Below are 72,089 nucleotides of genomic sequence, written 5' to 3' on the forward strand. Positions count from 1 at the left end.
AAATTCTGATTCAAAGTCTGATAGTGTAAGTTCTGATAAGAAAAATGTTAACATAAACTCTGATGCTAAATCCGCTACAAATGTTAACAAACTTAATAAGGCCAAAGGATCCAAGCAAGTCTGGGTCCTTAAAACTAATCATTAGTGGTCTTTGTGATTGCAGGGCAATAGGAAAAATATTCTAATTCTGGACAGTGGATGTTCAGGACATATGACTGGAAATAAAGCCCTGCTATCAGACTTTGTAGAGAAAGCTGGCCCAAGTGTTTCTTATGAAGATGGCAACATTGGAAAAACATTGGGATATGGCAATATTAATCTTGGGAATGTCATCATTAGAGAAGTAGCTCTGGTCTCAGGACTTAAACACAATATGCTGAGTATAAGTCAAATTTGTGACAGAGGTTATCATGTTGATTTCTTTGAAGAACACTGTGAAGTTGTGAGTAAATCCAAAGGCAAAGTTGTTCTAAAAGGATACAGGCATGGTAACATTTATGAAGCTAAGCTTTCAACAAGTACTGATGGTTCTGCAATTTGTCTGATGAGCAGAGCATCAATTGAAGAAAGATGGAATTGGCATAAGAAACTCTCTCATTTAAATTTCAACAATATAAATGAACTAGTCAAGAAAGATCTTGTGAGAGGACTGCCAAAGTCAGTATTTGTTCCTGATGGCCTTTGTGATTCTTGTCAGAAGGCTAAACAAAGAAAATCTTCATTCAAGAGCAAGACTGAATCATCAATTCTTGAGCCTTATCATCTACTACATGTTGATCTATTTGGTCCAGTGAATGTCATGTCTATTGCAAAGAAGAAATATGTGTTGGTCATAGTGGATGAGTTCACCAGATATACATGGGTGTATTTCTTACACACAACAAGTGAAACTGCATCTATCTTGATTGATCATGTCAAACATCTGGATAAATTGGTCAAAGATTCTGTGAAAACCATAAGGAGTGATAATGGCACTGAGTTCAAGAATTTGATAATGGAAGAGTTCTGCAAAAACCATGGAATTAAGCAGGAATTTTATGCTCCTGGAACTCCACAACAAAATGGAGTTGTTGAAAGGAAGAATAGAACTCTCATTGAAGCTGCACGTACAATGCTTGAAGAAGCAAAGCTTCCAACCTATTTATGGGCTGAAGCTGTGTAGACTGCTTGTTTTACTCGAAATGCAACATTCATTAACAAGCAAGGAAAAACACCATATGTGATGGTGAAGAAAAAGAAGCCAAATCTGAAGTACTTTCATGTATTTGGATGTAAGTGTTTTGTTCTCAAGACTCATCCTGAACAGCTATCTAAATTTGATCTAAAAGCTGATGAAGGAATCTTTGTTGGATATCCACTTTCCACAAAAGCCTTCAGAGTCTATAATTTGAGAACAAGAGTGGTTATGGAATCTATCAATGTCTCTTTTGATGACAAGAATATTACTGGTCTTGAAGATTTTATTGATCATGATCAGCTGAGATTTGAAAATGAAGACTCAAGTTCTGATACTAAAAATCCTGACAGTCTAAGTCCTGATACTGTAAACTCTGATGGATTAAACTCGGATGTTATTGAAACTGTGGTGATTACGCCAAAGGAAGATGAACCTATACAAGGGGAGCATACTCAAGAACATACCACATCTCAAGAAGCATCAGAACATACATCTGGCTCTTCAAGTTCTAATTCGTCAAGTTCTGATAAGCCAAGTTCTGATAGTTCTGAAAATCTAAATTCTGAAGAATCCAACTCAGAGAGCATAGTTTCAGGAGGAGCATCAGAAAATGAAAATGAAGACAGCATGGATCATGGGGGAGCATCCAGTTCTAGAGAAAACCTTCCATCTGCAAGGAGGTGGACTAAATCACATACACCTGATTTGATAATTGGAAATCCTGATGCAGGTGTCAGAACTAGAACAGGTACTTCAAATGAATGTCTTTACAATTCTTTTATCTCTCAGACTGAGCCAAAAAAAGTGGAAGAAGCTCTTCAAGATGCTGATTGGGTGCAAGCAATGCAGGAAGAGTTAAATGAATTTTAAAAAAACAAAGTCTGGACCCTACTGCCAAGACCAAAGAATAGATCTGTTGTTGGTACAAAGTGGGTGTTCAGAAACAAAACTGACTAGTGATGGCATAATTACAAGGAATAAGGTAAGGCTGGTTGCAAAAGGATATTCTCAACAGGAGGGAATTGATTATGATGAAACATTTGCACCAGTTGCTAGGTTAGAAGCCATAAGGATATTTTTGGCTTATGCTTGCTCACAAAAAGTTTACTGTCTTTCAAATGGATGTGAAAAGTGCTTTTCTCAATGGAGAATTGGAGGAGGAAGTATATGTTGAACAACCTCCAGGCTTTGTAGATTCCAAACATCCAGATTATGTCTACAGGCTTGATAAAGCACTTTATGGACTTAAGCAAGCTCCTAGAGCATGGTATGAGACCTTAGCTCAGTTTCTTCTGGAAAGTGGATTTAACAGAGGGACTATAGACAAAACACTGTTCTACCTCAACCATGGAAAGGACTTACTTCTAGTCCAGATTTATGTTGATGATATCATTTTTGGGTCTACAAATGACAGACTTTGCAAGAAGTTTGCCAAACTGATGCAGTCAAGGTATCAGATGAGTATGATGGGGGAACTTAGCTATTTTTTGGGCCTTCAAGTCAAGCAGAATGAAGAAGGCACTTTTATTTGTCAAACTAAGTACACCAGAAACTTGCTGAAGAAATTTGGAATGCAAGATTGTTCAAGTGCATCCACTCCCATGGCCACTGCAACAAAACTGGATAAGGATACTGGTAAATTAGTAGATATTACTGATTACAGAGGTATGATTGGCTCTCTACTCTATCTAACTGCTAGTAGACCTGATATCATGTATGCTACCTATCTTTGTGCAAGATTTCAAGCAGATCTAAGAGAACCTCACTTAACAGTTGTGAAAAGAATTTTCAAATATCTTAAGGGAACAGCTGATCTGGGATTATGGTATCCCAGAGAATCAGATTTTAAACTAATAGGTTACTCAGATGCAGATTTTGCAGGTTGCAAAATTGACAGGAAAAGCACAAGTGGAAGCTGCCAATTTCTTGGAGGCAGATTGGTTTCTTGGTTTAGCAAGAAACAAAAGTCAATTTCCACATCAACTGCAGAAGCAGAATATATTGCTGCAGGAAGTTGTTGTGCACAGATTCTTTGGATGAAGAATCAGTTACTGGATTATGGGTTAACATATTTCAAAATCCCTATTTACTGTGATAATCAAAGTGCTATTGCTATGACAGGTAATCCGGTTCAACACTCTATGACAAAGCACATCAGCGTTAGGTACCACTTCATCAGAGAACATGTAGATGAAGGTACAGTGGAATTGCACTTTGTTCCAACAGATCAACAACTAGCAGATATCTTCACAAAACCATTGTGTGAAGCTACTTTTATAAGATTGGTAAATGAACTTGGAATGGTTTCAGGTTCTTTCTCTAAATCTGCTTAGTTTTGTTCTGTTGCATCAGACTTTATGATCAGTATTTACAGGATTCAATCTCTTTGTGTATTCTGTGCTTAATTGAAAAATATGTTTAAGTACTGACTGTTGTCTGATCAATGTTTCTAAACTCTGATAGAGATATGTCCGTTTAGGTAACTATTCAATCCTATGAGGATAACTGTGCTAGATGCTGACCTAGTAGTCTTCAATAAACAAGGGATCTCATGTAAGAAGTAATTATTTCTGTGGAAATCTATTGACACAAGCAAATTCTGATAATTGAGCTTAGTTGAGTTTACTTTGTCTATCTTATTACTAAGTCACAAACTAGAATAATGCTACTCATCTGTTAAGTTCTGATGCTAGTAAATCTATTGAATGAACTAAGTGCTGATAAACCTCACTTATCAAGAGAAAAAGAAAGCGAAACAAGGATTAAAAAAAATCAGGTACTCCTTAGAGATCTAGAGTAAAAATGTGGAAGGGAAGACCCAAGTGCATTGCTGGTATTAAGTAATATGCATCAGAAAAGCAAATAAAATATTTTCTTGGTGACTTTTCACACTCTATGATTACTGGAGAAATACTCTGATAATAGCATAAATTCTGATAAGCAGTCGTGACTCACTTACACTGAGAAGCCACTGTAAAATAGAATTTAAAAAGATGCACAAAATTAGCGCAAAATAGTTGAGGTGGACTCAAGCATGAATTCATTCAATAGTAGGTTTCAGAATATTGACAGGTTTTTAGCAAAGTTTCAGTTATGCCTTATTTCTAAGATGTACTGAAGTGAATCAAACTTTACTCTTTGTCTGATATTTAGCTTAATGCACACACTAACCACTCCATATGAATGATGAAAATCACTGTGGTGATCTATGTTGTTTTAGATGAACAGTCATTGTGTCACATTGCACAAATTCTGAGGACAAGTTCTGATTGCATGTTCTGATGATTAAGATCTCAAGAATATAAATCAGAATTTGTGTGAGGACTTACTAAGATAGGCATTTCTTTTTCGAGTTAAGAAATTATGTTCTGATGACTGTTAAGTTCTGATATAAGTCTAAGTTCTGATATTACAGTCTGATTCTTTACTTGACTTATTTGTGGATAAAATTTAACAACAGTCTCAGTTTAAACCAGAATATGTTGAAGTGGAAGATTAATAGTCACTATAGTTAGGGATAGTGGTACTCGTACATGAACAGTCAACTTTTACTTGCTTCTTGTGCGCATTAAACCATGTTTTCTCTTTCCAATCAATGTTTTTCTTTTTCCAAGTCTGGGGAGACGAGGTAGAATTAATTCTACCTGTAAGCATTAAATTTCCTTGCGTCTTCTGGCATTCTCTTGCCTATATAAACAACCACTTCACATCAGCCTTCTCATCAACTCTTTTATCACAAACTCACCTTCATACTTTTTCTATCAAAAACACCATGGATCAGATACAATATGTTTTTGAACTACGAAACCTTCAACATGGAGCTGAGTTGTGCCGATTGGAAGCAGGAATGGCACGTCACTGCCATTCCTGATGAGATATGGGACTTTGTTCCCCAGGAGATACTTACCCACCTCCTATTCTTCTATATGGATTACCTATCGCCATCTGGAGCGATTGGAGGAGGAAAGGCTGGAAGCTCTCCGCCAGCAAGAGCGAATCATACGACTCGCTATTCTGTTTGTCGAGAGTAGGAAGAAGAAATGATTTATTTTCTTCTTCCTGTTTTTCTTCATCATCAGCCTTGCCCTGCTTCTTCAGCTAGGACAAAGGCTGTTGACGTTAGGTTTAGCAGCTTAGGGAAATCTTGTACAAGTTCTGATGTAATTTAAATTTCATGAATGTAATCTCTTGATATATTAATGAAATTTGTTTTTGTTTCAAAATCTTGTCTCTGAGATATTTTGTAATGCATTGATAAATCCTGATACATATTCATATTCTGATGACCATATAAATTCTGTTTTAACTTAAGTTCTGATTTTATTTTATCAGTACTTGCTCATCTGATTTATTATGGTCATTTTCACTCGGATTTTTTTTCTTCAGAATATTGATGTTGCAGTGAAAAATAATTAAATAAGTGGGAACAGTTTCAATTTTGAATTAAAACTGTTTCACCTTGATTAATGGAATAACTTGGTAAGTGGAATGGTTTTTCCTTGAAAAACTGCAAGTGGGTAAGTAATGATTACTGTTTTCTCGTGCCCATTAACTATTCGTTTTTACTGCATGTCTGACAGTGTCCAACGGTTACATTTTTTTTTCAAAAGTATAAGTAAGACAGAGAGAGGATTTTTTTTATCTTTTATTTCCTTTCACACTTTTTCTCTCTATTTTCTTTTACTCTCTTTCTTCTTCTAACGTTGGTTTTTCATATAGACATTCTATCAAACACCTAACAGGCATTTACACATCTCGATTAATTTCATGGCACCAAAGGATTTAATCATTGATGGAGCTAAGTTTGTTCCAAACAACTATGCTGCAATTCTTGATAATGCTGAAGCTCCGTCTGAATTGCATTTTGTGCAAGTCCTTCTTGCATACAGTGAAATCTGGTATGCATTGACCCAACCTTCCGTCTTCTCAAGCCAACAAAGTTCTGACACTTTGGAGGACTGGAAACTTTGATAATGGTGGTCCAAATGGTACTCCTAGTATTGTTTTTGAAGTGGGTGATTCTTCATATGCAGTCACTCCTGGTACGATACGCAAGGCTCTATATCTCCCAGAAGGATGTACTTTTTCAATTCTAGAGGAATCGGCTCTTCAGGAGTTAATGGCCAGTTTGGGGTATGAACAAAGTTTGGCAAAGCTTGGGCAGTTGAAACGGGCTCATATCAGAAGGGAATGGAGCTTCTTCTTCGACTGCATCACTATAGCTTTTGGGAACAAGTGTTCGAATTTTGATGCCATCCCCATAATGAGTCAGCATATCGGGTATGCCATTACACACCAAACTCATTTTGATTTTGCAACGGCTATAATTGGTTTTATTGGGGATAGGATGACAGAAGATAGGAATGTTGTCTACTTTGCTAGATTCTGTCAACTTATATATACTTTTTGTACTGATGAACCTCAACTAACCAGTACCTCAACTCCACCTTTTAAAGTTACAAAACGATACTTTAATGACCTGGTAAATGCTGACACTAAGAAATCAGTGGTTAGACCTTTACATATTCCTCAGTCTGTGAAGCAGATCTTAGTAAATGCTGATCCTGATTCCTATAGATCTGTTTATCCTGATGTCCATCCAACAACAACCTCCCAAACACCACAAAAACCATCAGCACCTACCACCCATACTACTCAACCTACACTAAGGCAATATCTTAGATCATATCTCTCAACTTCACAGACAGTTCAACCCTCATCCTCAAAACCTCTTGTGAAGTCTTCATCTTCCAAGCCTAAGAGGACAAAGACTGTTCCTCAAACACCTCAGAAGAGAAGGAGGATTATTTTGAGAGATGAATCTGACAGTGAGGAACATGTTTCTACATCAGAACATGTTGTCAAAGAAGCTGAGAAAGTGACTTCTCAGAAGGATTCTGAAATTGGGGGATCTAGGCTTCTCAAGAGGCTTAGAAGAATGACTGTTCCTGACACTCCCAAGGAATCCATATCTACAAAGAGATACAAGAAACAGAGGGCAAAAAGGCCAGTTTCAGATGATAAAGAGGCAGCAGCTAAGGAAGGAGATCAGGAATCTCTGATCTCACAAGAAAAGGAATCTGCTCCAGTCCCTACTTCTCCATCAACTCCATCTCAGGAAGCTATTACTGAAAAGGCCTACACACCATCTGTGTCTCCTGTTCAAAAGTCTGTATCTCCTGTTAGTTCCAGGCACAAGTGCTGAAATTGATATCCAGACTTTGGTTGTGCCTGAAGTACTTTACTTAGAAGCTCCTACAGCAACTAATCCATCAACAACACCTGTTACTGATGCTGCTCAAACTCCAGAATTATCTACTACACCTTCTCTGCATCTAGATGCTGATCAGAATATAGGTGAGCATCAGGATATGGCTATTGATCAGAACTTGGAACCATATCAGCAATTAGAGGATGTTGAAGCCTCCATTGCTACTCACACTGTTGTTCTATCAGAAGATACTGATTCTGTAAGTTTTGATGCTGCAAATGCTGGAGATACTGGTGATGCTGCTCTACAAGCAGATACTGATGAAGCAGGTCCTTCAGGACATGCCTCTCAACTTCTTAAATCTGAACTTGTTAAGAAGTTTGTTACCAGAGAAGCACCAGTGCCTTGGAGTGAAACTCCTGCTGGTCAGGAGTGGACTAAGGAATGGAACTCAATTACTTGTGTTCCATCTGCAAAGAATCTGGCTGAGCAATTGACAAAAGCTGATGAGATGTTACATACTGATGATTTCAAAACCTAGCTTAGAGTCACTGCATTGAGTACTAAACATCTTCAAGGTCTTCATTCAACTACTCATGCAGAGCTACACAAGATTCAGGAAGAATTCATCAAACAGGAACAAGTTCAAAAGATTGATAAGAAAAAGTTCTTCCAACCTACCTTTGACAGGATTGCTTATATTGAGAAGACTCAAGAGAAACAACAAACTCAGATTGATGGTATTCTGAAAAATCAAGCTTCTCAGCAATCTCAACTTCGTGAAATCCAAGCCTCGGTGGAATTGCTTGTCTCTCTTCTACTACCTGCTGATGCCAAAAATGGGGAGAAAGTAATTAAGTCCAAATGCAAGACTGCCAAGACACTGAAAGGGAAGGATGATGAAAAGGATGATCAAGGAAACTCTGGAATGGGTAGAGGTCATAGTCAAGGTAGAGGTTTCTCATCAAGAAAAACTGAAATCACAAGTTACAGGACAAGTTCTGATACTGGGAAAAGAATTAGTTCTGCTACTGGTAAAAGGATAAGTTCTGATGAACTTTTAGATCTTGATGAAGAAATGTCAAGACAGTTATTTCTTCAGGAAAATCCAGGAATGGACTTGGAGAGTTTAATGGAAGAAGAAGCCAGACTTAAATCAGAGAAAGTCACATCTAAATCTGAAGCTTCTGGTAAAAAGACACTTCCAAAACTCAAATAGATTGTGATAAAAGAAAGGACAAATACTGAAGCAACATTGGCTAAATCACAACCGCAGATAGATCCAAGATCCAAGGGTAAAGAAAAGGTTGGTGAACCTATCAAGGTATATGTGCCTCCTGAGAATGAAGAAATCATTGATGAAAAAGATGATCTTGCTCTGACTTCAAGAAAAGTTCTTAAAACAACCTCTGACATGGCTCAAGTTGTTCAGAGTCAAGAGACAGTAAGTTCTGATATTCCAAAGAAGCAAGTAACCTCTAACATAGCTCAAGTTAACTTGATATCAGAAGATAGATCAAAGACACTCCTACCAGGATTTACTAAAGCAAAACAGACTCAACCTTTGAAGACTACTGCAAGTAGTTTTGAAGCAAGAGTAGTTACTGGAAAGGAAGCAAGAGATAAAACTGAATTGGGAAGTGCTGATGAAAGAAGAATACAGAACACTACCAATGATCCAACTTCCTTGAGTGAACCAGGTATTGGAGCAACTCCTGAGAGATTGAATCAACTGGAATTTGTACAAATGGTTTACCATACCTACTTGAAAGAACACATCTTGTTGTACTTCATGATAGATGGTAGGGTTTATCATATAAGGCAAAATGCCATTCCATTGGAGTATTTTGAAGAACTGGAGCATGTACTATTCTTACTTCAAGTGAATGACAGATTGACATAAAGTGCTGCAAACTATTTGGAGGATCAGATTCAGAGACAGAAAAGGCTTTATTCTGTTAAGTCTGACAGCACATATGTTCCAAAGTACAGAGATCACAAGGGTGATATAGTTGAAATGAAACCCAACACTGCTCAAATTATAACTACCTTTCCGGGTTACAGGGCTGTGGAATTCAATCTTGAGTCTGATAAAGCTTTTTTGATCAGACTAGATCAGGATATAAGAAAAGCAAAGATTAATGATCTCAGGGCTGCAATCTTTCAAATTGGTGAAGATAATGCAGAGCTTAAAGATGCTAAAAGGAGGATGATTGATGAACTTAGATATGCTGAGATATGTTTGTTGAAGAACTATCTCAGATCTACTCCTGACATCAGAGAGATCAGAAGATGAAGCCAAGTCAAGATCTACAACTGATTAAATTCTGATATTTGTACAGACTGAAGCTGTTATCAGAAGTTAAATGTTGGTAAAGCTTTAAGGACTGTAAGTTGTAGTTATCTAGTCTAATTCTCATGCATTTGTACTTAATGTTTTTGACATCATCAAATATCTGTTAAACTTGTATATTATTCTAATTTACAAGTTAGGGGAGATTGTTAGATATATTTGATAATGTCATGGCTAATATGATTTATATTTAGTTTTCAGATCTTACTTAAACAGGATAAATCAGTACTTACTGGAAGTCAGGACTTAAGGATATCAGTACTTATATTATCAGGAGATAATCATCAGAAGATGGATACCAGAACTTAAGTGCTGAAGGACGTTCAGATAAGGACAGTAGCTGAGTAAAGGAAAGAAGATCGAGATAAACATAAGAAGAGATATGCATGAAGAAGGAATTCTATGAAGAATAGAATACTTGGAAGAAAAGATATCTGATTGATATATTTTAAGAAGCAGAAATATATTCCATATCAATTAGCGATTATCTTGTAACTGTGTAGTATATAAACACAGACATAGAGTTTACACTATAAGTGTTATAATATTCGAGAAGATTATTCATTGTAACCCTAGCAGCTCTCGTGATATTTGTTCATCACTGAGAGGTAACAGTTCCATACTGTAACAGAGTTTATTGTTTCAATAAAGTTGGTTTTTTGTTACTTGAAATATTAAAAGTTCGATTTGATTGTATTTTTATACTGTATTCACCCCCTCTACAATGTGTGTGACCTAACAGAAGTCCCTTACATGTTTGATTAGAGCCAAAATGTGGTCCAAAATTGACTTGTAAGAAAGGGGTACCAACAGGTGGTTAAAGGATGTCTAATTGCATGTACATGATGTTAACATGTTAATTGATCGATATATGGTGGCAAGTGACTCTTATAGGGTGCAAAGTGACTCTAATATGGTGAAAAGTGACTTACATGGTCGATTAGAGCCAAAATGTGGAACAAAATTAACTTGTATGAAAGTGGCACTAATAGGTGGTAAAACGATGTCAATTTGGATGTATATGATGTTAACATGTTAATTGTTGTATATATGGTGGAACATGACTGTTATAAGGTGCAAAGTGACTCTCATATGGTGAAAAGTGACTTACATTGTAAATTAGAACGAAAATGTGGAACAAAATTGACCTGTATGTAAGTGGAACTAAGAGGTGGTAAAAGGATGTCAAATTGAATGTATATGATGTTAACATGTTAATTATACAAATAGATTGTGGAAAGTGACTCATATAGGGTGCAAAATGACTCTAATATGGTGACAAGTGACTTACATGGTTAATGAGAACCAAAATATGGACCAAAATTGACTTGTACGAATGTGGCACTAAGAGGTAGTAAAAGGATTTATAATTGCATGTACATGAATTTAACATGTTAATTGTACCAATATATGATGGCAAGAGACTCTTATAAGGTGCAAAGTGACTCTAATATTATGAGAAGTCCCTTACATGTTTGATTAAAGCCAAAATATGGCCCAAAATTGACTTTAAGAAAGGGGTACCAAGAGGTGGTTAAAGGATGTATAATTGCATGTACATGATGTTAACATGTTAATTTTGTCAATATATGGTGGCAGGTGACTCTTATAGGGTACAAAGTTACTCTAATATGGTGAAAAGTGACTTACATGGTTGATTACATCCAAAATGTGGAACAAAATTAACTTGTATGAAAGTGGCATTAATAGGTGGTAAAAGGATGTCAAATTGGATGTATATGATGTTAAAATGTTAATTGTTGTATATATGGCGGAATGTGACTCTTATAGGGTGCAAAGTGACTCTAATATGGTGAAAAGTGACTTACATGTTTAATTAGAACCAAAATGTGGACCAAAATTGACTTGTATGAATGTGGCAATAAGAGGTGGGAAATGATTTCTAATTGCATGCAACTGATGTTAACATGTTAATTGTACCAATATATGATGGCAAGTGACTCTTATAAGGTGCAAAGTGACTCTAATATGGTGAGAAGTCACTTACATGATTGATTAGAGCCAAAATATGGCCCAAAAATGACTTTTTGGAAAAGGGTAACAAGAGGTGGTTAAAGGATGTCTAATTGCATGTACATGATGTTAACATGTTAATTGTATCAATATATCTTGGAAAGTGACTCTTATAGGGTCCAATGTGACTATAATGTGGTCAAAAGTGAATTACATGGTTGATTAGACCCAAAATATGGAACATAATTAATTTGTATGAAAGTGGCATTAATAGGTGGTAAAAGGATGTCAAATTGGATTTATATGATGTTAACATGTTAATTATTGTATATATGGTGGAACGTGACTCTTATAGGGGGCAAAGTGACTCTAATATGGTGAAAAGTGACGTACATGGTTGATTAGAACCAAAATATGGAACAAAATTGACCTGTATGAAAGTGGAACTAAAAGGTGGTAAAAGGATGTCAAATTGGATGTACATGATGTTAACATATTAATTATATAAATAGATTGTGGAAAGTGACTCATATAGGGTGCGAAGTGACTCTAATATGGTAAAAAATGACTTACATGCTTAATTAGAACCAAAATGTGGACCAAAATTGACTTGTATGAATGTGGCACTAAGAGGTGGTAAAAGGATTTCTAATTGCATGTACATGATGTTAACATGTTAATTGTACCAATATATGTTGGTAATTGACTCTTATAAGGTGCAAAGTGACTCTAATATTGTGAGAAGTCACTTACAAGTTTGATTAGAGACAAAATGTGGCCCAAAATTGACTTGTAGGAAAAGGGTACGAAGAGGTGGTTAAAGGATGTCTAATTGCATGTATATGATGTTAACATGTTAATTGATCAATATATGCTGGCAAGTGACTCTTATAGGGTGCAAAGCGACTCTTATTGGGTGCAAAGTGACTCTGATATGGTGAAAAGTGACTTACATGGTCGATTAGAGCCAAATTGTGGAACAAAATTGACCTGTATGAAAGTGGAAGTAAGAGGTGGTAAAAGGATGTCAATTTGGATGTATATGATGTTAACATGTTAATTATACAAATAGATTGTGGAAAGTGACTCATATAGGGTGCAAAATGACTCTAATATGGTGAAAAGTGACTTACATGGTTAATGAGAACCAAAATATGGACCAAAATTGACTTGTACAAATGTGGAACTAAGAGGTGTTAAAAGGATTTTTAATTGCATGTACATGAAGTTAAAATGTTAATTGTACAAATATATGATGGCAAGCGACTCTTATAAGGTGCAAAGTGACTCTAATATTGTGAGAAGTCCCTTACATGTTTTATTAGAGCCAAAATGTGGTCCAAAATTGACTTTAAGAAAGGGGTACCAAGAGGTGGTTAAAGGATGTCTAATTGCATGTACATGATGTTAACATGTTTTGTATCAATATATGGTGGCAGGTAACTCTTATTGGGTGCAATGTGACTCTAATATGGTGAAAAGTGACTTACATGGTTAATGAGAACCAAAATATGGACCAAAATTGACTTGTACGAAAGTGGCACTAAGAGGTGGTAAAAGGATTTCTAATTGCATGTACATGAAGTTAACATGTTAATTGTACCAATATATGATGGCAAGCGACTCTTATAAGGTGCAAAGTGACTCTAATACTGTGATAAGTCCCTTACATGTTTGATTAGAGCCAAAATGTGGCCCAAAATTGACTTGTAAGAAAGGGGTACCAAGAGGTGGTTAAAGGATGTATAATTGCATGTTAACATGTTAATTGTTGTATATATGGTGGAATGTGACTCTTATAGGGTGCAAAGTGACTCTAATATGGTGAAAAGTGACTTACATGTTTAATTAGAACCAAAATGTGGACCAAAATTGACTTGTATGAATGTGGCACTAAGAGGTGAGAAAATATTTCTAATTGCATGTACCTGATGTTAACATGTTAATTGTACCAATATATGATGGCAAGTGACTCTTATAAGGTGCAAAGTGACTCTAATATGGTGAGAAGTCACTTACATGATTGATTAGAGCCAAACTATGGGCCAAAATTGACTTGTAGGAAAAGGGTAACAAGAGGTGTTTAAAGGATGTCTAATTGCATGTACATGATGTTAACATGTTAATTGTATCAATATATCTTGGCAAGTGACTCTTATAGGGTCCAATGTGACTATAATGTGGTCAAAAGTGACTTACATGGTTGATTAGATCCAAAATGTTGAACAAAATTAACTTGTATGAAAGTGGCATTACTAGGTGGTTAAAGGATGTCAAATTGGATTTATATGATGTTAACATGTTAATTATTGTATATATGGTGGAACCTGACTCTTATAGGGTGCAAAGTGACTCTAATATGGTGAAAAGTGACTTACATGGTTGATTGAAACCAAAATGTGGAAAAAAATTGACCTGTATGAAAGTGGAACTAAGAGGTGGTAAAATGATGTCAAATTGGATTTATATGATGTTACCATGTTAATTATACAAATAGATTGTGGAAAGTGACTCATATAGGGTGCAAAATGACTCTAATATGGTGAAAAGTGACTTACATGTTTAATTAGAACCAAAATGTGGACCAAAATTGACTTGTATGAATGTGGCACTAAGAGGTGGTAAAAGGATTTCTAATTGCATGTACATGATATTAACATGTTAATTGTACCGATATATGTTGGCAAGTGACTCTTATAAGGTGCAAAGTGACTCTAATATTGTGAGAAGTCACTTACAAGTTTAACTAGAGACAAAATGTGGCCCAAAATTGACTTGTAGGAAAAGGGTACCAAGAGGTGGTTAAAGGATGTCTAATTGCATGTACATGATGTTAACATGTTAATTGTATCAATATATGGTGGCAAGTGACTCTTATAGGGTCCAATGTGACTCTCATATAGTCAAAAGTGACTTACGTGGTAAATTAGACCCAAAATGTGGAACAAAATTAACTTGTATGAACGTGGCATTAATAGGTGGTAAAAAGATGTCAAATTGGATGTATATGATGTTAACATGTTAATTTATGTATATATGGTGGAACGTGTCTGTTGTAAGGTGCAATGTGACTCTAATATGATGAAAAGTGACTTACATGGTTGATTAGAACCAAAATGTGAAACAAAATTGACCTGTATGAAAGTGGAACTTAGAGGTGGTAAAAGTATGCCAAATTGGATGTATATGATGTTAACATGTTAATTATAAAAATAGATTATGGAAAGTGACTGATATAGGGTGCAAAATGACTCTAATATGGTGAAAAGTGACTTACATGGTTAATGAGAACCAAAATATGGACCAAAATTGACTTGTACGAATGTGGCACTAAGAGGTGGTAAAAGGATTTCTAATTTCATGTACATGAAGTTAACAAGTTAATTGTACCAGTATATGATGGCAAGCGACTCTTATAAGGTGCAAAGTGACTCTAATATTGTGAGAAGTCCCTTACATGTTTGATTAGAGCTAAAATGTGGGCCAAATCTGACTTTAAGAAATGGGTACCAAGAAGTGGTTAAAAGATGTCTAATTGCATGTACATGATGTTAATATGTTAATTGTATCAATATATGGTGGCAGGTGACTCTTATAGGGTGCAAAGTGACTCTAATATGGTGAAAAGTGACTTACATGGTTGATTACAACCAAAATGTGGAACAAAATTAAATTGTATGAAAGTGGCATTAATAGGTGGTAAAAGGATGTCAAATCGGATGTATATGATGTTAACATGTAAATTATATAAATAGATTGTGGAAAGTGACTCATATAGAGTGCAAAATGACTCTAATATGGTGAAAAGTGACTTACATGTTTAATTAGAACCAAAATGTGGACCAAAATTGACTTGTATGAATGTGGCACTAAGAGGTGGTAAAAGGATTTCTAATTGTATGTACATGATGTTAAAATGTTAAATGTACCAATATATGTTGGCAAGTGACTCTTATAAGGAGCAAAGTGACTCTAATATTGTGAGAAGTCACTTACATGTTTGATTAGAGACAAAATATGGCCCAAAATTGACTTGTAAGAAAGGGGTACCAAGAGGTGGTTAAAGGATGTCTAATTGCATGTACATCATTTTAACATGTTAATTGATCAATATATGGTGGCAAGTGACTCTTATAGGGTGTAAAGTGACTCTAATATAGTGAAAAGTGACTTACATGGTCGATTAGAGCCAAAATATGGAACAAAATTAACTTGTATGAAAGTGGCACTAATATGTGGTAAAAGGATGTGAAATTGGATGTATATGATGTTAACATGTTAATTGTTGTATATATGGTGGAAAGTGACTCTTATAAGATGCAAAGTGACTCTAATATGGTGTGACTTACATGGTTGATTAGAACCAAAATGTGGAACAAAATTGACACATATGAAAGTGGAACTAAGAGGTGGTAAAAGAATGTCAAATTGGATGTATATGATGTTTAAATATTAATTGTACAAATATATGGTGGAAAGTGACTCATATAGGGTGCAAAATCACTCTAATATGGTGAAAAGTGACTTACATGGTTAATTAGAAACAAAATGTGGACCAAATATTACTTGTATGAATGTGGCACTAAGAGGTGGTAAAGGATTTCTAATTGCATGTACATGATTTTAACATGTTAATTGTACCAATATATGATGGCAAGTGACCCTTAAAAGGTGCAAAGTGACTCTAATATTGTGAGAAGTCACTTACATTATTTATTAGTGCCAAAATGTGGCCCAAAATTGACTTATAAGAAAGGGGTACCAAGAGGTGGTTAAAGCATGTCTAATTGCATGTACATGATGTTAACATGTTAATTGTATCAATATATGGTGGCAAGTGACTCTTATAGGTTGCAAAGTGACTCTAATATGGTGAAAAGTGACTTACATGGTTGATTACAACCAAAATGTGGAACAAAAATAACTTGTATGAAAGTGGCATTAAAAGGTGGTAAAAGGATGTCAAATTGGATGTATATGATGCTAACAAGTTAATTGTTGTATATATGGTGGAAAGTGACTCTTATAAGGTGTAAAGTGACTCTAATATGATGAAAATGTGACTTACATGGTTGCTTAGAACCAAAATGTGGAATAAAATTGACCTTTATTAAGGTGGAACTAAGAGGTGGTAAAATAATGTCAAATTGGATGTATATGATGTTTAAATGTTAATTGTACAAATATATGGTGGAAAATGACTCATATAGGGTGCAAAATAACTCCAATATGGTAAAAAGTGACTTACATGGTTAAATAGAACCAAAATGTAACCAAAATTGACTTGTATGAATGTGGCACTAAGAGGTTGTAAAAGGATTTCTAATTGCATGTACATGATGTTAACATGTTAATTGTACCAATATATGATGGCAAGTGACTCTTATAAGGTGCAAAATGACTCTAATATGGTGAGAAGTCACTTACATGATTGATTAGAGCCAAAATGTGGCCCAAAATTGACTTCTGGCCCAAAATTGACTTTTAGGAAAGGGGTACCAAGAGGTGGTTAAAGAATGTCTAAATGCATATACATAATGTTAACATGTTAATTGTATTTATATATGGTGGCAAGTGAGTCTTATAGTGTGCAAAGTGACTCTAATATGGTGAAAAGTGACTTACATGGTCGATCAGAGCCAAAATGTGGAACAAAATTAACTTGAATGAAATTGGCATTAATTGGATTTATATGATGTTAACATGTTATTTGTTGTATATATGGTGGAAAGTGACTTATAGGGTGCAAAGTGACTCTAATATGGTGAAAAGTGACTTACATGGTTAATTAGAACCAAAATGTGGAACAAAATTGACCTATATGAAAGTGGAAATAAGAGGTGGTAAAAGGATGTCCAAATTGGATGTATATGATGTTAACATGTTAATTATAAAAATATATTGTGGAAAGTGACTCATATAGAGTGCAAAATAAATCTAATATGGTGAAAAGTGATTTATACGGATAAATGGAACCAAAATGTAACCAAAATTGACATGTATGAATGTGGCACTAAGAGGTTGTAAAAGGATTTCTAATTGCATGTACATGATGTTAACATGTTAATTGTACCAATATATGATGGTAAGTGACTCTTATAAAGTGCAAAGTGAATCTAATATGGTGAGAAGTCGCTTACATGATTGATTAGAGCCAAAATATGGCCCAAAATTGACTTGTAGGAAAGGGGTACCAAGAGGTGGTTAAAGAATGTCCAAAAGCATATACATGATGTTAACATGTTAATTGTATCTATATATGGTGGCAAGTGAGTCTTATAGGGTGCAAAATGACTCTAATATGGTGAAAAGTGACTTACATGGTCGTTTAGAGCCAAAATGTGGAACAAAATTAACTTGTATGAAAGTGGCATTAATATGTGGTAAAAGGATATCAAATTGTATGTATATGATGTTAACATATTAATTGTTGTATATATGGTGGAAAGTGACTCTTATAGGGTGTAAAGTGATTCTAATATGGTGATAGTGACTTACATGGTTGATTAGAACCAAAATGTGGAACAAAATTGACCTCTATGAAAGTAGAACTAAGAGGTGGTAAACGGATGTCAAACTGGATGTATATGATGTTAACATGTTAATTATACAAATAGATTGTGGATAGTGACTCATATAGGGTGCAAAATGACTCTAATATGGTGAAAAGTGACTTACATGGTTAATTAGAACCAAAATGTGGACCAAAATTGACTTGTATGAATGTGGCACTAAAAGGTGGTAAAAGTAGTTCTAATTGTATGTGCATGATGTTAACATGTTAATTGTACCAATATATGATGGCAAGTGACTCTTATAAGGTGCAAAGTGAATCTAATATTAAGAGACATCACTTACATGTTTGATTAGAGCCAAAATGTGGCCCAAATTTGACTTGTAAGAAAGGTATACGAAGAGGTGGTTAAAGGATGTCTAATTGCATGTAAATGATGTGAACATGTTAATTACATCAATATACGGTGGCAAGTGACTCTTATAGGGTGCAAAAAGACTCTAATACGGTGAAAAGTGACTTACATGGTTGATTACAACCAAAATCTGGAACAAAATTAACTTGTATGAAAGTGGCATTAATAGGTGGTAAAAGGATGTCAAATTTGATGTATATGATGTTAACATATTAATTGTTGTATATATGATGGAAAGTGACTGTTATAGGGTGCAAAGTGACTCTAATATGCTGAAAAGTGACCTACATGGTTTATTAGAACCAAAATATGGAATAAAATTGACCTGTATGAAAGTGGAACTAAGAGGTGGTAAAAGGATGTCAAATTGGATGTATATGATGTTAACATGTTAATTATACAAATAGATTGTGGAAAGTGAGTCATATAGGTTGCAAAATGACTCTAATATGGTGAAATGTGACTTACATGGTGTCTCTAATATGGTGAAAAGTGACTTACATGGTTAATTAGAACCAAAATGTTGACCAAAATTGACTTGTATGAATGTGGCTCTAAGAGGTGGTAAAAAGATTTCTAATTGCATGTACATGATGTTAACATATTAATTGTACCAATATATGATGGCAAGTGACTCTTATAAGGTGCAAATTGACTCTAATATTGTGAGAAGTCACTTACATGTTTGATTAGAGCCAAAATGTGACCCAAAATTGAGTTGTAAGAAAGGGGTACCAAGAGATGGTTAAAGGATGTCTAATTGGATGTATATGATGTTAACATGTTAATTGTACCAATATATGATGGCAAGTGACTCTTATAAGGTGCAAAATGACTAATATTGTGAGAAGTCACTTACATGTTTGATTAGAGCCAAAATATGGCCCAAAATTGACTTGTAGGAAAGGGGTACCAAGAGGTGGTTAAAGGAGATCTAGTTGCATGTACATGATGTTAACATGTTAATCGTATCAATATATGGTGGCAAGTGACTCTTATAGGGTGCAAAGTGACTCTAATATTATGAGAAGTCACTCACATGTTTGATTAGAGCCAAAATGTAGCCCAAAATTGAGTTGTAAGAAAGGGGTACCAAGAGGTGGCTAAAGGATGTCTAATTGGATATATATGATGTTTACATGTTAATTGTACCAATATATGATGGCAAGTGACTCTTATAAGGTGCAAAGTGACTTATATTGTTAGAAGTCACTTACATGTTTGATTAGAGCCATAATGTGTCCCAAAATTGACTTATAAGAAAGGGGTATCAAGAGGTGATTAAAGGATGTCTAATTGCATGTACATGATGTTAACATGTTAATTGTATCAATATATGGTGGCAAGTGACTCTTATAGGGTGCAAAGAGACTCTAATATGGTGAAAAGTGACTTACATGGTTGGTTACAACCAAAATGGGGAACAAAATTAACTTGTATGAAATTGGCATTAATAAGAGGTAAAAGGATGTCAAATTAGATGTATATGATGTTAACATGTCAATTTTTGTATATATGGTGGAAAGTGACTCTTATAGGGTGCGAAGTGACTCTAATATGGTGAAAACTGACTAACATGGTTAATTAGAACCAAAATGTGGACCCAAATTGACTTGTATGAATGTTGTACTAAGAGCTGGTAAAAGGATTTCTAATTGCATGTACATGATGTTAACATGTTAATTGTACCAATACATGATGGCAAGTAACTCTTATAAGGTGCAAAGTGACTCTAGTATTGTGAGAAATCACTTAAATTATTGATTAGAGCTAAAATGTGGCCAAAAATTGACTTGTATGAAAAGGGTACCAAGTGGTGGTTAAAAGATGTCTAATTTCTTGTACATGATTTTAACATGTTAATCATATCAATATATGGTGGCAAGTGACTCTTATAAGGTGCAAAGTGACTCTAATTTGTTGAAAAGTGACTTTCTTGGTTGATTACAACCAAAATGTGGAACAAAATTAACTTGTAAGAAAGTGGCATTAAGAGGAGTTAAAAGGATGTCAAATTGGATGTATATGATGTTAACATGTCAATTGTTGTATATATGGTGGAAATTGACTCTTATAGGGTGCAAAGTGACTCTAATATGGTGAAACCTGACTAACATGGTTAATTAGAACCAAAATGTGGACCAAAATTGACTAGTATGAATGTGGTACTAAGATGTGGTAAAAGGATTTCTAATTGCATGTACATGATGTTAACATGTTAATTGTACCAATATATGATGGCAAGTAACTCTTATAAGGTGCAAAATGACTCTAATATGGTGAAAAGTGACTTACATGGTTGATTAGAGCCAAAATGTGGACCAAAATTAACTTGTATGAAAGTGGCATTAATAGGTGGTAAAAGGATGTAAAATTGGATGTATATGATGTTAACAAGTTAATTGTTGTATATATGGTGGAAAGTGACTCTTATAAGGTGCAAAGTGACTCTAATATGATGAAAAGTGACTTACATGGTTGCTTAGAACTAAAATGTGGAACAAAATTGACCTGTATGAAAGTGGAACTAAGAAGTGGTAAAAGAATGTCAAATTGGATGTATATGATGTTTAAATGTTAATTGTACAAATATATGGTGGAAAATGACTCATATTGGGTGCAAAATAACTCTAATATGGTGAAAAGTGACTTACATGGTTAAATAGAACCAAAATGTAACCAAAATTGACTTGTATGAATGTGGCACTAAGAGGTTCTAAAAGGATTTCTAATTACACGTACATGATGTTAACATGTTAATTGTACCAATATATGATGTCAAGTGACTTTTATAAGTTGCAAAGTGACTCTAATATGGTCGATAAGAGCCAAAATGTGGAACAAAATTAACTTGTATGAAATTGGCATTAATTGGATTTATATGATGTTAATATGTTATTTGTTGTATATATGGTGGAAAGTGACTTATAGGGTGCAAAGTGACTCTAATATGGTGAAAAGTGACTTACGTGGTTAATTAGAACCAAAATGTGGAACAAAATTGACCTGTATGAAAGTGGAAATAAGAGGTGGTAAAAGGATGTCAAATTGGATGTATATGATATTAACATGTTAATTATAAAAATATATTGTGGAAAGTGACTCATATAGGGTGCAAAATAAATCTAATATGGTGAAAATGACTTACACGGTTAAATAGATCCAAAACTTAACCAAAATTGACTTGTATGAATGTGGCACTAAGAGGTTGTAAAAGGATTTCTAATTGCATGTACATGATGTTAACATGTTAATTGTACCAATATATGATGGTAAGTGACTCTTATAAGGTGCAAAGTGAATCTAATATGGTGAGAAATCGCTTACATGATTGATTAGAGCCAAAATGTGGCCCAAAATTGACTTGTAGGAAAGGGGTACCAAGAGGTAGTTAAAGAATGTCCAAAAGCATATACATGATGTCAACATGTTAATTGTATCTATATATGGTGGCAAGCGAGTCTTATAGGGTGCAAAATGACTCTAATATGGTGAAAAGTGACTTACATGGTCGTTTATAGCCAAAATATGGAACAAAATTAGCTTGTATGAAAGTGGCATTAATATGTGGTAAAAGGATATCAATTGTATGTATATGATGTTAACATGTCAATTGTTGTATATATGGTGGAAATTGACTCTTATAGGGTGTAAAGTGACTCTAATATGGTGATAGTGACTTACATGGTTGATTAGAACCAAAATGTTGAACAAAATTGACCTGTATGAAAGTAGAACTAAGAGGTGGTAAAAGGATGTCAAATTGGATGTATATGATGTTAAATTGTTAATTGTTATATATATGGTGGAAGGTGACTCTTATAAGGTGCAAAGTGACTCTTATATGGTGAAAAATGACTTACATGGTTGATTTGAGCCAAAATGTGGAACAAAATTAACTTGTATGAAAGTGGCATTAAAAGGTTCTAAAAGTATGTCAAATTGGATATATATGATGTTCACATGTTAATTGTTGTACATATGGTGGAACATGACTCTTATATTGTGCAAAGTGACTCTAATATGGTGAAAGGTGACTTACATGGTTGATTAGAACCAAAATGTGGAACAAAATTAACCTGTATGAAAGTGGAACTAAGAGGTGGTAAAAGGATGTCAAATTGGATGTATATGATGTTAACATGCTAATTGTACAAATATATGGTGGAAAGTGAGTCATATAGGGTCCAAAATCACTCTAATATGGTGAAAAGTGACTTACATTGTTAATTAGAACCAAAATTTGGACCAAACATTACTTGCATGAATGTGGCACTAAAAGGTGGTAAAAGTATTTCTAATTGCATGTATATGATGTTAACATGTTAATTGTACCAATATATGATGGCAAGTGACTCTTATAAGGTGCAAAGTGACTCTAATATTAAGAGACGTCACTTACATGTTTGATTAGAGCCAAAATGTGGCCCAAATTTGACTTGTAAGAAAGGTATACGAAGAGGTGGTTAAAGGATGTCTAATTGCATGTAAATGATGTGAACATGTTAATTGCATCAATATATGGTGGCAAGTGACTCTTATAGGGTGAAAAATGACTCTAATATGGTGAAAAGTGACTTACATGGTTGATTACAACCAAAATGTGGAACAAAATTAACTTGTATGAAAGTGGCATTAATAGGTGGTAAAAGGATGTCAAATTTGATGTATATGATGTTAACATATTAATTGTTTATATATGATGGAAAGTGACTGTTATAGGGTACAAAGTGACTCTAATATGGTGAAAAGTGACCTACATGGTTTATTAGAACCAATATATGGAATAAAATTGACCTGTATGAAAGTGGAACTAAGAGGTGGTAAAAGGATGTCAAATTGGATGTATATGATGTTAACTTGTTAATTATACAAATAGATTGTGGAAAGTGAGTCATATAGGTTGCAAAATGACTCTAATATGGTGAAATGTGACTTACATGGTGACCCTAATATGGTGAAAAGTGACTTACATGGTTAATTAGAACCAAAATGTTGACCAAAATTGACTTGTATGAATGTGGCTCTAAGAGGTGGTAAAAGGATTTCTAATTGCATGTACATGATGTTAACATATTAATTGTACCAAAAGATGATGGCAAGTGAGTCTTATAAGGTGCAAAGTGACTCTAATATTGTGAGAAGTCACTTACATGTTTGATTAGAGCCAAAATGTAACCCAAAATTGAGTTGTAAGAAAGGGGTACCAAGAGATGGTTAAAGGATGTCTAATTGGATGTATATGATGTTAACATGTTAATTGTACCAATATATGATGGCAAGTGACTCTTATAAGGTGCAAAGTGACTAATATTGTGAGAAGTCACTTACATATTTGATTAGAGCCAAAATGTGGCCCAAAATTGACTTGTAGAAAAGGGGTACCAAGAGGTGGTTAAAGGAGGTCTAGTTGCATGTACATGATGTTAACATGTTACTCGTATCAATATATGGTGGCAAGTGACTCTTATAGGGTGCAAAGTGACTCTAATATTATGAGAAGTCACTTACATGTTTGATTTGAGCCAAAATGTGGCCCAAAATTGAGTTGTAAGAAAGGGGTACCAAGAGGTGGTTAAAGGATGTCTAATTGGATGCATATGATGTTAACATGTTAATTGTACCAATATATGATGGCAAGTGACTCTTACAAGGTGCAAAGTGACTTATATTGTGAGAAGTCACTTACATGTTTGATTAGAGCCAAAACGTGTCCCAAAATTGACTTATAAGAAAGGGGTACCAAGAGGTGATTAAAGGATGTCTAATTGCATGTACATGATATTAACATGTTAATTGTGTCAATATATGGTGGAAAGTGACTCTTATAGGGTGCAAAGAGACTCTAATATGGTGAAAAGTGACTTACATGATTGATTACAACCAAAATGGGGAACAAAATTAACTTGTATGAAATTGGCATTAATAGGAGGTAAAAGGATGTCAAATTAGATGTATATGATGTTAACATGTCAATTTTTGTATATATAGTGGAAAGTGACTCTTATAGGGTGCAAAGTGACTATAATATGGTGAAAACTGACTAAAATGGTTAATTAGAACCAAAATGTGGACCAAAATTGACTTGTATGAATGTGGTACTAAGAGTTGGTAAAAGGATTTCTAATTGCATGTATATGATGTTAACATGTTAATTGTACCAATATATGATGGCAAGTAACTCTTATAAGGTGCAAAGTGACTCTAATATTGTGAGAAATCACTTAAATTATTGATTAAAGCCAAAATGTGGCCCAAAATTGACTTGTATGAAAGGGGTACTAAGTGGTGGTTAAAGGATGTCGAATTGCATGTACATGATGTTAACATGTTAATCATATCAATATATGGGGGCAAGTGACTCTTATAAGGTGCAAAGTGACTCTAATATGGTGAAAAGTGACTTTTATGGTTGATTACAACCAAAATGTGGAACAAAATTAACTTGTATGAAAGTGGCATTAGAGGAGTTAAATGGATGTCAAATTGGATGTATATGATGTTAACATGTCAATTGTTGTGTATATGGTGGAAAGTGACTCTTATATGGTGCAAAGTGACTCTAATATGGTGAAACCTAACTAACATGGTTAATTAGAACCAAAATGTGGACCAAAATTGACTTGTACGAATGTGGTACAAAGAGGTTGTAAAAGGATTTCTAATTGCATGTACATGATGTTAACATGTTAATTGTATCAATATATGATGGCAAGTAACTCTTATAAGGTGCAAAATGACTCTAATATGGTGAAAAGTGACTTACATGGTTGATTAAAGCCAAAATATGGAAGAAAATTAACTTGTATGAAAGTGGCATTAATAGGTGGTAAAAGGATGTAAATTTGGATGAATATGATGTTAACATGTTAATTGCTGTATATATGGTGGAAAGTGACTCTTATAAGGTGCAAAGTGACTCTAATATGGTTAAAAGTGAATTACATGGTTGATTAGAACCAAAATGTGGAACAAAATTGACCTGTATGAAAGTTGAACTAAGAGGTGGTAAAAGGATGTCGAATTGGATGTATATGATGTTAACATGTTAATTGTACAAATATATGGTGGAAAGTGACTTATACAGGGTGAAAAAGGACTCTAATATGGTGAAAAGTGACTTACATGATTAATTAGAACCAAAATGTGGAACAAAATTAATTTGTAAGAAAGTGGCATTAGCTTGTATGAAAGTGGCATTACTAGGTGGTTAAAGGATGTCAAATTGGATGTATATGATGTTAACATGTCAATTGTTGTATATATGGTGGAAAGTGACTCTTATAGGGTGCAAAGTGACTCTAATAAGGTGAAACCTGACTAACATGGTTAATTAGAACCAAAATGTGGACCAAAATTGACTTGTATGAATGTGGCACTAAGAGGTGGTAAAAGTATTTTTAATTGCATGTACATGATGTTAACATGTTAATTGTACCAATATATGATGGCAAGTGACTCTTATAAGGTGCAAAGTGATTCTAATACTGTGAGAAGTCACTTACAGGTTTGATTAGAGCCAAAATGTGCACCAAAATTGAGTTGTAAGAAAGAGGTACCAAGAGGTAAATAAGGATGTCTAATTGGATGTATAAAATGTTAACATGTTAATTGTAGCAATATATTATGGCAAGTGACTCTTATAAGGTGTAAAGTGACTAATATTGTGAGAAGTCACTAACATGTTTGATTAGAGCCAAAATGTGGCCCAAAATTGAGTTGTAAGAAAGGGATACCAAAAGGTGGTTAAAGGATGTCTAATTGCATGTACATGATATTAACATGTTAATTATATCAACATATGATGGCAAGTGACTCTTATAGGGTGAAAAGTAACTCTAATATGGTCAAAAGTGACTTACATGGTTGATTAGACCCAAAATATGGAACAAAATTAACTTATATGAAAGTGGCATTAATAGGTGGTAAAAGGATGTCAAATTGGATTTATATGATGTTAACATGTTAATTGTTGTATATATGGTGGAAAGTGACTCTTATAAGGTGCAAAGTGACTATAATATGGTGAAAAGTGACTTACATGGTTGATTAGAACCAAAATGTGGAACAAAATTGACCTGTATGAAAGTGGAACTAAGAGGTGGTAAAAGGATGTCAAATTGGATGTATATAATTTTAACATGTTAATTGTACAAATATATGGTGGAAAGTGACTTATATAGGGTGCAAAAGGACTCTAATATGGTGAAAAGTGACTTACATGGTTAATTAGAACCAATATGTCGACCAAAATTTACTTGTATGAATGTGGTACTAAGAGGTGGTAAAACGATTTTTAATTGCATGTACATGATGTTAACATGTTAATTGTACCAATATATGATGGCAAGTGACTCTTATGAGGTGCAAAGTGACTCTAATATTGTGAGAAGTCACTTAAATATTTCATTAGAGCCAAAATGTGGCCCAAAATTGAGTTGTAAGAAAGGGGTACCAAGAGGTGGTTTAAGGATGTCTAATTGGATGTATATGATGTTAACATGTTAATTGTACCAATATATGACGGCAAGTGACTCTTATAAGGTGCACAGTGACTAATATTGTGAGAAGTCACTAACATGTTTGATTAGAGCCAAAATGTGGCCCAAAATTGAGTTGTAAGAAAGGGGTCTCAAGAGGTGGTTAAAGGATGTCTAATTGGATATATATGATATTAACATGTTAATTGTACCAATATATGATGGCAAGTGACTCTTATAAGGTGCAAAGTGACTAATATTGTGAGAAGTCACTTACATGTTTGATTAAAGCCAAAATATGGCCTAAAATTGACTTGTAAGAAAGGGGTACCAAGAGGTGGTTAAAGGAGGTCTAGTTGCATGTACATGATGTTGACATGTTAAAACTATGAATATATGGTGGAAAGTGACTCTTATAGGGTGCAAAGTGACTCTAATATTGTGAGAAGTCACTTAGATGTTTGATTAGAGCCAAAATGTGGCCCAAAATTTAGTTTTAAGAAAGGGGTTCCAAGAGCTGGTTAAAGGATGTCTAATTGGATGTATATGATGTTAACATCTTAATTGTACCAATATATGATGGCAAGTGACTCTTATAAGGTGCAAAGTGACTAATATTGTGAGAAGTCACTTACATGTTTGATTAAAGCCAAAATATGGCCCAAAATTAACTTGTAGGAAAGGGGTACCAAGTGGTGGTTAAAGGATGTATAATTGCATGTACATGATGTTAACATGTTAATTGTATCAATATATGGTGGCAAGTGACTCTTATAGGGTGCAAGGTGACTCTAATATAGTGAAAAGTAACTTACATGGTTGATTAGAGCCAAAATGTGGAACAAAATTAACTTGTACGAAAGTGGCATTAATAGGTGGTAAAAGGATGTGAAATTGGATGTATATGATGTTAACATGTTAATTGTTGTATATATCGTAGAAAGTGACTCTTATAAGGTGCAAAGTGACTCTAATATGGTGAAAAGTTACTTACATGGTTGATTAGAACCAAAATGTGGAACAAAATTGACCTGTATGAAAGTGGAACTAAGAGGTGGTAAAAGGATGTCAAATTGGATGTATATCATGTTAACATGTTAATTGTACAAATATGTGGTGGAAAGTGACTTATATAGGGTGCAAAATGACTTTAATATAGTGAAAAGTGACTTACATGGTTAATTAGAACCAAAATGTGGACCAAAATTGAATTATATGAATGTGGCACTAAGATGTGGTAAAAGGATTTTTAATTGCATGTACATGATGTTAACATGTTAATTGTACCAATATATGATGGCAAGTGACTCTTATAAGGTGCAAAGTGACTATAATATGGTGAAAAGTAACTTCCATGGTTGATTAGAGCCAAAATGTGGAACAAAATTAACTTGTATGAAAGTGGCATTAATAGGTGGTAAAAGGATGTAAAATTGGATGTATATGATGTTAACAAGTTAATTGTTGTATATATGGTGGAAAGTGACTCTTATAAGGTGCAAAGTGACTCTAATATGATGAAAAGTGACTTACATGGTTGCTTAGAACAAAAATGTGGAACAAAATTGACCTGTATGAAAGTGGAACTAAGAGGTGGTAAAAGAATGTCAAATTGGATGTATATGATGTTTAAATGTTAATTGTACAAATATATGGTGGAAAATGACTCATATAGGGTGCAAAAAAACTCTAATATGGTGAAAAGTGACTTACACGGTTAAATAGAACCAAAATATTACCAAAATTGAATTGTATGAATGTGGCACTAAGAGGTTCTAAAAGGATTTCTAATTACATGTACATGATGTTAACATGTTAATTGTACCAATACATGATGGCAAATGACTTTTATAAGGTACAAAGTGACTCTAATATGGTGTGAAGTCACTTACATGATTGATTAGAGCCAAAATGTGGCCCAAAATTGACTTGTAGGAAAGAGGTACCAAGAGATGGATAAAGAATGTCTAAATGCATATACATGATGTTAACATGTTAATTGTATTTATATATGGTGGCAAGTGAGTCTTCTAGTGTGCAAAGTGACTCTAATGTGGTGAAAAGGGACTTACATGGTCGATAAGAGCCAAAATGTGGAACAAAATTAACTTGTATGAAATTGGCATTAATTGGATTTATATGATGTTAACATGTTATTTGTGGTATATATGGTGGAAAGTGACTTATAGGGTGCAAAGTGAATCTAATATGGTGAAAAGTGACTTACATGATTAATTAGAACCAAAATGTGGAACAAAATTGACCTGTATGAAAGTGGAAATAAGAGGTGGTAAAAGGATGTCAAATTGGATGTATATGATATTAACATGTTAGTTATAAAAATATATTGTGGAAAGTGACTCATATAGGGTGTAAAATAAATCTAATATGGTGAAAAGTGACTTACACGGTTAAATAGATCCAAAATGTAACCAAAATTGACTTGTATGAATGTGGCACTAAGAGGTTGTAAAAGGATTTCTAATTGCATGTACATGATATTAACATGTGAATTGTACCAATATATGATGGTAAGTGACTCTTATAAGGTGCAAAGTGAATCTAATATGGTGAGAAGTCGCTTACATGATTGATTAGAGCCAAAATGTGGCCCAAAATTGACTTGTAGGAAAGGGGTACCAAGAGGTGGTTAAAGAATGTCCAAAAGCATATACATGATGTCGACATGTTAATTGTATCTATATATGGTGGCAAGTGAGTCTTATAGGGTGCAAAGTGACTTATATGGTCGTTTAGAGCCAAAATATGGAACAAAATTAACTTGTATGAAAGTGGCATTAATATGTGGTAAAAGGATATCAATTGTATGTATATGATGTTAACATGTCAATTATTGTTTATATAGTGGAAAGTGACTCTTATAGGGTGTAAAGTGACTCTAATATGGTGATAGTGACTTACATGGTTGATTAGAACCAAAATGTTGAACAAAATTGACCTGTATGAAAGTTGAACTAAGAGGTGGTAAAAGGATGTCAAATTGGATGTATATGATGTTAAATTGTTAATTTTTGTATATATGGTGGAAGGTGACTCTTATAAGGTGCAAAGTGACTCTTATATGGTGAAAAATGACTTACATGGTTGATTAGAGCCAAAATGTGGAACAAAATTAACTTGTATGAAAGTGGCATTAAAAGGTTGTAAAACTATGTCAAATTGGATGTATATGATGTTAACATGTTAATTGTTGTACATATGGTGGAACATAACTCTTATTTTTTTGCAAAGTGACTCTAATATGGTGAAAGGTGACTACATGGTTGATTAGAACCAAAATGTGGAACAAAATTAACCTGTATGAAAGTGGAACTAAGAGGTGGTAAAAGGATGTCAAATTGGATGCAGATGATGTTAACATGCTAATTGTACAAATATATGGTGGAAAGTGAGTCATATAGAGTCCAAAATCACTCTAATATGGTGAGAAGTGACTTACATGGTTAATTAGAACCAAAATGTGGACCAAACATTACTTGTATGAATGTGGCACTAAAAGGTGGTAAAAGTATTTCTAATTGCAAGTACATGATGTTAACATGTTAATTGTACCAATATATGATGTCAAGTGACTCTTATAAGGTGAAAAGTGACTCTAATATTAAGAGACGTCACTTACATGTTTGATTAGAGCCAAAATGTGACCCAAATTTGACTTGTAAGAAAGGTATACGAAGAGGTGGTTAAAGGATGTCTAATTGCATGTAAATGATGTGAACATGTTAATTGCATCAATATATGGTGGCAAGTGACTCTTATAGGGTGCAAAATGACTCTAATATGGTGAAAAGTGACTTACATGGTTGATTAGAGCCAAAATGTGGAACAAAATTAACTTGTATGAAAATGGCATTAATAGGTGGTAAAAGGATGTGAAATTGGATGTATATGATGTTAACATGTTAATTGTTGCATATATGGTAAAAAGTGACTCTTATAAGGTGCAAAGTGACTCTAATATGGTGAAAAGTGACTTACGTGGTTGATTAGAACCAAAATGTGGAACAAAATTGACTTGTATGAAAGTGGAAGTAAGAGGTGGTAAAAGGATGTCAAATTGGATGTATATCATGTTAACATGTTAATTTTACAAATATGTGGTAGAAAGTGACTTATATAGGGTGCAAAATGACTCCAATATAGTGAAAAGTGACTTACATGGTTAATTAGAACCAAAATGTGGACAAAAATTGAATTGTAAGAATGTGGCACTAAGAGGTGGTAAAAGGCTTTTTAATTGCATGTACATGATGTTAACATGTTAATTGTACCAATATATGACGGCAAGTGACTCTTATAAGGTGCAAAGTGACTATAATATGGTGAAAAGTAACTTACATGGTTGATTAGAGCCAAAATGTGGAACAAAATTAACTTGTATGAAAGTGGCATTAATAGGTGGTAAAAGGATGTAAAATTGGATGTATATGATGTTAACAAGTTAATTGTTGTATATATGGTGGAAAGTGACTCTTATAAGGTGCAAAGTGACTCTAATATGATGAAAAGTGACTTACATGGTTGCTTAGAACCAAAATGTGGAACAAAATTGACATGTATGAAAGTGGAACTAAGAGGTGGTAAAAGAATGTCAAATTGGATGTATATGATGTTTAAATGTTAATTGTACAAATATATGGTGGAAAATGACTCATATAGGGTGCAAAAAAACTCTAAAATGGTGAAAAGTGACTTACATGGTTAAATAGAACCAAAATGTAACCAAAATTGACTTGTATGAATGTGGCACTAAGAGGTTCTAAAAGGATTTCTAATTACATGTACATGATGTTAACATGTTAATTGTACCAATATATGATGGCAAGTGACTTTTATAAGGTACAAAGTGACTCTAATATGGTGAGAAGTCACTTACATGATTGATTAGAGCCAAAATGTGGCCCAAAATTGACTTGTAGGAAAGAGGTACCAAGAGGTGGTTAAAGAATGTCTAAATGCATATACATGATGTTAACATGTTAATTGTATTTATATATGGTGACAAGTGAGTCTTCTAGTGTGTAAAGTGACTCTAATATGGTGAAAAGTGACTTACATGGTCGATAAGAGCCAAAATGTGGAACAAAATTAACTTGTATGAAATTGGTATTAATTGGATTTATATGATGTTAACATGTTATTTGTTGTATATATGGTGGAAAGTGACTTATAGGGTGCAAAGTGACTCTAATATGGTGAAAAGTGACTTACATGGTTAATTAGAACCAAAATGTTGAACAAAATTGACCTGTATGAAAGTGGAAATAAGAGGTGGTAAAAGGATGTCAAATTGGATGTATATGATATTAACATGTTAGTTATAAAAATATATTGTGGAAAGTGACTCATATAGGGTGTAAAATAAATCTAATATGGTGAAAAGTGACTTACACGGTTAAATAGATCCAAAATGTAACCAAAATTGACTTGTATGAATGTGGCACTAAGAGGTTGTAAAAGGATCTCTAATTGCATGTACATGATGTTAACATGTTAATTGTACCAATATATGATGGTAAGTGTCTCTTATAAGGTGCAAAGTCAATCTAATATGGTGAGAAGTCGCTTACATGATTGATAAGAGCCAAAATGTGGCCCAAAATTGACTTGTAGGAAAGGGGTACCAAGAGGTAGTTAAAGAATGTCCAAAAGCATATACATGATGTCAACATGTTAATTGTATCTATATATGGTGGCAAGTGAGTCTTATAGGGTGCAAAGTGACTCTAATATGGTGAAAAGTGACTTACATGGTCGTTTAGAACCAAAATATGGAACAAAATTAACTTGTATGAAAGTGGCATTAATATGTGGTAAAAGGATATCAATTGTATGTATATGATGTTAACATGTCAATTGTTGTATATATGGTGGAAAGTGACTCTTATAGGGTGTAAAGTGACTCTAATATGGTGATAGTGACTTACATGGTTGATTAGAACCAAAATGTTGAACAAAATTGACCTGTATGAAAGTGGAACTAAGAGGTGGTAAAAGGATGTCAAATTGGATGTATATGATGTTAAATTGTTAATTGTTGTATATATGGTGGAAGGTGACTCTTATAAGGTGCAAAGTGACTCTTATATGGTGAAAAATGACTTACATGGTTGATTAGAGCCAAAATGTGGAACAAAATTAACTTGTATGAAAGTGGCATTAAAAGGTTGTAAAAGTATGTCAAATTGGATGTATATGATGTTAAAATGTTAATTGTTGTACATATGGTGGAACATGACTCTTATATTGTACAAGGTGACTCTAATATGGTGAAAGGTGACTGACATGGTTGATTACAACCAAATTAACCTGTATGAAAGTGGAACTAAGAGGTGGTAAAAGGATGTCAAATTGGATGTATATGATGTTAACATGCTAATTGTATAAATATATGGTGGAAAGTGAGTCATATAGAGTCCAAAATCACTCTAATATGGTGAAAAGTGACTTACATGGTTAATTAGAACCAAAATGTGGACCAAAAATTACTTGTATGAATGTGGCACTAAAAGGTGGTAAAAGTATTTCTAATTGCATGTACATGATGTTAACATGTTAATTGTACCAATATATGATGGCAAGTGACTCTTATAAGGTGCAAAGTGACTCTAATATTAAGAGACGTCACTTACATGTTTGATTAGAGCCAAAATGTGGCCCAAATTTGACTTGTAAGAAAGGTATACGAAGAGGTGGTTAAAGGATGTCTTATAGGGTGCAAAATGACTCTAATATGATGAAAAGTGACTTACATGGTTGATTACAACCAAAATGTGGAACAAAATTAACTTGTATGAAAGTGGCATTAATAGGTGGTAAAAGGATGTCAAATTTGATGTATATGATGTTAACATATTAATTGTTTTATATATGATGGAAAGTGACTGTTATAGGGTGCAAAGTGACTCTAATATGGTGAAAAGTGACCTACATGGTTTATTAGAACCAAAATATGGAATAAAATTGACCTGTATGAAAGTGGAACTAAGAGGTGGTAAAAGGATGTCAAATTGGATGTATATGATGTTAACATGTTAATTATACAAATAGATTGTGGAAAGTGAGTCATATAGGTTGCAAAATGACTCTAATATGGTGAAATGTGACTTACATGGTGACTCTAATATGGTGAAAAGTGACTTACATGGTTAATTAGAACCAAAATGTGGACCAAAATTGACTTGTATTAATGTGGCTCTAAGAGGGGGTAAAAGGATTTCTAATTGCATGTACATGATGTTAACATATAAATTGTACCAAGAGATGATGGCAAGCGACTCTTATAAGGTGCAAAGTGACTCTAATATTGTGAGAAGTCACTTACATGTTTGATTAGAGCCAAAATGTGACCCAAAATTGAGTTGTAAGAAAGGGGTACCAAGAGATGGTTAAAGGATGTCTAATTGGATGTATATGATGTTAACATGTTAGTTGTACCAATATATGACGGCAAGTGACTCTTATAAGGTGCAAAGTGACTAATATTGTGAGAAGTCACTTACATGTTTGATTAGAGCCAAAATGTGGCCCAAAATTGACTTGTAGGAAAGGGGTACCAAGAGGTGGTTAAAGGAGGTCTAGTTACAAGTAGATGATGTTAACATGTTAATCGTATCAATATATGGTGGCAAGTGACTCTTATAGGGTGCAAAGTGACTCTAATATTATGAGAAGTCACTTACATGTTTGATTAGAGCCAAATTGTGGCCCAAAATTGAGTTGTAAGAAAGGGGTACCAAGAGGTGGTTAAAGGATGTCTAATTGGATGCATATGATGTTAACATGTTAATTGTACCAATATATGATGGCAAGTGACTCTTATAAGGTGCAAAGTGACATATATTGTGAGAAGTCACTTACATATTTGATTAGAGCCAAAATGTGTCCCAAAATTGACTTGTAAGAAAGGGGTACCAAGAGGTGATTAGAGGATGTCTAATTGCATGTACATGATGTTAACATGTTAATTGTGTTAATATATGGTGGCAAGTGACTCTTATAGAGTGCAAAGAGACTCTAATATGGTGAAAAGTGACTTACATGGTTGATTACAACAAAAATGGGGAACAAAATTAACTTGTATGAAATTGGCATTAATAGGAGGTAAAAGGATGTCAATTTTTGTATATATGGTGGAAAGTGACTCTTATAGGGTGCAAAGTGACTCTAATATGGTGAAATCTGACTAAAATGGTTAATTAGAACCAAAATGTGGACCAAAATTGACTTGTATGAATGTGGTACTAAGAGCTGGTAAAAGGATTTATAATTGCATGTACATGATGTTAACATGTTAATTGTACCAATATATGATGGCAAGTAACTCTTATAAGGTGCAAAGTGACTCTAATATTGTGAGAAATCACTTAAATTATTGATTAGAGCCAAAATGTGGCCCAAAATTGACTTGTATGAAAGGGGTACTAAGTGGTGGTTAAAGGATGTCGAATTGCATATACATGATGTTAACATGTTAATCATATCAATATATGGGGGCAAGTGACTCTTATAAGGTGCAAAATGACTGTAATATGGTGAAAAGTGATTTACATGGTTGATTAGAGCCTAAATATGGAACAAAATTAACTTGTATGAAAGTGGCATTAATGGGGGGTAAAAGGATGTAAAATTGGATGAATATTATGTTAACATGTTAATTGTTGTATATATGGTGGAAAGTGACTCTTATAAGTTGCAAAGTGACTCTAATATGGTTAAAAGTGAATTACATGGTTGATTAGAACCAAAATGTGGAACAAAATTGACCTGTATGAAAGTGGAACTAAGAGGTGGTAAAAGGATGTCGAATTGGATGTATATGATGTTAACATGTTAATTGTACAAATATATGGTGGAAAGTGACTTATATAGGGTGCAAAAGGACTTTAATATGGTGAAAAGTGACTTACATGGTTAATTAGAACCAAAATGCGTGTAAGAAAGTGGCATTAAGAGGACTTAAAAGGATGTCAAATTGGATGTATATGATGTTAACATGTCAATTATTGTATATATGGTGGAAAGTGACTCTTATAGGGTGCAAAGTGACTCTAATATGGTGAAACATGACTAACATTGTTAATTAGAACCAAAAAGTGGACCAAAATTGACTTGTATGAATGTGGCACTAAGAGGTGGTAAAAGTATTTTTAATTGCACGTACATGATGTTAACATGTTAATTGTACCAATATATGATGGCAAGTGACTCTAATAAGGTGCAAAGTGATTCTAATACTGTGAGAAGTCACTTACAGGTTTGATTAGAGCCAAAATGTGCCCCAAAATTGAGTTGTAAGAAAGAGGTACTAAGAGGTAAATAAGGATGTCTAATTGGATGTATATAATGTTAACATGTTAATTGTACCAATATATGATGGCAAGTGACTCTTATAAGGTACAAAGTGAATAATATTGTGAGAAGTCACTAACATGTTTGATTAGAGCCAAAATGTGGCCCAAAATTGAGTTGTAAGAAAGGGATACAAAAAGGTGGTTAAAGGATGTCTAATTGCATGTACATGATATTTAACATGTTAATTATATCAATATATGATGGCAAGTGACTCTTATAGGGTGCAAAGTAACTCTAATATGATCAAAAGTGACTTACATGGTTGATTAGACCCAAAATATGGAACAATATTAACTTGTATGAAAGTGGCATTAATAGGTGGTAAAAGGATGTCAAATTGGATTTATATGATGTTAAGATGTTAATTTTTGTATATATGGTGGAAAGTGACTCTTATAAGGTGCAAAGTGACTCTAATATGGTGAAAAGTGACTTACATGGTTGATTAGAACCAAAATGTGGAATAAAATTAACCTGTATGAAAGTGGAACTAAGAGGTGGTAAAAGGATGTCAAATTCGATGTATATAATTTTAACATGTTAATTGTACAAGTATATGGTGGAAAGTGGCTTATATAGGGTGCAAAAGGACTCTAATATGGTGAAAAGTGACTTACATGGTTAATTAGAACCAAAATGTAGACCAAAATTGACTTGTATGAATGTGGTACTAAGAGGTGGTAAAATGATTTTTAATTGCATGTACATGATGTTAACATGTTAATTGTACCAATATATGATGGCCAGTGACTCTTATAAGGTGCAAAGTGACTCTAATATTGTGAGAAGTCACTTACATGTTTCATTAGAGCCAAAATGTGGCCTAAAATTGAGTTATAAGAAAGGGGTACCAAGAGGTGGTTTAAGGATGTCTAATTGGTTGTATATGATGTTAACATGTTAATTGTACCAATATATGATGGCAAGTGACTCTTATAAGGTGCAAAGTGACTAATATTGTGAGAAGTCACTAACATGTTTGATTAGAGCCAAAATGTGGCCCAAAATTGAGTTGTAAGAAAGGGGTACCAAGAGGTGGTTAAAGGATATCTAATTGGATATATATGATGTTAACATGTTAATTGTACCAATATATGATGGCAAGTGACTCTTATAAGGTGCAAAGTGACTAATATTGTGAGAAGTCACTTACATGTTTGATTAGAGCTAAAATATGGCCTAAAATTGACTTGTAAGAAAGGGGTACCAAGAGGTGGTTAAAGGAGGTCTAGTTGCATGTACATGATGTTGACATGTTAAACCTATCAATATATGGTGGCAAGTGACTCTTATAGGGTGCAAAGTGACTCTAATATTGTGAGAAGTCACTTAGATGTTTGATTAGAGCCAAAATGTGGCCCAAAATTGAGTTGTAAGAAAGGGATACCAAAAGGTGGTTAAAGGATGTCTAATTGCATGTACATGATATTAACATGTTAATTGTATCAATATATGGTGGCAAGTGACTCTTATAGGGTGCAAAGTAACTCTAATATGGTCAAAAGTGACTTACATGGTTGATTAGACCCAAAATATGGAACAAAATTAACTTGTATGAAAGTGGCATTAATAGGTGGTAAAAGGATGTAAAATTGGATTTATATGATGTTAACATGTTAATTGTTGTATATATGGTGGAAAGTGACTCTTATAAGGTGCAAAGTGACTCTAATATGGTGAAAAGTGAGTTACATGGTTGATTAGAACCAAAATGTGGAACAAAATTGACCTGTATGAAAGTGGAACTAAGAGGTGGTAAAAGGATGTCAAATTGGATGTATATGATGTTAACATGTTAATTGTACAAATATATGGTGGAAAGTGACTTATATAGGGTGCAAAAGAACTCTAATATGGTGAAAAGTGACTTACATGGTTAATTAGAACCAAAATGTGGACCAAAATTGACTTGTATGAATGTGGTACTAAGAGGTGGTAAAATGATTTTTAATTGCATGTACATGATGTTAACGTGTTAATTGTTCCAATATATGATGGAAAGTGACTCTTATAAGGTGCAAACTGACTCTAATATTGTGAGAAGTCACTTACAGGTTTCATTAGAGGCAAAATGTGGCCCAAAATTGAGTTGTAAGAAAGGGGTACCAAGAGGTGGTTTAAGGATGTCTAATTGGATGTATATGATGTTAACATGTTAATTGTACCAATATATGATGGCAAGTGACTCTTATAAGGTGCAAAGTGACTAATATTGTGAGAAGTCACTAACATGTTTGATTAGAGCCAAAATGTGGCCCAAAATTGAGTTGTAAGAAAGGGGTACCAAGAGGTGGTTAAAGGATGTCTAATTGGATGTATATGATGTTAACATGTTAATTGTACCAATATATGATGGAAAGTGACTCTTATAAGGTGAAAAGTGACTAATATTGTGAGAAGTCCCTTACATGTCTGATTAGAGCCAAAATATGGCCTAAAATTGACTTATAAGAAAGGGGTACCAAGAGGTAGTTAAAGGAGGTCTAGTTGCATGTACATGTTGTTGACATGTTAAACGTATCAATATATGGTGGCAAGTGACTCTTATAGGGTGCAAAGTGACTCTAATATTGTGAGAAGTCACTTACATGTTTGATTTGAGCCAAAATGTGGCCCAAAATTGAGTTTTAAGAAAGGGGTACCAAGACGTGGTTAAAGGATGTCTAATTGGATGTATATGATGTTAACATGTTAATTGTACCAATATATGATGACAAATGACTCTTATAAGGTGCAAACTGACTAATATTGTGTAGTCACTTACATGTTTGATTAGAGCCAAAATGTGGCCCAAAATTGAGTTTTAAGAAAGGGGTACCAAAAGGTGGTTAACGGATGTCTAATTGGATGTACATGATGTTAACATGTTAATTGTACCACTATATGTGGAACAAAATTGACATGTATGAAAGTGGCATTAATAGGTGGTAAAAGAATGTAAAATTGGATGAATATAATGTTAACATGTTAATTGTTGTATATATGGTGGAAAGTGACTCTTATAAGGTGCAAAGTGACTCTAATATGGTTAAAAGTGAATTGCATGGTTGATTAGAACCAAAATGTGGAACAAAATTGACCTGTATGAAAGTGGAACTATGAGGTGGTAAGAGGATGTCGAATTGGATGTATATGATGTTAACATGTTAATTGTACAAATATATGGTGGAAAGTGACTTATATAGGGTGCAAAAGGACTCTAATATGGTGAAAAGTGACTTACATGGTTAATTAGAACCAAAATGTGGAACAAAATTGACTTGTAAGAAAGTGGCATTAAGAGGAGTTAAAAGGATGTCAAATTGGATGTATATGATGTTAATATGTCAATTGTTGTATATATGGTGGAAAGTGACTCTTATAGGGTGCAAAGTGACTCTAATATGGTGAAACATGACTAACATGGTTAATTTGAACCAAAATGTGGACCAAAATTGACTTGTATGAATGTGGCACTAAGAGGTGGTAAAAGTATTTTTAATTGCATGTACATGATGTTAACATGTTAATTGTACCAATATATGATGGAAAGTGACTCTTATACGGTGCAAAGTGATTCTAATACTGTGAGAAGTCACTTACAGGTTTGATTAGAGCCAAAATGTGCCCCAAAATTGAGTTGTAAGAAAGAGGTATTAAGAGGTAAATAAGGATGTCTAATTGGATGTATATAATGTTAACATATTAATTGTACCAATATATGATTGCAAGTGACTCTTATAAGGTGCAAAGTGACTAATATTGTGAGAAGTCACTAACATGTTTGATTAGAGCCAAAATGTGGCCCAAAATTGAGTTGTAAGAAAGGGGTACCAAGAGGTGGTTAAAGGATGTCTAATTGGATGTATATGATGTTAACATGTTAATTGTACCAATATATGATGGCAAGTGACTCTTATAAGGTGCAAAGTGACTAATATTGTGAGAAGTCACTTACATGTTTGATTAGAGCCAAAATATGGCCTAAAATTGACTTGTAAGAAAGGGGTACCAAGAGGTAGTTAAAGGAGGTCTAGTTGCATGTACATGATGTTGACATGTTAAACGTATCAATATATGGTGGCAAGTGACTCTTATAGGGTGCAAAGTGACTCTAATATTGTGAGAAGTCACTTACATGTTTGATTAGAGCCAAAATGTGCCCAAAATTGAGTTTTAAGAAAGGGGTACCAAGAGGTGGTTAAAGGATGTCTAATTGGATGTATATGATGTTAACATGTTAATTGTACCAATATATGATGGCAAATGACTCTTATAAGGTGCAAACTGACTAATATTGTGTGGTCACTTACATGTTTGATTAGAGCCAAAATGTGGACCAAAATTGAGTTTTAAGAAAGGGGTACCAAAAGGTGGTTAACGGATGTCTAATTGGATGTATATGATGTTAACATGTTAATTGTACAAATATATGGTAGAAAGTGACTTATATAGGGTGCAAAAGGACTCTAATATGGTGAAAAGTGACTTACATGGTTAATTAGAACCAAAATGTGGAACAAAATTAACTTGTAAGAAAGTGGCATTAAGAGGAGTTAAAAGGATGTCAAATTGGATGTTTATGATGTTAACATGTCAATTGTTGTATATATGGTGGAAAGTGACTCTTAAAGGGTGCAAAGTGACTCTAATATGGTGAAACATGACTAACATGGTTAATTTGAACCAAAATGTGGACCAAAATTGACTTGTATGAATGTGGCACTAAGAGGTGGTAAAAGTATTTTTAATTGCATGTACATGATGTTAACATGTTAATTGTTCCAATATATGATGGCAAGTGACTCTTATAAGGTGCAAAGTGATTCTAATACTGTGAGAAGTCACTTACAGGTTTGATTAGAGCCAAAATGTGCCCCAAAATTGAGTTGTAAGAAAGAGGTATTAAGAGGTAAATAAGGATGTCTAATTGGATGTATATAATGTTAACATGTTAATTGTACCAATATATGATTGCAAGTGACTCTTATAAGTTGCAAAGTGACTAATATTATGAGAAGTCACTAACATGTTTGATTAGAGCCAAAATGTGGCCCAAAATTGAGTTGTAAGAAAGGGGTACCAAGAGGTGGTTAAAGGATGTCTAATTGGATGTATATGATGTTAACATGTTAATTGTACCAATATATGATGGCAAGTGACTCTTATAAGGTGCAAAGTGACTAATATTGTGAGAAGTCACTTACATGTTTGATTAGAGCTAAAATATGGCCTAAAATTGACTTGTAAGAAAGGGGTACCAAGAGGTGGTTAAAGGAGGTCTAGTTGCATGTACATGATGTTGACATGTTAAACCTATCAATATATGGTGGCAAGTGACTCTTATAGGGTGCAAAGTGACTCTAATATTGTGAGAAGTCACTTAGATGTTTGATTAGAGCCAAAATGTGGCCCAAAATTGAGTTGTAAGAAAGGGATACCAAAAGGTGGTTAAAGGATGTCTAATTGCATGTACATGATATTTAACATGTTAATTATATCAATATATGATGGCAAGTGACTCTTATAGGGTGCAAAGTAACTCTAATATGATCAAAAGTGACTTACATGGTTGATTAGACCCAAAATATGGAACAATATTAACTTGTATGAAAGTGGCATTAATAGGTGGTAAAAGGATGTCAAATTGGATTTATATGATGTTAAGATGTTAATTTTTGTATATGGTGGAAAGTGACTCTTATAAGGTGCAAAGTGACTCTAATATGGTGAAAAGTGACTTACATGGTTGATTAGAACCAAAATGTGGAATAAAATTAACCTGTATGAAAGTGGAACTAAGAGGTGGTAAAAGGATGTCAAATTCGATGTATATAATTTTAACATGTTAATTGTACAAGTATATGGTGGAAAGTGGCTTATATAGGGTGCAAAAGGACTCTAATATGGTGAAAAGTGACTTACATGGTTAATTAGAACCAAAATGTAGACCAAAATTGACTTGTATGAATGTGGTACTAAGAGGTGGTAAAATGATTTTTAATTGCATGTACATGATGTTAACATGTTAATTGTACCAATATATGATGGCCAGTGACTCTTATAAGGTGCAAAGTGACTCTAATATTGTGAGAAGTCACTTACATGTTTCATTAGAGCCAAAATGTGGCCTAAAATTGAGTTATAAGAAAGGGGTACCAAGAGGTGGTTTAAGGATGTCTAATTGGTTGTATATGATGTTAACATGTTAATTGTACCAATATATGATGGCAAGTGACTCTTATAAGGTGCAAAGTGACTAATATTGTGAGAAGTCACTTACATGTTTGATTAGAGCTAAAATATGGCCTAAAATTGACTTGTAAGAAAGGGGTACCAAGAGGTGGTTAAAGGAGGTCTAGTTGCATGTACATGATGTTGACATGTTAAACCTATCAATATATGGTGGCAAGTGACTCTTATAGGGTGCAAAGTGACTCTAATATTGTGAGAAGTCACTTAGATGTTTGATTAGAGCCAAAATGTGGCCCAAAATTGAGTTGTAAGAAAGGGATACCAAAAGGTGGTTAAAGGATGTCTAATTGCATGTACATGATATTAACATGTTAATTGTATCAATATATGGTGGCAAGTGACTCTTATAGGGTGCAAAGTAACTCTAATATGGTCAAAAGTGACTTACATGGTTGATTAGACCCAAAATATGGAACAAAATTAACTTGTATGAAAGTGGCATTAATAGGTGGTAAAAGGATGTAAAATTGGATTTATATGATGTTAACATGTTAATTGTTGTATATATGGTGGAAAGTGACTCTTATAAGGTGCAAAGTGACTCTAATATGGTGAAAAGTGAGTTACATGGTTGATTAGAACCAAAATGTGGAACAAAATTGACCTGTATGAAAGTGGAACTAAGAGGTGGTAAAAGGATGTCAAATTGGATGTATATGATGTTAACATGTTAATTGTACAAATATATGGTGGAAAGTGACTTATATAGGGTGCAAAAGAACTCTAATATGGTGAAAAGTGACTTACATGGTTAATTAGAACCAAAATGTGGACCAAAATTGACTTGTATGAATGTGGTACTAAGAGGTGGTAAAATGATTTTTAATTGCATGTACATGATGTTAACGTGTTAATTGTTCCAATATATGATGGAAAGTGACTCTTATAAGGTGCAAACTGACTCTAATATTGTGAGAAGTCACTTACAGGTTTCATTAGAGGCAAAATGTGGCCCAAAATTGAGTTGTAAGAAAGGGGGTACCAAGAGGTGGTTTAAGGATGTCTAATTGGATGTATATGATGTTAACATGTTAATTGTACCAATATATGATGGCAAGTGACTCTTATAAGGTGCAAAGTGACTAATATTGTGAGAAGTCACTAACATGTTTGATTAGAGCCAAAATGTGGCCCAAAATTGAGTTGTAAGAAAGGGGTACCAAGAGGTGGTTAAAGGATGTCTAATTGGATGTATATGATGTTAACATGTTAATTGTACCAATATATGATGGAAAGTGACTCTTATAAGGTGAAAAGTGACTAATATTGTGAGAAGTCCCTTACATGTCTGATTAGAGCCAAAATATGGCCTAAAATTGACTTATAAGAAAGGGGTACCAAGAGGTAGTTAAAGGAGGTCTAGTTGCATGTACATGTTGTTGACATGTTAAACGTATCAATATATGGTGGCAAGTGACTCTTATAGGGTGCAAAGTGACTCTAATATTGTGAGAAGTCACTTACATGTTTGATTTGAGCCAAAATGTGGCCCAAAATTGAGTTTTAAGAAAGGGGTACCAAGACGTGGTTAAAGGATGTCTAATTGGATGTATATGATGTTAACATGTTAATTGTACCAATATATGATGACAAATGACTCTTATAAGGTGCAAACTGACTAATATTGTGTAGTCACTTACATGTTTGATTAGAGCCAAAATGTGGCCCAAAATTGAGTTTTAAGAAAGGGGTACCAAAAGGTGGTTAACGGATGTCTAATTGGATGTACATGATGTTAACATGTTAATTGTACCACTATATGTGGAACAAAATTGACATGTATGAAAGTGGCATTAATAGGTGGTAAAAGAATGTAAAATTGGATGAATATAATGTTAACATGTTAATTGTTGTATATATGGTGGAAAGTGACTCTTATAAGGTGCAAAGTGACTCTAATATGGTTAAAAGTGAATTGCATGGTTGATTAGAACCAAAATGTGGAACAAAATTGACCTGTATGAAAGTGGAACTATGAGGTGGTAAGAGGATGTCGAATTGGATGTATATGATGTTAACATGTTAATTGTACAAATATATGGTGGAAAGTGACTTATATAGGGTGCAAAAGGACTCTAATATGGTGAAAAGTGACTTACATGGTTAATTAGAACCAAAATGTGGAACAAAATTGACTTGTAAGAAAGTGGCATTAAGAGGAGTTAAAAGGATGTCAAATTGGATGTATATGATGTTAATATGTCAATTGTTGTATATATGGTGGAAAGTGACTCTTATAGGGTGCAAAGTGACTCTAATATGGTGAAACATGACTAACATGGTTAATTTGAACCAAAATGTGGACCAAAATTGACTTGTATGAATGTGGCACTAAGAGGTGGTAAAAGTATTTTTAATTGCATGTACATGATGTTAACATGTTAATTGTACCAATATATGATGGAAAGTGACTCTTATACGGTGCAAAGTGATTCTAATACTGTGAGAAGTCACTTACAGGTTTGATTAGAGCCAAAATGTGCCCCAAAATTGAGTTGTAAGAAAGAGGTATTAAGAGGTAAATAAGGATGTCTAATTGGATGTATATAATGTTAACATATTAATTGTACCAATATATGATTGCAAGTGACTCTTATAAGGTGCAAAGTGACTAATATTGTGAGAAGTCACTAACATGTTTGATTAGAGCCAAAATGTGGCCCAAAATTGAGTTGTAAGAAAGGGGTACCAAGAGGTGGTTAAAGGATGTCTAATTGGATGTATATGATGTTAACATGTTAATTGTACCAATATATGATGGCAAGTGACTCTTATAAGGTGCAAAGTGACTAATATTGTGAGAAGTCACTTACATGTTTGATTAGAGCCAAAATATGGCCTAAAATTGACTTGTAAGAAAGGGGTACCAAGAGGTAGTTAAAGGAGGTCTAGTTGCATGTACATGATGTTGACATGTTAAACGTATCAATATATGGTGGCAAGTGACTCTTATAGGGTGCAAAGTGACTCTAATATTGTGAGAAGTCACTTACATGTTTGATTAGAGCCAAAATGTGCCCAAAATTGAGTTTTAAGAAAGGGGTACCAAGAGGTGGTTAAAGGATGTCTAATTGGATGTATATGATGTTAACATGTTAATTGTACCAATATATGATGGCAAATGACTCTTATAAGGTGCAAACTGACTAATATTGTGTGGTCACTTACATGTTTGATTAGAGCCAAAATGTGGACCAAAATTGAGTTTTAAGAAAGGGGTACCAAAAGGTGGTTAACGGATGTCTAATTGGATGTATATGATGTTAACATGTTAATTGTACAAATATATGGTAGAAAGTGACTTATATAGGGTGCAAAAGGACTCTAATATGGTGAAATGTGACTTACATGGTTAATTAGAACCAAAATGTGGAACAAAATTAACTTGTAAGAAAGTGGCATTAAGAGGAGTTAAAAGGATGTCAAATTGGATGTTTATGATGTTAACATGTCAATTGTTGTATATATGGTGGAAAGTGACTCTTAAAGGGTGCAAAGTTGTGACGCCCTCCAAACCCGGGGTCTAGATTTGGGGGTCACTCGCCAATAAACTAAAATAAAATAATCACAGCGGAATAATAAAATAAATACGACCCCTTTACCTGCACTGGATCGATCACAGGTTATAGTATGGAACAGGCACTACTACAAATCAAGTGCTATTACAAACCATAGTCTAATTAGTTTTACAGATTATTCAAATTTTATTACAAACCGCTAGACTATCCAAGCGTCCCAAAACAGCCTACCTGGAAACACACCAACTATTTACAAACACACGACTTCTGGTCAAACTTGGAACTTAAGCTTGCTCTGGCCTAACTGAAAGAATCAAGATAAGAAACAAGTATGAGCGAAAGAAATGCTCAGCAAGTAGTAAATAGCTTATGATTTGGAATAACAACAGTATATCTGATGAACAAAACCAACTACAATAATTGAGCAGTATCAAAACTGATATAAATTTGATAATAATAAACAACATTTGCAATATATTATGTTTTGGGATTGGAATCCTCGAACGACGGTGTGTTGCCGCCGGTGATCAGCCGCGGAGCAACACCGGTATGCCGAAGCATATCCAACTAAACAAAAGGTACCCAAGGCACATATCGGCCTAGCAAGGTGTTATATCCTGTATAACACATAGCTCACACTGGACCGCCGCCACGGCCTCTTACGCAACCATCCAACCCATAAAACCATTTTCCGTCAAAGGAGTCGAATCAAATGACATCCTTAACCACATAACTCCCCATTTCTCATGGTCCGGAGTTTTCTCAACAACCAATGGCGAAATAACCAGAACAATTAGTTATTCACTAGTCTCAATTCAAAGCTTCACTGTATAGAGTAAGTTATAGCGAAATGTAAAAATATTTAACTATTCTGAACTTAGAATAGTAGAGAAATTGAAAGAATAAAGTTCAGAGTCAATATCGATTGAATGATAAATGAAGATATAGGTACTTGCATAATATAATTCAAAATAAACGTCACTTGAACAATAAGTGAAGTCAGGGATACTTGCCTGGTATGCTCAATAATCTTTTACTTTAACTCTGTTTCTATCTGCTGGCTACTATCTCCGTCTAACACTTGACTGCGCTCCTTGCTACTTGATTCTATAAACAAAAGGACTATCTTAATTGACAGATCTAAACTTAATCGACGTAACTATACGTCTTGACATCTACCCGATCGTTTATAACTAGCATGGCATTTTAAAACTGTAACAGACAGCATGTATATCACGTATCACGTAATCATGGTATTTATATAACACATACTCACATATTTTATGTAACACATAAGTCAAATCATTAAGAGATACATCTCCGTGCGTTCAGAATAAAATTTAGGTCATTATTAGCATCTACCGACCAAATACCGACTTAAACTGATACACAAATCAAATGACATTGCAATACAAAAGAAATTAGGTCTCAAAAGTATTTTTATTAAAAGCGCAATATTTTTCTGAATCTGTACGCGTTCGTTTCGTATTAAACGGACAAACGGTTGATTTATTATGAATTTTTGAACATTTTTCGGAATAAAACGGGTCTCCGAATCATTTAATAATTAAATAATAGGGCTCGAACACTCGAAAATAATTTTTATAAAATTATCGAGTTTGGAAAATAATTTAAAATAATATTTTAAAGCTCGAAACTATTTTTCAGAATTTTTAAATCAATTTTAAATAATTAAATCTAATTAAATAATCAATTAAAATTAATTAATAACTAATTAAATTAATTAATCAATTAATATTTAAATTAATTGAATAATTAAATAATTAATTATCAACTAAAATTAATTAATTAAATAATTTGGATTTATTTTTAAATTAAAAATAAATTTTCAGAATTAAAATAATGATTTTTTTAAATAGAAATGAATTTTTCAGAAATTATAAATAGGATTTTGAATTATTTTTAAAATAGAAAATCCCCAGAAACAGAATTTTAGAAATCAGAATGGGTCAAGGGGATTAAAACCGGGTTGGCTGTGGTTGCAAAACGGGTCCTCAAGAATGTTGCCGGGTCAGGTCCCAGCCGGCCGGAAACTGGGATTGAATCCCAGAATCCGGTGGCTCTGCCGGACTCCGGCGAGCTTCAAGCACCCACAAAACACAATCATTTCCCTATTTTCTGATCTTAAACAGTCATACAGTGTCACAACACTCCGATTTTAGCCTCAAACGGAACCACCAGCCCCCAGAGCTCGGATTCCGTGCAAACCTCCATTAAACCCGGCGGAAGAAAAATCAAAATCCGGCAAAACACGATCTCCCTTAATTCTTAACCAAATTTAACAAACAATATCTCAAAACAATGCTGAGAATCATACAAACACATTCCTATATTCAAAATCAACAGCAAATACACGAATCAGAAAGCCCTAATTTTCGAATAAAACCCTAAAATTACGAATTTCCAAATCACTAGTCGTTTGAATGATTTGAGGGCATAAACAGAAAGAACATGAAAATCTGAACATTTTGGTTACTCATACTTCAAATTCTGAAGTCTGCATCACCCTCAAATTTGGGTTTGATTCTCAGAAATCTTCAAGAACACCAAGAACACATATTCAAGAAATTTTCAGAAATTAAAACCTTAATTACTACATGATATTGAACTCTATTTTGAAGTATAATATACCAAATCGACCAGAAAAATATGCTCTACAACATGGAAGCATCAAATCACATCAACCACATCAAGAACAAAAATTCATCATTTAATTATCAAATAATTCGATTATAAATAATTAAATAAGAAAATTACAGTGATTTCTGGGCAGAAACTGATGACTGATTCAGAAAGAAGATTTCGAGAGCTTCGTTTTGATATGCTGCACGCCCGAATCGGAGTTCGATAACGCCTTCGTTCGTGTGTTTGATTCTCGGGAACGTATTGGTTTTCTCGGGTTTTTCTCTGTATTTACGGTGTTTTAACTGGTTGCAAATGAATAAACGGAATAAACGAAATAAGAAATAGGCTATTTATATTTATGGAATATTGGATCGTTTGGGATCATTTTGGATCATTTTGGATCGTTAAATTAGTTGCTTAGCCGCTAAGTAACTGCAATAACGATCCGATTCAATACCAAAATTGGATAATTATCAAAACCGAGCTTTTTATAAAATATTATATACGAGAATAATATAAAAATATCCCGTCTCTCGAAAATACGGGTTTTTATTGATTACCGAAATAACTATCGTATCGAAAATATTGCGTCGGGCCGCGCACGGTCAAACCGTAATCCGGATCGAAAAAGTCAAAACACGGAAAATGTCCGGAATTACCAGATTAGGTTAGGAAGGAGTTTTCGGAAGAGTTTCGGGTTGTAAAAACGCAAAACGGTTGAAGTTGGAAGATTCCCGGCTTTATAAAATAATTTTATAATTATTCTGAAAATAATTAATAATTCATAAATCATTATAAAATCATATAACACTCCAAAAATTACCAGAAAAATACCACAATTATCTATATTTTATTCTGGACATATAAAAATTCAAATATTCAAATAATGTCACATATAACATTCAAATATCTATTCTACTTTTCAGATAATTCACCAAAAATTTACATAAAATCACATAAACAATTCCAAATAATAATAATAATATTTGAAAATATATGGGATATTACAATCTACCCCCCTTAACAGGATTCTGTCCTCAGAATCAGTCTAGGAAAACAAATGAGGATACTTGGATTGCATTTCGCTTTCCAACTCCCAAGTCGACTCTTCAACCTTGGGATTCCTCCACAAGACTCGCACTAAAGATACAGACTTATTCCTAAGTACTCTTTCTTTCTTATCTAAAATCTGCACTGGTTGCTCTACAAAAGATAAATCTGGTTGGATCTCGATTGGCTCGTATTCTATCACATGGTTCGAATCAGGCAAATAATGCTTCAATATTGACACGTGGAACACGTTGTGAATATGCTGCATGTGAGGGGGTAACGCTAATTCGTAAGCAACCTTTCCTACACGCTTCAAAATCTCAAAAGGGCCAACATAACGCGGACTCAACTTTCCTTTCTTTCCAAATCTTGATAAACCTTTCCAAGGTGAGACCTTTAATAGCACTGCTTCACCAACTTCAAATTCCATATCTTTTCTGGTAGGATCAGCATATTTGCGTTGACGATCTTGAGCTGCTGTTAGTCTTTTCCGAATGAGTTCTATTTTCTCCTTCGTCTGTTGGATCAATTCTGGACCCAAAATCTTTCTTTCACCAACTTCTTCCCAACATATTGGAGATCTGCATCTTCTACCGTACAAAGCTTCGTAAGGTGGCATTCCAATACTGGCATGATAGCTGTTGTTGTAGGAGAATTCAACTAATGGCAAATGCTCGTCCCAACTACCTTCAAAATCTAGTGCACATACCCTTAGCATATCTTCAATAGTCTGAATCGTTCTTTCACTTTGACCGTCTGTCTGCGGATGATACGCGGTACTCATGTTCAGCTTCGTTCCGAGACAATCTTGAAAACTTCTCCAAAATCTTGAGTTAAATCGAGGATCTCGGTCTGAAACTATGGATACTGGAACTCCGTGTCTTGTCACAATTTCTTTAAGATATAGCCGTACCAATTTATCCATTGAGAATCTCTCGTTGATAGGAAGAAAATGCGCCGACTTCGTCAATCTGTCGATAATAACCCAAATAGCATCATGATTCGCCCTGGTCCTTGGTAATCCAACTACGAAATCCATCGCTATATGCTCCCATTTCCATTCTGGAATGTCCAATGGTTGTATCAGTCCACTGGGCCTTTGATGTTCCGCTTTGACTCGCTGGCAAGTGTAACACTTACTTACCCATTCTGCAATTTCCTTTTTCATGCTTGGCCACCAAAAGTTTTCTCTTAAGTCTCTATACATCTTCGTACTCCCGGGATGAATTGAATATCTAGAGTTGTGAGCGTCTCGAAGAATTTCATCTTTCAGCTCGGCTACATTGGGTATCCATATTCTGGAAGAAAATCTTAATATCCCTTTATCATCCTTTTGACTCCCTATTTCTTCTCCTGTCAAACTGTCTCGTTCATGGCTCATCACTTCTTCCTGACATCTTCTTATTTTCTCTAATAATTCTGGTTGAAAAGACATTGCACACAATACCTCTGTAGACATACTTGGAATATTAACCTCTATTTCCAGCTTCTCAAATTCCCTGATTAATTCCTCAGATGAAGTTATCATGTTTAACCTTTCTTTTCTGCTCAGAGCGTCGGCCACCACATTTGCTTTGCCTGGATGATAGTTAATAGTACAGTTGTAATCCTTGATTAGTTCTAGCCATCTCCTCTGCCTCATGTTCAATTCCTTCTGAGTAAAGATATATTTTAAACTCTTGTGGTCCGTGTAGATCTCGCACTTCTCCCCATAAAGATAATGCCTCCAAATCTTCAATGCAAATACTATAGCTGCCAATTCCAGATCATGCGTTGGATACTTCTCTTCGTGTGGTTTCAACTGTCTTGAAGCGTAAGCTATCACCTTGTCATGCTGCATCAGAACACATCCTAATCCTTTGTACGACGCGTCACTGTAGATCACAAAATTTCCTTGTTCATCTGGCAAGACTAGTACTGGAGAAGATACTAATCTATTCTTTAATTCCTGGAAACTTTCTTCGCACTTCTCATCCCATTCAAATTTCTGATTCTTCCTGGTAAGCTTTGTCAATGGCGTAGCTATCTTTGCAAAATCCTGCACAAATCTTCTGTAGTAACCTGCCAATCCCATAAAACTTCTTACTTCCGTTGGTGTTTTTGGCCTCTCCCAGTTGATTACGGCTTCAATCTTTGCTGGATCCACTTCCACTCCTTTATTGCTAATCACGTGCCCAAGAAATCGTACTTCTTTTAACCAAAATTCACACTTGGAAAACTTTGCGTATAACTTCTCCTGTCGCAGTATCTCCAGAACTATCCTCAAATGTTCTACATGCTCCTCTTCTGTTTTGGAATAGATCAAGATGTCATCTATGAACACAATCACGAATTTATCCAAATACTTCTTAAATACTCGATTCATCAAATCCATGAAAGCTGCTGGTGCGTTAGTTAATCCAAATGCCATTACTAGAAACTCATAATGCCCATATCTGGTTCTAAATGCGGTCTTCGGAATGTCTTCAGGCTTGATCTTTAGTTGATGATATCCGGATCTTAAATCAATCTTAGAAAACCATACAGCGCCTCTCAATTGGTCAAACAAATCATCGATCCTTGGTAACGGATACTTGTTCTTAATGGTTAGCTTATTCAGTTCTCGATAGTCGATACACAATCGCATACTTCCGTCCTTCTTCTTGACAAACAGTACTGGTGCGCCCCATGGGGATACACTGGGTCTTATCACTCCTTTCTCTAAAAGATCTTGCAGCTGAGTTGCCAATTCTTTCATTTCCACTGGTGCCATCCGGTACGGAGCTTTAGAAACTGGTTCTGTTCCGGGTGCTAGATCAATTGCAAACTCAATTTCTCTGTCGGGAGGTAATCCTGGTAGATCGTCTGGAAAGACATCTGAAAATTCGTTGACAATTGGAATCGCTCCTAGTGTTGGAACTTCCTTACTGGTGTCTATCACATGGGCCAAATATGCTTCGCAATTCTGTCGTAATAACTTCTTCACTTGAGCGATCGTTAAGAACTTCTTCTCTTGCTTATTTCCTCGAAATATTACCTTCTTCTTACTATCCAGGGTCTGAAGTCTCACTTTCCTATTCTTACAATCAATCTGAGCGTTATTTTCTGACAACCAATCCATTCCTAAAATAACATCAAATTCTCCCAACTTAAAAGGTATTAAGTCGGCATAGAAATGATGTCCTCCTACCTCAATATTACACTTCGGGCACACTCGGTCGACGGAAACTTGATCCTTATTAGCTAACTCTATCATTAATGCTTGTTCTAACAATTTAACTTCACAATGCAGTTTATCGACAAAACTTTGAGAAATAAATGACCTCGTAGCTCCAGAGTCAAATAAAACTTTAGCATCTATGGAGTTGACTGGAAGCGTACCTGCCACCACGTCTGAACTCTGAACAGCATCCTTCATAGTCATATTGAATGTCCTAGCCTTCGGCTGGTCCTTTGTTGGTGGTCCTTCAATCCTTGGCACATTAGCAGTTGGTTCAATTGTCTGGCAGTCCCTGGCAATATGCCCCATCTTTCCACATTTAAAGCACACTGTCCCTGATCTCTGAGCTGTAGCCTGACTTCGACACTCATTAGCATAGTGTCCCTTCTGATTGCACTTATAACACAACACATTAGCCTTACAAATCCCAAAATGCCGTCTACCACAAAATTTGCACTCTGATGCAGGTGGACGATTGGGTCTCTGCTGATTTGAATTCTGAAAACGGTTGCCTTGTCCTCCATTTCCTGATTGTGGTCTCTTGAATCCCACATTCCTATTACCCTGAAATCCTGGCCTTTTGTTGAAATGGCCCTGAAAATTACTTGACTGCTGACCTCCCTCTGAGGTTTCCATTTTCCTTTTCTTCCCATCATTTCCTTTCTGAGACATATCACTCCTACTCTCAATCACCATTGCCTTCTGAACCATTGCCACATATGAAGTCAATTCAAACATGGCCACTCTGTTCTGAATCCAAAACTTCAATCCCTGTTCAAATCTTCTGGCTTTCTTTTCATCTGTATCAACCTGGTCTGGCACAAACCTTGCTAACTCAGTAAACTTAGCCTCGTACTCAGCCACAGTAAGATCACCCTGGGTCAGATTCAAGAACTTAATCTCCATTTGATTCTTCATATACCTCGGGAAATATTTTTCCAGGAACAACTCTGTGAATCTCTCCCAAGTTATAAACTCACCTCCTTCCAATGCTCGCGTGGATTCCCACCAATAGTTCGCCTCACCCTTCAAAAAGTAGCTTGCAAACTTGGTCTTCTGCTCAGTTCCTGCTCCGACTAATTCAAAAGCCTTTTCCATTTCCTTGAGCCATGCATTGGCTTCCACAGGATCAGCACTTCCCTTGAACTCAGGTGGCTTCACTGCTTGAAACTGCTTAAAAGTCACTACAGATGGTGCTGCTCGCTGCTGCTGTTGCTGCTGCGTAAGATGTAACATCTGCTGCTGCATTAGTCCCAACATCTGGATAATCGCTGGATCTGTACGACTCTCGGTACTACCCTCTCCTGAATTATTCCTTCTCTTTGGAGCCATTATTCTGGTAAGAAACAAGCAATATATATAATAATCTGTCAAGCATTGTGTCAAATATGTAGCAATTCCTTAGCATATTAAAGTTTGCAAACACTATCTCTTCTCAAAATATCATAAACTTGCTACCATATTAACACAAGCGACATGATTATCACATAATCCTGCTTATTATCTCAAGAATAATAACACAAAGAAAATTTACTCCGAATTATCCAAACCTTTTAAATCCTTACTCGAAATCTTAACTAAACCAACAAAATAGCAGGGCAATGACACAAGGCCTAAAGCTAAACGCAAAACAGGAAACCTAAACAACTTAACTATAACCCAGCCCAATATCCTAAATTTAATCCTATAAAAGCTAAATTACACGCACCTATCTTATGTGATCTTCCTATGACTCATATATGACAATCCTACGCCTGTTTCAGTGACCATAACCTGTAGCTCTGATACCAACCTGTGACGCCCTCCAAACCCGGGGTCTAGATTTGGGGGTCACTCGCCAATAAACTAAAATAAAATAATCACAGCGGAATAATAAAATAAATACGACCCCTTTACCTGCACTGGATCGATCACAGGTTATAGTATGGAACAGGCACTACTACAAATCAAGTGCTATTACAAACCATAGTCTAATTAGTTTTACAGATTATTCAAATTTTATTACAAACCGCTAGACTATCCAAGCGTCCCAAAACAGCCTACCTGGAAACACACCAACTATTTACAAACACACGACTTCTGGTCAAACTTGGAACTTAAGCTTGCTCTGGCCTAACTGAAAGAATCAAGATAAGAAACAAGTATGAGCGAAAGAAATGCTCAGCAAGTAGTAAATAGCTTATGATTTGGAATAACAACAGTATATCTGATGAACAAAACCAACTACAATAATTGAGCAGTATCAAAACTGATATAAATTTGATAATAATAAACAACATTTGCAATATATTATGTTTTGGGATTGGAATCCTCGAACGACGGTGTGTTGCCGCCGGTGATCAGCCGCGGAGCAACACCGGTATGCCGAAGCATATCCAACTAAACAAAGGTACCCAAGGCACATACCGGCCTAGCAAGGTGTTATATCCTGTATAACACATAGCTCACACTGGACCGCCGCCACGGCCTCTTACGCAACCATCCAACCCATAAAACCATTTTCCGTCAAAGGAGTCGAATCAAATGACATCCTTAACCACATAACTCCCCATTTCTCATGGTCCGGAGTTTTCTCAACAACCAATGGCGAAATAACCAGAACAATTAGTTATTCACTAGTCTCAATTCAAAGCTTCACTGTATAGAGTAAGTTATAGCGAAATGTAAAAATATTTAACTATTCTGAACTTAGAATAGTAGAGAAATTGAAAGAATAAAGTTCAGAGTCAATATCGATTGAATGATAAATGAAGATATAGGTACTTGCATAATATAATTCAAAATAAACGTCACTTGAACAATAAGTGAAGTCAGGGATACTTGCCTGGTATGCTCAATAATCTTTTACTTTAACTCTGTTTCTATCTGCTGGCTACTATCTCCGTCTAACACTTGACTGCGCTCCTTGCTACTTGATTCTATAAACAAAAGGACTATCTTAATTGACAGATCTAAACTTAATCGACGTAACTATACGTCTTGACATCTACCCGATCGTTTATAACTAGCATGGCATTTTAAAACTGTAACAGACAGCATGTATATCACGTATCACGTAATCATGGTATTTATATAACACATACTCACATATTTTATGTAACACATAAGTCAAATCATTAAGAGATACATCTCCGTGCGTTCAGAATAAAATTTAGGTCATTATTAGCATCTACCGACCAAATACCGACTTAAACTGATACACAAATCAAATGACATTGCAATACAAAAGAAATTAGGTCTCAAAAGTATTTTTATTAAAAGCGCAATATTTTTCTGAATCTGTACGCGTTCGTTTCGTATTAAACGGACAAACGGTTGATTTATTATGAATTTTTGAACATTTTTCGGAATAAAACGGGTCTCCGAATCATTTAATAATTAAATAATAGGGCTCGAACACTCGAAAATAATTTTTATAAAATTATCGAGTTTGGAAAATAATTTAAAATAATATTTTAAAGCTCGAAACTATTTTTCAGAATTTTTAAATCAATTTTAAATAATTAAATCTAATTAAATAATCAATTAAAATTAATTAATAACTAATTAAATTAATTAATCAATTAATATTTAAATTAATTGAATAATTAAATAATTAATTATCAACTAAAATTAATTAATTAAATAATTTGGATTTATTTTTAAATTAAAAATAAATTTTCAGAATTAAAATAATGATTTTTTTAAATAGAAATGAATTTTTCAGAAATTATAAATAGGATTTTGAATTATTTTTAAAATAGAAAATCCCCAGAAACAGAATTTTAGAAATCAGAATGGGTCAAGGGGATTAAAACCGGGTTGGCTGTGGTTGCAAAACGGGTCCTCAAGAATGTTGCCGGGTCAGGTCCCAGCCGGCCGGAAACTGGGATTGAATCCCAGAATCCGGTGGCTCTGCCGGACTCCGGCGAGCTTCAAGCACCCACAAAACACAATCATTTCCCTATTTTCTGATCTTAAACAGTCATACAGTGTCACAACACTCCGATTTTAGCCTCAAACGGAACCACCAGCCCCCAGAGCTCGGATTCCGTGCAAACCTCCATTAAACCCGGCGGAAGAAAAATCAAAATCCGGCAAAACACGATCTCCCTTAATTCTTAACCAAATTTAACAAACAATATCTCAAAACAATGCTGAGAATCATACAAACACATTCCTATATTCAAAATCAACAGCAAATACACGAATCAGAAAGCCCTAATTTTCGAATAAAACCCTAAAATTACGAATTTCCAAATCACTAGTCGTTTGAATGATTTGAGGGCATAAACAGAAAGAACATGAAAATCTGAACATTTTGGTTACTCATACTTCAAATTCTGAAGTCTGCATCACCCTCAAATTTGGGTTTGATTCTCAGAAATCTTCAAGAACACCAAGAACACATATTCAAGAAATTTTCAGAAATTAAAACCTTAATTACTACATGATATTGAACTCTATTTTTGAAGTATAATATACCAAATCGACCAGAAAAATATGCTCTACAACATGGAAGCATCAAATCACATCAACCACATCAAGAACAAAAATTCATCATTTAATTATCAAATAATTCGATTATAAATAATTAAATAAGAAAATTACAGTGATTTCTGGGCAGAAACTGATGACTGATTCAGAAAGAAGATTTCGAGAGCTTCGTTTTGATATGCTGCACGCCCGAATCGGAGTTCGATAACGCCTTCGTTCGTGTGTTTGATTCTCGGGAACGTATTGGTTTTCTCGGGTTTTTCTCTGTATTTACGGTGTTTTAACTGGTTGCAAATGAATAAACGGAATAAACGAAATAAGAAATAGGCTATTTATATTTATGGAATATTGGATCGTTTGGGATCATTTTGGATCATTTTGGATCGTTAAATTAGTTGCTTAGCCGCTAAGTAACTGCAATAACGATCCGATTCAATACCAAAATTGGATAATTATCAAAACCGAGCTTTTTATAAAATATTATATACGAGAATAATATAAAAATATCCCGTCTCTCGAAAATACGGGTTTTTATTGATTACCGAAATAACTATCGTATCGAAAATATTGCGTCGGGCCGCGCACGGTCAAACCGTAATCCGGATCGAAAAAGTCAAAACACGGAAAATGTCCGGAATTACCAGATTAGGTTAGGAAGGAGTTTTCGGAAGAGTTTCGGGTTGTAAAAACGCAAAACGGTTGAAGTTGGAAGATTCCCGGCTTTATAAAATAATTTTATAATTATTCTGAAAATAATTAATAATTCATAAATCATTATAAAATCATATAACACTCCAAAAATTACCAGAAAAATACCACAATTATCTATATTTTATTCTGGACATATAAAAATTCAAATATTCAAATAATGTCACATATAACATTCAAATATCTATTCTACTTTTCAGATAATTCACCAAAAATTTACATAAAATCACATAAACAATTCCAAATAATAATAATAATATTTGAAAATATATGGGATATTACAAAAGTGACTCTAATATGGTGAAACATGACTAACATGGTTAATTTGAACCAAAATGTGGACCAAAATTGACTTGTATGAATGTGGCACTAAGAGGTGGTAAAAGTATTTTTAATTGCATGTACATGATGTTAACATGTTAATTGTTCCAATATATGATGGCAAGTGACTCTTATAAGGTGCAAAGTGATTCTAATACTGTGAGAAGTCACTTACAGGTTTGATTAGAGCCAAAATGTGCCCCAAAATTGAGTTGTAAGAAAGAGGTATTAAGAGGTAAATAAGGATGTCTAATTGGATGTATATAATGTTAACATGTTAATTGTACCAATATATGATTGCAAGTGACTCTTATAAGTTGCAAAGTGACTAATATTATGAGAAGTCACTAACATGTTTGATTAGAGCCAAAATGTGGCCCAAAATTGAGTTGTAAGAAAGGGGTACCAAGAGGTGGTTAAAGGATGTCTAATTGGATGTATATGATGTTAACATGTTAATTGTACCAATATATGATGGCAAGTGACTCTTATAAGGTGCAAAGTGACTAATATTGTGAGAAGTCACTTACATGTTTGATTAGAGCCAAAATATGGCCTAAAATTGACTTGTAAGAAAGGGGTATCAAGAGGTAGTTAAAGGAGGTCTAGTTGCATGTACATGATGTTGACATGTTAAACGTATCAATATATGGTGGCAAGTGACTCTTATAGGGTGCAAAGTGACTCTAATATTGTGAGAAGTCACTTACATGTTTGATTAGAGCCAAAATGTGCCCAAAATTGAGTTTTAAGAAAGGGGTACCAAGAGGTGGTTAAAGGATGTCTAATTGGATGTATATGATGTTAACATGTTAATTGTACCAATATATGATGGCAAATGACTCTTATAAGGTGCAAACTGACTAATATTGTGTAGTCACTTACATGTTTGATTAGAGCCAAAATGTGGCCCAAAATTGAGTTTTAAGAAAGGGGTACCAAAAGGTGGTTAACGGATGTCTAATTGGATGTACATGATGTTAACATATTAATTGTACCACTATATGTGGAACAAAATTGACCTGTATGAAAGTGGCATTAATAGGTGGTAAAAGGATATAAAATTGGATGAATATAATGTTAACATGTTAATTGTTGTATATATGGTGGAAAGTGACTCTTATAAGGTGCAAAGTGACTCTAATATGGTTAAAAGTGAATTACATGGTTGATTAGAACCAAAATATGGAACAAAATTGACCTGTATGAAAGTGGAACTAAGAGGTGGTAAAAGGATGTCGAATTGGATGTATATGATGTTAACATGTTAATTGTACAAATATATGGTGGAAAGTGACTTATATAGGGTGCAAAAGGACTCTAATATGGTGAAAAGTGACTTACATGGTTAATTAGAACCAAAATGTGGAACAAAATTAACTTATAAGAAAGTGGCATTAAGAGTAGTTAAAAGGATGTCAAATTGGATGTATATGATGTTGACATGTCAATTGTTGTATATATGGTGGAAAGTGACTCTTATAGGGTGCAAAGTGACTCTAATATGGTGAAACATGACTAACATGGTTAATTAGAACCAAAATGTGGACCAAAATTGACTTGTATGAATGTGGCACTAAGAGGTGGTAAAAGTATTTTTAATTGCATGTACGTGATGTTAACATGTTAATTGTACCAATATATGATGGCAAGTGACTCTTATAAGGTGCAAAGTGATTCTAATACTGTGAGAAGTCACTTACAGGTTTGATTAGAGCCAAAATGTGCCCCAAAATTGAGTTGTAAGAAAGAGGTACTAAGAGGTAAATAAGGATGTCTAATTGGATGTATATAATGTTAACATGTTAATTGTACCAATATATGATGGCAAGTGACTCTTATAAGGTGCAAAGTGACTAATATTGTGAGAAGTTACTAACATGTTTGATTAGAGCCAAAATGTGGCCCAAAATTGAGTTGTAAGAAAGGGATACCAAAAGGTGGTTAAAGGATGTCTAATTGCATGTACATGATATTTAACATGTTAATTATATCAATATATGATGGCAAGTGACTCTTATAGGGTGCAAAGTAACTCTAATATGGTCAAAAGTGACTTACATGGTTGATTAGAGCCAAAATATGGAACAAAATTAACTTGTATGAAAGTGGCATTAATAGGTGGTAAAAGGATGTCAAATTGGATTTATATGATGTTAACATGTTAATTGTTGTATATATGGTGGAAAGTGACTCTTATAAGGTGCAAAGTGACTCTAATATGGTGAAAAGTGACTAACATGGTTGATTAGAACCAAAATGTGGAACAAAATTAACCTGTATGAAAGTGGAACTAAGAGGTGGTAAAAGGATGTCAAATTGGATGTATATAATTTTAACATGTTAATTGTACAAATATATGGTGGAAAGTGACTTATATAGGGTGCAAAAGGACTCTAATATGGTGAAAAGTGACTTACATGGTTAATTAGAACCAAAATATGGACCAAAATTGACATGAATGAATGTGGTACTAAGAGGTGGTAAAATGATTTTTAATTGCATGTACATGATATTAACATGTTAATTGTACCAATATATGATGGCAAGTGACTCTTATAAGGTGCAAAGTGACTCTAATATTGTGAGAAGTCACTTACATGTTTCATTAGAGCCAAAATTTGGCCCAAAATTGAGTTGTAAGAAAGGGGTACCAAGAGGTGGTTTAAGGATGTCTAATTGGATGTATATGATGTTAACATGTTAATTGTACCAATATATTATGGCAAGTGACTCTTATAAGGTGCAAAGTGACTAATATTGTGAGAAGTCACTAACATGTTTGATTAGAGCCAAAATGTGGCCCAAAATTGAGTTGTAAGAAAGGGGTACCAAGAGGTGGTTAAAGGATGTCTAATTGGATATATATGATGTTAACATATTAATTGTACCAATATATGATGGCAAGTGAATCTTATAAGGTGCAAAGTGACTAATACTGTGAGAAGTCACTTACATGTTTGATTAGAGCTAAAATATGGCCTAAAATAGACTTGTAAGAAAGGGGTACCAAGAGGTGGTTAAAGGAGGTCTAGTTGCATGTACATGATGTTGACATGTTAAACCTATCAATATATGGTTGCAAGTGACTCTTATAGGGTGCAAAGTGACTCTAATATTGTGAGAAGTCACTTAGATGTTTGATTAGAGCCAAAATGTGGCCCAAAATTGAGTTGTAAGAAAGGGATACCAAAAGGTGGTTAAACGATGTCTAATTGTATGTACATGATATTAACATGTTAATTGTATCAATATATGGTGGCAAGTGACTCTTAGAGGGTGCAAAGTAACTCTAATATGGTCAAAAGTGACTTACATGGTTGATTAGACCCAAAATATGGAACAAAATTAACTTGTATGAAAGTGGCATTAATAGGTGGTAAAAGGATGTCAAATTGGATTTATATGATTTTAACATGTTAATTGTTGTATATATGGTGGAAAGTGACTCTTATAAGGTGCAAAGTGACTATAATATGGTGAAAAGAGACTTACATGGTTGATTAGAACCAAAAAGTGGAACAAAATTGACCTGTATGAAAGTGGAACTAAGAGGTGGTAAAAGGATGTCAAATTGGATGTATATAATTTTAACATGTTAATTGTACAAATATATGGTGGAAAGTGACTTATATAGGGTGAAAAAGGACTCTAATATGGTGAAAAGTAACTTACATGGTTAATTAGAACCAAAATGTGGACCAAAATTGACTTGTATGAATGTGGCACTAGTAAAACGATTTTTAATTGCATGTACATGATGTTAACATGTTAATTGTACCAATATATGATGGAAAGTGACTCTTATAAGGTGCAAACTGACTCTAATATTGTTAGAAGTCACTTACAGGTTTCATTAGAGGCAAAATATGGCCCACAATTGAGTTGTAAGAAAGGGGTACCAAGAGGTGGTTTAAGGATGTCTAATTGGATGTATATAATATTAACATGTTAATTGTACCAATATATGATGGTAAGTTCTTATAGGGTGCAAAGTAACTCTAATATGGTCAAAAGTGACTTACATGGTTGATTAGACCCAAAATATGGAACAAAATTAACTTGTATGAAAGTGGCATTAATAGGTGGTAAAAGGATGTCAAATTGGATTTATATGATGTTAACATGTTAATTGTTGTATATATGGTGGAAAGTGACTCTTATAAGGTGCAAAGTGACTATAATATGGTGAAAAGTGACTTACATGGTTGATTAGAACCAAAATGTGGAACAAAATTGACCTGTATGAAAGTGGAACTAAGAGGTGGTAAAAGGATGTCAAATTGGATGTATATAATTTTAACATGTTAATTGTACAAATATATGGTGGAAAGTGACTTATATAGGGTGAAAAAGGACTTTAGTAAAACGATTTTTAATTGCATGTACATGATGTTAACATGTTAATTGTACCAATATATGATGGAAAGTGACTCTTATAAGGTGCAAACTGACTCTAATATTGTGAGAAGTCACTTACAGGTTTCATTAGAGGCAAAATGTGGCCCAAAATTGAGTTGTAAGAAAGGGGTACCAAGAGGTGGTTTAAGGATGTCTAATTGGATGTATATAATGTTAACATGTTAATTGTACCAATATATGATTGCAAGTGACTCTTATAAGGTGCAAAGTGACTAATATGGTGAGAAGTCACTAACATGTTTGATTAGAGCCAAAATGTGGCCCAAAATTGAGTTGTAAGAAAGGGGTACCAAGATGTGGTTAAAGGATGTCTAATTGGATGTATATAATTTTAACATGTTAATTGTACAAATATATGGTGGAAAGTGACTTATATAGGGTGAAAAAGGACTCTAATATGGTGAAAAGTAACTTACATGGTTAATTAGAACCAAAATGTGGACCAAAATTGACTTGTATGAATGTGGCACTAGTAAAACGATTTTTAATTGCATGTACATGATGTTAACATGTTAATTGTACCAATATATGATGGAAAGTGACTCTTATAAGGTGCAAACTGACTCTAATATTGTTAGAAGTCACTTACAGGTTTCATTAGAGGCAAAATATGGCCCACAATTGAGTTGTAAGAAAGGGGTACCAAGAGGTGGTTTAAGGATGTCTAATTGGATGTATATAATGTTAACATGTTAATTGTACCAATATATGATGGTAAGTTCTTATAGGGTGCAAAGTAACTCTAATATGGTCAAAAGTGACTTACATGGTTGATTAGGCCCAAAATATGGAACAAAATTAACTTGTATGAAAGTGGCATTAATAGGTGGTAAAAGGATGTCAAATTGGATTTATATGATGTTAACATGTTAATTGTTGTATATATGGTGGAAAGTGACTCTTATAAGGTGCAAAGTGACTATAATATGGTGAAAAGTGACTTACATGGTTGATTAGAACCAAAATATGGAACAAAATTGACCTGTATGAAAGTGGAACTAAGAGGTGGTAAAAGGATGTCAAATTGGATGTATATAATTTTAACATGTTAATTGTACAAATATATGGTGGAAAGTGACTTATATAGGGTGAAAAAGGACTCTAGTAAAATGATTTTTAATTGCATGTACATGATGTTAACATGTTAATTGTACCAATATATGATGGAAAGTGACTCTTATAAGGTGCAAACTGACTCTAATATTGTGAGAAGTCACTTACAGGTTTCATTAGAGGCAAAATGTGGCCCAAAATTGAGTTGTAAGAAAGGGGTACCAAGAGGTGGTTTAAGGATGTCTAATTGGATGTATATAATGTTAACATGTTAATTGTACCAATATATGATTGCAAGTGACTCTTATAAGGTGCAAAGTGACTAATATTGTGAGAAGTCACTAACATGTTTGATTAGAGCCAAAATGTGGCCCAAAATTGAGTTGTAAGAAAGGGGTACCAAGATGTGGTTAAAGGATGTCTAATTGGATGTATATGATGTTAACATGTTAATTGTACCAATATATGATGGCAAGTGACTCTTATAAGGTGCAAAGTGACTAATATTGTGAGAAGTCACTTACATGTTTGATTAGAGCCAAAATATGGCCTAAAATTGACTTGTAAGAAAGGGGTACCAAGAGGTAGTTAAAGGAGGTCTAGTTGCATGTACATGATGTTGACATGTTAAACGTATCAATATATGGTGGCAAGTGACTCTTATGGGGTGCAAAGTGACTCTAATATTGTGAGAAGTCACTTACATGTTTGATTAGAGCCAAAATGTGGCCCAAAATTGAGTTTTAAGAAAGGGGTACCAAGAGGTGGTTAAAGGATGTCTAATTGGATGTATATGATGTTAACATGTTAATTGTACCAATATATGATGGCAAATGACTCTTATAAGGTGCAAACTGACTAATATTGTGTAGTCACTTACATGTTTGATTAGTGCTAAAATGTGGACCAAAATTGAGTTTTAAGAATGGGGTACCAAAAGGTGGTTAACGGATGTCTAATTGGATGTACATGATGTTAACATGTTAGTTGTACCACTATATGTGGAACAAAATTGACATGTATGAAAATGGCATTAATAGGTGGTAAAAGGATATAAAATTGGATGAATATAATGTTAACATGTTAATTGTTGTATATATGGTGGAAAGTGACTCTTATAAGGTGCAAAGTGACTCTAATATGGTTAAAAGTGAATTACATGGTTGATTAGAACCAAAATGTGGAACAAAATTGACCTGTATGAAAGTGGAACTAAGAGGTGGTAAAAGGATGTCGAATTGGATGTATATGATGTTAACATGTTAATTGTACAAATATATGGTGGAAAGTGACTTATATAGGGTGCAAAAGGACTCTAATATGGTGAAAAGTGACTTACATGGTTAATTAGAACCAAAATGTGGAACAAAATTAACTTGTAAGAAAGTGGCATTAAGAGGAGTTAAAAGGATGTCAAATTGGATGTATATGATATTAACATGTCAATTGTTGTATATATGGTGGAAAGTGACTCTTATAGGGTGCAAAGTGACTCTAATATGGTGAAACATGACTAACATGGTTAATTAGAACCAAAATGTGGACCAAAATTGACTTGTATGAATGTGGCACTAAGAGGTGGTAAAAGTATTTTTAATTGCGTGTACATGATGTTAACATGTTAATTGTACCAATATATGATGGCAAGTGACTCTTATAAGGTGCAAAGTGATTCTAATACTGTGAGAAGTCACTTACAGGTTTGATTAGAGCCAAAATGTTCCCCAAAATTGAGTTGTAAGAAAGAGGTACTAAGAGGTAAATAAGGATGTCTAATTGGATGTATATAATGTTAACATGTTAATTGTACCAATATATGATGGCAAGTGACTCTTATAAGGTGCAAAGTGACTAATATTGTGAGAAGTCACTAACATGTTTGATTAGAGCCAAAATGTGGCCCAAAATTGAGTTGTAAGAAAGGGATACCAAAAGGTGGTTAAAGGATGTCTAATTGCATGTACATGATATTTAACATGTTAATTATATCGATATATGATGGCAAGTGACTCTTATAGGGTGCAAAGTAACTCTAATATGGTCAAAAGTGACTTACATGGTTGATTAGACCCAAAATATGGAACAAAATTAACTTGTATGAAAGTGGCATTAATAGGTGGTAAAAGGATGTCAAATTGGATTTATATGATGTTAACATGTTAATTGTTGTATATATGGTGGAAAGTGACTCTTATAAGGTGCAAAGTGACTCTAATATGGTGAAAAGTGACTAACATGGTTGATTAGAACCAAAATGTGGAACAAAATTAACCTGTATGAAAGTGGAACTAAGAGGTGGTAAAAGGATGTCAAATTTGATGTATATAATTTTAACATGTTAATTGTACAAATATATAGTGGAAAGTGACTTATATAGGGTGCAAAAGGACTCTAATATGGTGAAAAGTGACTTACATGGTTAATTAGAACCAAAATGTGGACCAAAATTGACTTGTATGAATGTGGTACTAAGAGGTGGTAAAACGATTTTTACTTGCATGTACATGATGTTAACATGTTAATTGTACCAATATACGATGGCAAGTGACTCTTATAAGGTGCAAAGTGACTCTAATATTGTGAGAAGTCACTTACATGTTTCATTAGATCCAAAATGTGGCCCAAAATTGAGTTGTAAGAAAGGGGTACCAAGAGATGGTTTAAGGATGTCTAATTGGATGTATATGATGTTAACATGTTAATTGTATCAATATATAATGGCAAGTGACTCATATTGTGAGAAGTCACTAACATGTTTGATTAGAGCCAAAATGTGGCCCAAAATTGAGTTGTAAGAAAGGGGTACCAAGAGGTGGTTAAAGGATGTCTAATTGGATATATATGATGTTAACATGTTAATTGTACCAATATATGATGGAAAGTGACTCTTATAAGGTGCAAAGTGACTAATATTTTGAGAAGTCACTTACATGTTTGATTAGAGCTAAAATATGGCCTAAAATTGACCTGTAAGAAAGGGGTACCAAGAGGTGGTTAAAGGAGGTCTAGTTGCATGTACATGATGTTGAAATGTGAAACCAATCAATATATGGTGGCAAGTGACTCTTATAGGGTGAAAAGTGACTCTAATATTGTGAGAAGTCACTTAGATGTTTGATTAGAGCCAAAATGTGGCCCAAAATTAAGTTGTAAGAAAGGGATACCAAAAGGTGGTTAAAGGATGTCTAATTGCATGTACATGATATTAACATGTTAATTGTATCAATATATGGTGGCAAATGACTCTTATAGGGTGCAAAGTAACTATAATATGGTCAAAAGTGACTTACATGGTTGATTAGACCCAAAATATGGAACAAAATTAACTTGTATGAAAGTGGCATTAATAGGTGGTAAAAGGATGTCAAATTGGATTTATATGATGTTAACATGTTAATTGTTGTATATATGGTGGAAAGTGACTCTTATAAGGTGCAAAGTGACTATAATATGGTGAAAAGTGACTTACATGGTTGATTAGAACCAAAATGTGGAACAAAATTGACCTGTATGAAAGTGGAACTAAGAGGTGGTAAAAGGATGTCAAATTGGATGTATATAATTTTAACATGTTAATTGTACAAATATATGGTGGAAAGTGACTTATATAGGGTGAAAAAGGACTCTAATATGGTGAAAAGTGACTTACATGGTTAATTAGAACCAAAATGTGGACCAAAATTGACTTGTATGAATGTGACACTAGTAAAATGATTTTTAATTGCATGTACATGATGTTAACATGTTAATTGTACCAATATATGATGGAAAGTGACTCTTATAAGGTGCAAACTTACTCTAATATTGTGAGAAGTCACTTACAGGTTTCATTAGAGGCAAAATGTGGCCCAAAATTGAGTTGTAAGAAAGGGGTACCAAGAGGTGGTTTAAGGATGTCTAATTGGATGTATATGATGTTAACATGTTAATTATACCAATATATGATGGCAAGTGACTCTTATAAGGTGCAACGTGACTAATATTGTGAGAAGTCACTAACATGTTTGATTAGAGCCAAAATGTGGCCCAAAATTGAGTTGTAAGAAAGGGGTACCAAGAGGTGGTTAAAGGATGTCTAATTGGATGTATATGATTTTAACATGTTAATTGTACCAATATATGATGGCAAGTGACTCTTATAAGGTGCAAAGTGACTAATATTGTGAGAAGTCACTTACATGTTTGATTAGAGCCAAAATATGGCCTAAAATTGACTTGTAAGAAAGGGGTACCAAGAGGTAGTTAAAGGAGGTCTAGTTGCATGTACATGATGTTGACATGTTAAACGTATCAATATATGGTGGCAAGTGACTCTTATAGGGTGCAAAGTGACTCTAATATTGTGAGAAGTCACTTACATGTTTGATTAGAGCCAAAATGTGGCCCAAAATTGAGTTTTAAGAAAGGGGTACCAAGAGGTGGTTAAAGGATGTCTAATTGGATGTATATGATGTTAACATGTTAATTGTACCAATATATGATGGCAAATGACTCTTATAAGGTGCAAACTGACTAATATTGTGTAGTCACTTACATGTTTGATTAGAGCCAAAATGTGGCCCAAAATTGAGTTTTAAGAAAGGGGTACCAAAAGGTGGTTAACGGATGTCTAATTGGATGTACATGATGTTAACATGTTAATTGTACCACTATATGTGGAAGAAAATTGACCTGTATGAAAGTGGCATTAATAGGTGGTAAAAGGATATAAAATTGGATGAATATAATGTTAACATGTTAATTGTTGTATATATGGTGGAAAGTGACTCTTATAAGGTGCAAAGTGACTCTAATATGGTTAAAAGTGAATTACATGGTTGATTAGAACCAAAATGTGGAACAAAATTGACCTGTATGAAAGTGGAACTAAGAGGTGGTAAAAGGATGTCGAATTGGATGTATATGATGTTAACATGTTAATTGTACAAATATATGGTGGAAAGTGACTTATATAGGGTGCAAAAGGACTCTAATATGGTGAAAAGTGACTTACATGGTTAATTAGAACCAAAATGTGGAACAAAATTAACCTGTAAGAAAGTGGCATTAAGAGGAGTTAAAAGGATGTCAAATTGGATGTATATGATGTTAACATGTCAATTGTTGTATATATGGTGGAAAGTGACTCTTATAGGGTGCAAAGTGACTCTAATATGGTGAAACATGACTAACATGGTTAATTAGAACCAAAATGTGGACCAAAATTGACTTGTATGAATGTGGCACTAAGAGGTGGTAAAAGTATTTTTAATTGCATGTACATGATGTTAACATGTTAATTGTACCAATATATGATGACAAGTGACTCTTATAAGGTGCAAAGTGATTCTAATACTGTGAGAAATCACTTACAGGTTTGATTAGAGCCAAAATGTGCCCCAAAATTGAGTTGTAAGAAAGAGGTACTAAGAGGTAAATAAGGATGTCTAATTGGATGTATATAATGTTAACATGTTAATTGTACCAATATATGATGGCAAGTGACTCTTATAAGGTGCAAAGTGACTAATATTGTGAGAAGTCACTAACATGTTTGATTAGAGCCAAAATGTGGCCCAAAATTGAGTTGTAAGAAAGGTATACCAAAAGGTGGTTAAAGGATGTCTAATTGCATGTACATGATATTAACATGTTAATTATATCAATATATGATGGCAAGTGACTCTTATAGGGTGCAAAGTAACTCTAATATGCTCAAAAGTGACTTACATGGTTGATTAGACCCAAAATATGGAACAAAATTAACTTGTATGAAAGTGGCATTAATAGGTGGTAAAAGGATGTCAAATTGGATTTATATGATGTTAACATGTTAATTGTTGTATATATGGTGGAAAGTGACTCTTATAAGGTGCATAGTGACTCTAATATGGTGAAAAGTGAGTTACATGGTTGATTAGAACCAAAATGTGGAACAAAATTGACCTGTATGAAAGTGGAACTAAGAAGTGGTAAAAGGATGTAAAATTGGATGTATATGATGTTAACATGTTAATTGTACAAATATATGGTGGAAAGTGGCTTATATAGGGTGAAAAAGGACTCTAATATGGTGAAAAGTGACTTACATGGTTAATTAGAACCAAAATGTGGACCAAAATTGACTTGTATGAATGTGGCACTAGTAAAACGATTTTTAATTGCATGTACATGATGTTAACATGTTAATTGTACCAATATATGATGGAAAGTGACTCTTATAAGGTGCAAAGTGACTCTAATATTGTGAGAAGTCACTTACATGTTTCATTAGAGGCAAAATGTGGCCCGAAATTTAGTTGTAAGAAAGGGGTACCAAGAGGTGGTTTAAGGATGTCTAATTGGATGTATATAATGTTAACATGTTAATTGTACCAATATATGATGGCAAGTGACACTTATAAGGTGCAAAGTGACTAATATTGTGAGAAGTCACTAAAATGTTTGATTAGAGCAAAAATGTGGCCCAAAATTGAGTTGTAAGAAAGGGGTACCAAGAGGTGGTTAAAGGATGTCTAATTGGATGTATATGATGTTAACATGTTAATTGTTCCAATATATGATGGCAAGTGACTCTTATAAGGTGCAAAGTGACTAATATTGTGAGAAGTCACTTGCATGTTTGATTAGAGCCAAAATATGGCCTAAAATTGACTTGTAAGAAAGGGGTAGCAAGAGGTAGTTAAAGGAGGTCTAGTTGCATGTACATGATATTGACATGTTAAACCTATTAATATATGGTGGCAAGTGATTCTTATAGGGTGCAAAGTGACTCTAATATTGTGAGAAGTCACTTACATGTTTGATTAGAGCCAAAATGTGGCCCAAAATTGAGTTTTAAGAAAGGGGTACCAAGAGGTGGTTAAAGGATGTCTAATTGGATGTATATGAAGTTAACATGTTAATTGTACCAATATATGATGGCAAGTGACTCTTATAAGGTGAAAACTGACTAATATTGTGTAGTCACTTACATGTTTGATTAGAGCCAAAATGTGGCCCAAAATTCAGTTTTAAGAAAGGGGTACCAAAAGGTGGTTAACGGATGTCTAATTGGATGTATATGATGTTAACATGTTAATTGTACCAATATATGATGACAAGTGACTCTTATAAGGTGCAAAGTGACTAATATTTTGAGAAGTCACTTACATATCTGATTAGAGCCAAAATGTGGCCCAAAATTAACTTGTAGGAAAGGGGTACCAAGTGGTGGTTAAAGGATGTCTAATTTCATGTACATGATGTTAACATGTTAATTGTATCAATATATGGTGGCAAGTGACTCTTATAGGGTGCAAGGTGACTCTAATATGGTGAAAAGTAACTTACATGGTTGATTAGAGCCAAAATGTGGAACAAAATTAACTTGTATGAAAGTAGCATTAATAGGTGGTAAAAGGATGTGAAATTGGATGTATATGATGTTAACATGTTAATTGTTGTATATATGGTGGAAAGTGACTCTTATAAGGTGCAAAGTGACTCTAATATGGTGAAAAGTGACTTACATGGTTGATTAGAACCAAAATGTGGAACAAAATTGACTAGTATGAAAGTGGAACTAAGAGGTGGTAAAAGGATGTCAAATTGGTTGTATATGATGTTAACATGTTAATTGTACAAATATGTGGTGGAAAGTGACTTATATAGGGTGCAAAATGACTCTAATATAGTGAAAAATGACTTACATGGTTAATTAGAACCAAAATGGGGACCAAAATTGAATTGTATGAATGTGGCACTAAGAGGTGGTAAAAGGATTTTTAATTGCATGTACATGATGTTAACATGTTAATTGTACCAATATATGATGGCAAGTGACTCTTATAAGGTGCAAAGTGACTATAATATTGTGAAAAATGACTTACATGGTTGATTAGAACCACAATGTGGAACAAAATTGACCTGTATGAAAGTTGAACTAAAAGGTGGTAAAAGGATGTCAAATTGGATGTATATGATATTAACATATTAATTGTAC

The sequence above is a fragment of the Apium graveolens genome, unplaced genomic scaffold, assembly GCF_009905375.1.
Source record: "Apium graveolens cultivar Ventura unplaced genomic scaffold, ASM990537v1 ctg7019, whole genome shotgun sequence".
NCBI lineage: Eukaryota > Viridiplantae > Streptophyta > Magnoliopsida > Apiales > Apiaceae > Apium > Apium graveolens.